This window comes from Sipha flava, unplaced genomic scaffold (genome assembly GCF_003268045.1).
Source record: "Sipha flava isolate LNK unplaced genomic scaffold, YSA_version1 251_pilon_pilon, whole genome shotgun sequence".
NCBI classification, from domain to species: domain Eukaryota; kingdom Metazoa; phylum Arthropoda; class Insecta; order Hemiptera; family Aphididae; genus Sipha; species Sipha flava.
This window is the reverse complement of record NW_020272903.1, coordinates 88,951-158,477: the sequence shown is the minus strand read 5'-3', so window position 1 is coordinate 158,477 and position 69,527 is coordinate 88,951. Positions and strand designations below refer to the sequence as shown.

The window sequence follows — 69,527 nt, the reverse complement described above, 5'->3', positions numbered from 1 at the left end:
TAAACCACCGTTTAGTCAAGTACATTATTCTAGACAACGCGAGACCGTAAAAATTCACATTGGGTTATTTCTTAGAGTATTTATTGCTCTTGTCGGTATTGTAACCGAAAATTTCGAATCGGGAAAACGTAGTGTTGCGCGAATGAAACGTTTCGTGGATTTGGAATACGATTCCCGCAGTGTTGTTCTCGGGAATAGAATCGTAATCAATAGTAATCCCGATTTTTCAAGTGGACAATAATTATTTTTAATGATTTACGATCCATGCGACATTGATCATTCTGATTGGCCATTCGCCAAAAGAGGACGGATACACTTAATCATAATATTACGGTGCACGTACTGTAATAATTCATAGAACGTTATTTAAACCATGTGCAGGCACGTACTGGCCCACCGGGATACCAGGAATATCCCGGTAGGCCCTCTTAAAAATTATAAGACCTGGGTCCCTTACCAAATAAGTACCTGTAGTTTCAGTTAATTCAGTAATTTTATTATTTTTAACAATTACAATACAATACTGATGGACAGTCGACTTCTTAATTTAGTGCCCAATGGGAAATGAGTAGAACACGTAATTTTTCGAATAATTTAATTGATTTGCTTTCGGTAAATATGTCTGTTACCATTATTTCGATAATTAAAATCATTCGATTATTTTGATAATCGAAAAATAACAATTTAATTATTCGATTATTTCATTTGATTATTCTTATCACTAGTTGTAACATCACCAGCAGAATCGGTAAGTAATTTTGCTGAAGTTTGGCTGAAAAAATGATCTGTATCAGCTCGGGAATACAGTAAATTTAAATATATTGCAATTTCTTTAGACATATTTCCAATTTTATTTTTTCCAATAACCTGCTTGATGCATTAATCGTTTTTATAACTAAAAAAAAAATCTATCTAACGTTACATTTGTGGGTCATAAATCCATATATTTCTTAAAAATATCATATAACTCCCCTTTAATAGTAAATTATCGTGAACAATTTGTTTTTGTGTAGAGAAGTTTAATGTTTAATTTATATTTCACTAATGAATATTACATATATCGTAATAAATGAAAGGAGAATGAATAGCCAATATACAAATTAATTTTATCTCACCTATCTTTTTACTAAATATTGAATATCAGGAGATTTGTCAATGAATTTTTTATTTCGGTTGAAGTCAAAAGTTTGGAATTTTTACTTTTAATCTACTCGATTTTCTTTTTAAAAAAACTTGTAATTTTAAATAAGTACCAACGTTAATATTATGTTTCATATTTTTCATGCTTTTTAGCATTGAATAAATAGACCATATAGTTGACGATTTAATTTATGTAGATAAAGTGAGGTTTGTTAAAATTTGTAAGAAACACATTTTCAGACAAAGATTTGGTTTTATTTATTTTTCTCAATTTTAAAAGTTTTTCATAAGCCATTTCTTTCTTTTGTTTTTCAGGCAATAGATTTAGTGAAACAGCATTTGCCGTTTTAACCATGTATGGCAAAGTTATTGGTTCACTACCACTGTACTGATTGTCATCTTTCGTATTTATGCTTGTTTGCGCACTTCGCAGTCAAACCATCACTGGTTCGATTGTGTTACGTACTCGCGTCATTTGCAATAAAAAAGAACACTTAACAAGGATAATTAATGAAATGATAAAAAATGCCGGGATAAATGGGGTAAAAGCGCCACAGTAATATTGACAAAAATAGTAATAATAAATATGATAAATCTAAAAATAACAATAAAATCACATATGCTCCAAATGCGTTGTAATAATATAATAGGACAAATCGCATAAAAATAAATCTAAAATTTTTAACAAATATAACGGAACATACCTTGGACGGTCTGGCGTTCGAGTGGTTATGCCCACGCGACCGTGTTCACACGTGCGACGAACGTCACAACCGGCAGAAGAATCGGTTGATCAGCGGCGTCGGTCTCGATTTACAATAATTTGCTTCTCCGCGCACGACGATAATCGAAAGAAAATTTCGCGGACACGGGTCAGTTACGATTCGAACAGTCGTCACGAAGTTGTTTCCGGAAATGGCGACTCCACCGTAGTATGCTGAAACCATAAAAACACACGGTCGGCGGCACGATAAAAACGACGAGTCGGACGTTCGCAGAGTAAGTATCGGCGGAAAAAAGTCCCGGCAGTAATGGCGTCGACGGACCGGTGAAAAATGTACCGCGATAACGCGCCGATCGAAAATTTTTGAACATCACACGTCTACACCGTTATTGGGTGCTCCGGTTAACACGAATTGGGATAGTTTGAACGGCGACGTGACACTTGCACGAACGATCTCATTTTCTAATTCGAATTATTATATAAATCGCGCAAAACAAATTTATCCGTAACGTCCAACGCACTCGTGTGGGAACAGTGAAGACGAAACATATGCGTCGTGTAAGGAGGTTGTGATTTGTGTATAAGATTTAACCGAAAGTTTATGTTTTGTACGGACCGTGGTATAGGTACATTTAAGTTTCTGGTTGTGCTGGGAATACGCGGCCAGCGCTCTTGGAAATTTCCACTTTATTACATGGTGTTATAGGGATTTCCACTTACCTCCCGCCACTATGGGATTCCCATTTTACCGCCCGTTGGATGGATAAATGTGACATTCCAACGCTTCGACCGTGGTCGAAAACCAAACTTCGGTACAGGTGTGACAAAAATGTTATACCAAGAGAGTCATGTTTTAATTTCGATTACCGTTGACCTTTGTGTTTATCATTTCTACGTTTGTATAGCACTTACGAGTGTAACGAGAACTTTGAATGGCTGATGAAATTATCTTTTGGGATGAAAGTGATTCAACAGCGGACGATCATATAAGTAAGGGAACAGGTTTTGTAATTTTTTTAGAATTTCGTGGAAGATTGAATGCTCTGCAAACGCTTTCAACGCCTATAATGATACACAAAAGCAGTAAGATAATGATAATGATATATTTTGAAATAATAGTCTTGAAAGATTCTTCCGATCTCGTCAAACATTTCCGTTCTCTCTCAAAATAACAATTATGTACTGTCAACATAATAACACACTTTCACGAAATGAATAAATTGATTTTGTGTCATCGTTATTGATATATCTAAGTTATTTTAAGTATTATAATTTTTATTAAAAGTAAGACTTTTAAGTTTATTATTAGTGCTTTTTCACATGTAAAAATTTATATTCTAATGGTCGTCAACATTTAACACAAAAGATTTTAATTGATTTTTATTTGAAACGTATTATAATATACTGCATAAAATGGTTAAAAGAAAATTAACATGGTTTATTTGATAAGAAAAAATAAATAACCAGTGTTGTGCATTATGTAGATAAAAACATTAATCATTAATCTTATCTAGATAATAATAATTTGAAGTATCTTTTTATCCTTAAATAAAATGGTTATTTAAGATAAAATATCTAGATAATTTTGAAAAAGATCATTTATTTTTTGTGGGAAGTGAAACGCGGAATAATAATCAACACTTAGTATTACAGTATTTACATTTTAAATTTTAAATATACATATTCTATAAACGAAAAAAAGCTATGTATGATTATTTACTTAGAAAGCATATAAAAATGAACGTATTTCAAATAATATCAGTCAATTTTAAACCGATTAGCTTTTTTTTCTGTATAATCGACGACTGGGCGATACCGGCTGCCTAATGCCTAACGCCCGGAATTTTATATACGTATACCTAATAGTTAATATTATACTAATATAATAATAATATAGACCATAATTGTGTGAACGCATGGACATAAAACGTCAATCTTTGGATGGAACGTTCCATAAATAACAATGTATAAACTTAGACTAAAGTAATAAATAATAATAAAGCCAACCAGTAACCACTGAATAGTGGCCACGGCTATATAGTATTTGTGTATATAGATCTTAAATTGTGTTAGTGAATACTGACAGTAACGTATATAGGAATTATTTTCACTAGGGTCCAATTTACCCCCATCATAGCTACAACTAGAAATTTTTTAGGGAACGGGTGGTTTTAGTTATGACATAAGTGATAAAAACATAGGAATTTGAATTTATTAATATATATTTAATATTAAATGAGATACCTAATAAACTAAACATTTTTCTACAGTAGGTAGATTTAAAATGTTTTTGACTTAATATTATGTAAAATTCATTTTTCTATTTTTTTAATAAAAATATTAACAATTTCTTCAACATTTAGAAGTATGTTACGATTAATCGTCATCAACACAAAAGCCCGAAATCTAACGTTGTCTTGTTGATTTCTCAAAAATGTTTTAAGTCCACCTAGTGTTGAAAAACTCCTTTCAATAGATGCAGTAGTAACAGGTATTGTACATAATATTTTCAACAGAACATATTTTGTTGTAAATTCATCTTTGTCACATTTTTTAAAGCTTCAATAACATTTTTGGAATGCTGTCAGATGAATTTAAACAAAAAGTTTTCATTTACTTCTCTATAGTCTTGGATTATAGCTATCTTTAAAATTAGTTTGGTAAAAGGTAATGGCATCTGATACATCAGTATAGTTTATAATTAATCATATAAAATGGTACAATATGTTGAAGACTATTTTATGTTTGTTAAATCTGTTAGTTAATGACATAGATAGCTCATCAAGATATGGAATAAAGAAACTAATTCTAAAATACATTTCTGAAGAACCATGGTATCAGTAAGTAACATGAATTTTATACATCAAAAACAACATACTAGCATAGAACGACAACAATAATAGTAGGTACGGATCATGGTGTCATATAATAGGTTAATATATAATTTTATAATTTATTATTAACATTAAATGTTTTAATTGAATCTGAAATTTCATTATGGGCCTGGGCCTAGGGAGCCCCACCCCTATATACGCCACTAAATACTGAGAATAGCAATAAGGTAACAGTAATCAATTTTTAGTTATTGGTAAATATGTACAATTAAATAAAATAAATATATCGATTTATATGGAATAGTTTTAGAAATGTTAAGAATGTTGGAAGTTTGGTTTTTAAACATTTTACTGAATTATTCATATATTGTTTTACTTGTATTGAACTATTTTTAAGAACATACTATTCATATTATATAATAAATACGATGTTTTAAAATTTAATTTTAATATTTAATTTACAATTTATTACGTTTATTTTTAATTTGTTAACGTTATTGCAACAATGAGCTCGAACTCCCCCGCAAGGACCGTCATCCGGTCAATCACTACTGGCAATACAACTTCGACATTGTCTACCAAGCCACCTTAATCAGTTTTCTCTTCATCTGGTCTGTTGATCTTAGATATTTTTAATATTACTATGATTGAACATAAAAAACTCAATTAGAGACCTTAGTCCAGTGTAAGATATTGTGTGAATCCCAAAGTGCAAAGTTTTCTGAGCTCAATGAAAACGTAGTTTATCTATCCTCTCAGGTTGAAGACTCAAAACCTGAGAATGGCCAACTCCAAATCATCATTTCTAGTCTTAGTAAAAGAGTCCAAGATTTTGAATCTACAAATCGTAGTTGCCGTATTTTCTCAGATGCCACTGTTCCAAGTAATATCCTTTATAATCTTTTTTTTCTGTTTTAGAAGATAGAATCTCTAATGAGACCTTGAAAATATCGGAGGCAATAAAACCGTACTATCCTGAATTACTCTCCGACATCAAATCAATTATGCTAGGTACAACCAGTGATCGAGGTCTCCGATCTCTCAAAAAATTCTTCCAGTCAAAAGAAATAGCCCATAAACTTGTCTCTGACTTCAATAAAAATATTTGAGCTATACCTACTGAAAATATACATCGTTCGATCTCGGTTACTTGCGATCACACTCCGAGCGAGCGAGTGACAATTCGTCTTGTATACGCTTAATTGGAAAACCGCAAAAAAAAAAAAAAAAAAAAAACGATGGAATTGACTTGAGGATAAAATACAGTGATGAATTTCCATACATTGTACCGGTCCGCCGAGCGTCCCAGGACAGACGCCATCAATCATCGAACTTTACTTTTAATCAGTCAAAAACTAGCAATCTCAGATTTGCGCTTCCTAGGCAAGCATTCCTTGCACCGAGCAAAACTGGTAAAAATGACATGTACTTCTACTCCAGCCTAACCATTCTTCAACTCTATGTATAACTCTAAATTGCATTCATTAAACTGTACACGCTACCGCACAGCTAAGCAAACTCAAGATTCTTTCTTGCAATGTTTCATTAACTTTAAAGCCTCATTTTGTAAACCTATTGATAAATCTTATACTAGTAATCATATTTGTGAATATATATTCGTGGCGCTAAATTTAAATTAGTTAGCCTCAAGTACTCCTTTCCCATGTTTTATTTTTATGATATTATTATCCTTACAGAAACCTGGTTAACATCTGACATAAATGACAGTGAACTTGGTTTCGCTGGCTTCTAGGTAATAAGAATCGATAGAAATCACAAGAACTACTTCTCTCCGAGGTGGAAGAGTCCTAATTGTCATCAAGAAAACCTTTAACTTTCATCCCGTTTCACTATTGGTCTCGAATGTAAAATAAGTAAAATTTACATTTTTGTCCTTTAATTCTTGCTAAGGTGTAAGTTACCCCCTCATTCACCTCTCCTTGTAGTTGAATCACATGCTGCCTCTATTCAACAATTCATATCCTTCTATGAACCAAAATCATTAATCATGTGCGGTGACTACAATCTCCCAAATGTCAACTAGTCTTTTGATGAACTAGGATTAATCGGGACTGTTAAACACAGTATTGCTTCCACAACTATTATTGATTCTTTTTCTTACCTTAATTTGGCTTTACATAATTTCTTTCGCAAAAATATGGAAGTATTTTAGATCTTATTTTTACCATTTCTTATAGAGTCACGGTCAGCTTAGCAACTGAATCCATGGTTATTCCTGATTCTTATCTCTTACCTTTTTATATAGTCTTTTCTCTCCAATCTGACAAATCAGTAGTTAATACTCATACATATAAAGATTTTAAAACTGCAAACTTCTCTGCCATATCGCAATTTATTAACTCTTTTAATTGGGAGTTAACTTTTTCTCAGTATACTACCGATGATGCTGTCTCTATTTTTAACGAAGCCCTGATCCATGCCACTGAATTGTTTGTTCCTACTAAAATATTTAAGTTACCATAATTTCTTGAGCTTTAAAAGTTCTGAGATTCTTAAAACGCAAAACCAGTCTTTTTACTTCTGCTACTTGTCTTCGTTCCCTTTATTTTTCCCTTGTCCGCTCTATTCTAGAGTATGGCTCAGTAGAATGGCACCTTTACTTAGTCAAGCACCAATACGATTAAAGGTAGTTCAGAACCAATGTCTTATGTCGCTCTTATACTCAAGATTGACCACCCGTTAGATCTTCCTTAAATATCACTACTCTTGCTTATCGCTGTGTAGATGCTGATTTATTCTTCATCACCTCTTTCCTAAATGGCTCGGTAGATGCCCCGAACCTTCTGTCTACCATATTTTTCCGCTTTCCTGTTCATTATATTATTAGAAATCACTTTCTATTCCATATCCCCACTCACCATACTAACTATTCACAGAACGGTTTGCTAGATAGAATGCTCCGTTTACTTAACAACTCCTAAATCTGAGCTAATTAATATAACATAACTGTTTATCTATACTAAACGCTGAGGTTTTAGTTTTATTTTACAGTATCAGGTACGCCTATAGTTGTCTATTATTTAGTTTAAGTTTAACATGGATGATGAGGATCGTGATTCTTACGTTGTTACCTCAATGCTTTTCGTTATCGTATGTACACCCTGTCGGTTCCGGCAACAGTTCGCCGGATCGGTATTGTTTTCGATCGAATTGTGGTTGGAAAGAGAACAGGCGCGGATCCACGATAGTAATATACCTCAACTATCACGGGACCGTGTCAAAGTAAAATAATTATTTTTTTTCTTTTGAAAATCTATCTATGATGGCTTGAACTTCCATTTCATTATCTCGATGTGCAATTAATTGGGCAAAACTAATAAATCTCTCTGTTCACTAATCTTAGATCTGAATCGTGTTTTAAATCTTACAAAACAAATTAAAATGGGATGCAATAAAGCATAAATGAATTTTGACCAAAAGAATATATTTTTAATATGTTCTTGTATAATAAATAATCGATGACATCATAGAAAAAATTCTGTTGTAATCCGAGGGGGAGGGGGGTAAGATCCACTAATCGATTGTTACATCTATCATATAAACTACTTAAAACTAATCTGTATGATTAGTAACTAGTATGAAATGTTTTAGGATTAGTTATTAAAATATTAATGTATACAATAATAATAATAATAATATATGTACAAACGTAAATCTTCATCGAATACATTTATATAATTTTAATATTTTTTAACGTTGTGCCGGTAAATAGGCAACTCTACATACATTTGTTGTGTATGCTGTTGCAGGACATCAGGTACCAGGCGCATCATCAAGACGCTTTCTTTTATCAAAAATTGGCATTAATAAATAAGGAATTTGTTATACATATAAGAATTAAATATATTATGTTTTTTTTTTAAATTTGATTCAGGCGTCTTATTTTACTGAATTTTAACAATATTATGACGTAATCAACTTTCGTTTAATTATTGTTCAATATAATATATATATAATACATATGCATATGTATATATTATATACCTACGCATTATACCTATAATAGTAGAATTCCTATAACATTCTGGTCTGATTTGAGATGATCATTAAATAATTTCAAGTCATCGAATACATCATGTTTATGGATGAGAAACTAAGCAATATATTTTTTTTATTCTTCAAGTTCTTGGAACCCAGTTTATTAATTAAAAAAATCCTTCAATCCGTCAAATTACGTATAACATGCTGTATGTACAAGTGTATACGTATAAGAATGAATAAGAAATCGACAGTCTTATAAGCATGTATTTTAACAAAAAAAAAAAAAAACAAAAGAAGAAAGATGAACGATTCTTCAAATTCCGAAAAAATAATTTTATCAATAAGTAATATAACGTTTTAATAATAATCTATAAAAAGAAAAATTTTATTTTTTTTTTGTTAAGCTTACACTGTTATATTTTTTATAGTGATATTAATAAAAATATTATGATAACAATTATATTATAATTAATAATTTATCATAATTACTGTGAATATTTTTTTTCTTAATTAAAATTTATTTTATTAATTTTACTTGGATATTTGTAAAATTTAAAATTATAATTTATAAACTTATAACTTATACTTATATTAAATGCTAATTTAATGATGATAAATTATAATTTTAATATTAATATTACTTTTTCTGAAGTATTCTTTACAAGACTGAATATCGAAATATATTAGTTCACTGAAAACAAATAATACAATATTTCAAGTGATTAATTATTTATAAATATTTTAAATACATTATGTAATCACAAGAATAGTAAGCTAATTTAACTTCGTGCTAAGTTTTTACGTATACTCTGCGTTCGCAAAGTTAGCTCACCTATGTTTTTCGATTTATTTTAAAGCTGTGCCATTATTTTGCAAATTTTTTGCATGTATATGCAAGTCAATACCATGAAACCAAAAAATTAAAAGTCGAGTCAACTTCACATAGCCCACCTGTTTTGACTTAGACCTTTGAAATCAGTATCAAACAAAAGCTATTGATTAGAATTCATTTTCAAGTCATTCTATTGACCACTCTAAGCTTTTGAACTTGCGAAGTTAGCCCATCCATTTTGACCTAGAACTTCGAAATCAGTACTAAGTGATAAATATTAACTATAAAGAATTTCCAAGTCATACAGTTGTCCATTAACTTTTGATGTTATACAATTTGCATGATGTTTTAACCTGAAACTATGAAGTGGGTATTAACGAAAGATAATGAATATAGCAAGTACTTACAGCTTACACCCTCTAATATTCAACAAATGCTACAACAAATGTACTAAATAAAAAGAAAAAATATTTTAATATATATTAATATATGGATTAACGATTACAATTAACATTTGATGGTACGATTCCTTACACCAAATTAATAAATATGAAATACTATAATTTAATACTGTAAAAATAATGGATTGTATAATAATAATAAAATAATAAATAGATTTAATTAATTAAATGAATACTTCTGTATCAAATGACTATATCTTATTAAAGCTCCAGCAATAATTTGTCAATTATATCGTTAATGGTATTCTTTTTGTATATATAAAACTACTAAACTGCTCAATCGTTCTTGACGCATTATGATTCTTAAATATATTTTAAATGAACACAGATCTGAGAAACTTTATTAGATGCAGTATTTGTAGGAATAGTTAAATAAATCATTAATATATTTGAATAACTTATGAATTCTTACTGAATATCTTAAGATTTTTTATAAATTATGTATTTATAGTTTTAATATCGCTTGATAAATCATTTGATTTTACTTTTTATGAATTACAAGTTTCACTGATATTTAGGACTGCCATTAAATAAGATATTATTTACAGAATTCAACAAATTTAAATAATTTTGAATTAATTAAATATTCATACGACCGTTTATCTGCTATTGATTTATATTTAGATAATAGTTGGAAGTTAAAAAAATTATTATTCGTTCATTAATCGCACACTAATATCTATTCCTTATCTACATTAAATGTATACCTAATGTATTCTTAACGTTAGCAGATATTATTACCAATAAATAAATAAATACAATATTGAAAAACTAAATCATTAATATTGTAATAGAATTACTTTTGGTATAGAGTTGTATGTTCACGGCTCTAGACTGGCAATTTAATATACTTTTGTGAAACGTGTAATTGCATCACGCCGCCTAAAGTAAGTTGTATCGAATGATTATTTTTCAAGCTGTAGTTTTGGGATCATGAAGTTACAACTAGCCGTACTAGGACGCATTACACATTTCAAAGAGAAATCCATATTATAATCCACATATAAACCCGCAGCCTAGTTATAACAAATATAATTTAATTATTTGATAATAAAATTAAACAAAAATTAGTAAATTGTTAATAATCGTCAATGAATAAGTAAATATATAGTTTTATGTATAAATATATAAATTAATAAATAAATTATTAACCAGGAGTGGTATTATATTGGTAATATATCTCCGATTTCGAATCAGTTTCATCGTCAGATATGTACAAAGACACAAAATCACGACTCGATTTAAAACTAAATTATATTATCGATATAATTTATTCTATAATTGGGTGATGTAATAATTTTCATTACAATGCATAGATAATATGAAATAAATTCTATGGACTATGGTAATGGTTCTTGGTGTTTACCACCTATACAGTAACTACAAAGTCATAATTTGTATTTTTTTTGATACCCCATAAATTCATTATATTTTGGACGCTGTAGGACATTTTTCACGATCCCCTTTCTCTCGGAACAGCTATGATTCATGGTACAAAACGAAAAAAATAAAATGTAAAATAATGTACTATTTTTTTTTACCGGCCATTTACTAAATAGCTAAAAATAACAGCCAGTTTATCGAAACCATGAAAACGTTAATGTTTATTCCGATTGCCTATTGAATTTCATTCAAAGAATTTCTAGACTAATAGCACGCATAATCCACAGTTGAAAAACGGTCGTCCTGAAATTGTTGTTCTACTCGTTCATCGTTGACTCAAGACTATTACATTTCGCTCTTAAGATGGATAGATATGAACATGAAAATGGACAGAGCTTGTTGTTGCGCACTGCTCGCCGTCGATGCGTTGAATTTGGACGGCATCCGGTTTTCGACGGAGGCCAACGTTCAGAAGCGACCGGACACCATACGAGCGGCGAGTACGTGTCCAAAAGTTTTATAATTTTTTTTTAGTATTCAATCCGTAGATTGGTCTACTACAAATGTTATCTCCATGATTCTCTGTCTTATACTTTATATTTAAGTTGTTTGTACGAATTGACTCGTGCATCTTTGATTATTTGACTTAAATAAGAGATTATTTGCTTGTTTCTTCCGCGTTTCCCTTCTATCATACCTTTTAGTGTGGTGCTATGGAGTTCTTCATTGTGTCCTAGCGTATGACTTATTATATGCCATCGCCTTGATCTTAAATTACTTAGCAATGTTCTATTCTCTTTGACTAAAACTAATAATTCTTCGTTTGTCTTTTCGTCCATTTTATTTTCTCCATTTTTCGCCAGCACCACATTTCTATATCTTCTCAATTGGATTCTTCTTTTTATTTCAATGTCCATGTTTCACTGCCGTATAATGCAGTACTCCCTACATATGTTTTAATTAAAGGTTTTCTTGTTCTTAGACCTACATTCGTTGATGTTAGTAATTTACTTTTAAGTAAGAATGCCTTTTTTGCTTGTCCTATTCTATATTTTTTTTTTTTTTTTTTTTGATCTTGCATCATTACTAATTATGCTGCCCAAATTATACATTAATGTTAATGTTTGGTTCATTTTATTTACTGCATACTATTACTTTTGTCTTTTCTGTATTTATATTTAATTTGAATGTTAGAAATATGTTATCCATTTCAATAAGTGCTGTTTGTATTTCGTTTTCTGAAGTAGCGAGCAAAACTATTATCTGCAAATCGTATCATTGATATTAGGATACCTCCTATTATTACTTCTATCTTTTATTCTTCTAGATTTTGTTTCCCTGGTATCTTTGTTTTTCAAGTACCATACTGATCGAAATCTAGCTGTTCTTCAATTTTATTCCCAACTCAATTTACTTATAATTATTGTTAGAAGTTTGGAAGCATGTCATATTAAGCTTAAGTTATTGTATTGATCTGCTCCTGATTTTTTCGGTTATAGTACTAGTGTACTTTTGTAAAAGTCTTTTGGAACAGCCCCTGTATTGTATGTCATGTATTAATTTAAATAGTTCTTCTTTTGTTTTTGTGTCGGCATATTATAGTAGTTCTGTATTTATATCATTTGGTCTAGGTGCTTTATTTTTCTTTCATGATTTTTAATGCATATTCGAATTCCGTTCTAAAAATAGTTTTAGTCTTCATGTTTTTCTGTACATCTCCATTTTTTTTTGCATTTGAATCAATAACTCGGGATAATTATCTTCATATAGGGATTAGTGATGGAAAAAATCCGGATTCGCTGGAGTTTGAAAATCCGGATTTTACTGTAAGCCCGGATTTCGGATCCTAAAATTCGGATTTGGCATTGAATTCGGATTTCGGATTTGAAAACATTAAATTAGTATTCTTTGAAGAATTATTTATATTAAATACAAAATAATTAAATATTCTCAAAATTAAATGATATTTTAACCTAATTAAGAATTTCATATAATTGTTATATATTTTTTTATTTTTTTTTCTTAAGGTTTTTATGTAATATTTAATATATAAGTCGGTTATCATAAAATACATTTTAGTTATTATTAGTTGTATCTCCAAAAATAATGTTATTTAAGACTTGAAGTGTTTACCAATTATTAAGATATCTTTTTTAGACCACCATTATCTTGTCTGAGAATTAAAATTACAATCTACAAAGTGGTGCAATGAAAGTTATATGATTAGAATACAGAAATTTTCAATAATAAACCCAAATCTCGGATTTTCTAGCCTAAAATCCATAATCCGAAATCCAGAATTGGCAGATTTTCGAAGAATCCGGATTTCATTCCCATCACTAATAGGGATACTACATATTCTTTCCATCGGTCAGCTATTTTTTCTTCTTCAATTGGTATATTTTTATCTTTGTATATGCACATTTTGTTTTTCTCATTCTGAAATATGTCTTGATTATTTTGTAAACTTTATTATACATGTTATTTTTCATCATGGTCTTTACTTCTAACCAACTCATGTTGTCTACAAAACTTGAATAGTATGTCACCTATATCATTTCTTTTCCCTAATCCATAATTTCCAACTGATCCTTCACCAATGATCGCATTAAAGTCACCTATTGAGATGAGATTATCCTTTGATTTGTTAATTATAAGAGTTCTTATATATCTTCGTAAACTTTTTCAACTTCCTCAATATCGTCTTTTGATGTGGGAATATATGTTAGTAGTATTATCGTATCATTTAGCTACAAATAACTAATTTTTATTTTCGTTTGAATAACAGCAGTCATTACGCTCATAATGATAATTTATACTCTAGCAAAGCTTGCAAACACCACAAGGTATGGCCAAGGAAAATGCAGCGGATTGCCAGAAAACCCGAGTCCGGCAACGGAGATTCTTCTGTACTGCCGTGCCACCGGTTATCATCGTCATGGAAACAGCGCGCTGAGCCCGGAAGAACACTGTTTGTACACGGGTTGGGTTGTGAAATAAATTGTGACAAGGTCTTCAATATGTTCTGCCTGTACGGCAATGTGACGGCTGTGAAGGTAATGAAAGATAAACAAGTTCTCGTCGAGCTAAACGACGTCGAGGCTGCCGAACGTTGCGTATCCAACCTGCACTTGTTGCCGTTAGGTCAGAAGACCAAAATAAAAGTCAAGTAAGAGATGCAATTTTAAAAATTCAGATCGTAACAGTCTCCGTGTAAGGGTATTCTATTTAAATACAGATCCTGATCCTTGCCATCTACTTAAAAAAATAATAAAATATTACACAAAAAAAAAACCATACATTTTTTGATCCTCGGAAACTTACGCACAGTAGTAAAGTCAGTCAAGTCAATTTCTAAGCGTTTTTTTTTTTTTTTTTTTTGGAATTGGAATATGAGATTTGACATCTAATGAATTTTTTCTTAATATCGACAATACGTGCACTTCTATAATTACCATTAACTGGCAGCGTCGCATATCTATCGGATATTTATTATTATTTAATCGGATATTTCAGATATTCTAAACATTCTTATATATACGACCAAGGGTTGGTAACCAAATTGTCGGACGGAACACCAGCACAGAAAAATTATACTTCCAGCAAATTAAATAGATTTTCGAGCAAATCAAAGTTTGTGAATGAGCGTCGAATCGCAGCTCCGTCGAAAGTAAGTTTATGCATATATTATAACGCTTAAATAGATGTAGTAATGATGTTTTTAAAGAACGATTAGTAGTTACTTCAATTAGCTTTTTTTTTTTATGTTATGTTATTGTTTATGTTTATTTTTATGTTATAATTAAAGTTTAAATTCCGAAGACATGTTACAGAATTAAATATTTTACCTTTTATTATATTCATTGATCGAATTACAAATATAACCAAAAATACGATAAATACGTAAATAAATTATATTAGTAAGTAAACCCTCACTCCTTTCCCAGGATGAGTTCTAAATATATCACTGTGTTGATGTATAGATGTAACATACTATTATAATGAAATCAATTAAAACTCTCTTATAGATTTTGCATTTCTTCAACGCACCGATGGACATTTGCGGCTCAAACATTCGTAGGGCAGTGATAAAAGCCCTCGGTTGCAAGGACGCGGTCCGGTCAATAACGATTTGTTAGTCATTCTACGGAGAACTTCGATTTCACGCATGAGAAATATAAGCGATGGTTTTAATGATTTCTTTCTTTACAGTGCCCCAAAAGCTACCTAATGCTAAATGTTCGACGGGCTTTTTAGAAATGAAAAGCGTCGACTTGGCGGCTAAAGCTTTATTATTGTTGAACCATATGAAGTTAGAATCGTCGAGTATGTTATTGCAATTGCGCTGTATTATTATTACGACCTAGTATAACGTTATGTAACGTTGTGGGTCGCTCTGTTGTACAACGTGTATAACTCAACAGAGGTGTGTATATGTGTTGCAGGATCCAGATTCCCATTCCTGTTGAAATTGTGCTTTTCAAAATGGTCAGAGATGCGGCAGAAGTCCGAGAACTCGACAACCCTTGTTTTCAACACCACGCCGCGCACTCCTAGGTTGTTCCACAGATCTGAGCACGGTGTATGCTCGGCAGAATTCACTGTATCACGGATAACCCGAGCGACCGACGACGGTTGCCCCTGGACCCTATGGGATTTGAGGGAACGTGTGACGGAGGCCATTGACCCCGACACCGTAATCCCCATAGATAACGAATGTGACCTTAATGGTCAGGTGGGCACGTTACAAGACCCACCGTTAGTATTGGCAGGACGGTCAGTTGACGCGTAAACATTCGATGAAGATTTCCTTTTTAATCATCCCGTTTGCAATATATTTCAATAAATTATTTGAAAATATAATAAAATATACATTTAGAATGTGTTGTACTTTCATTTTGTCCTTATTAAATATCACATCGTACATATTACATCACGATTATGGGAACGTCACATTGATCGAATTATTGTTTTATTGAGTTAATAATACATAAGTAATTGAGTCCGTGTATTTTTTTTCAGTTCACCAATTCGTATTGCTGCATGGTTTAAATTAAACGTTGCATAATGGAATCAGACAAGTATTTCCTCGGTTCGGCAAGTTTGACGTCTCAACACAAAGCTGTAAAAGTGTTAACAAATTGAATAAAATTATATAAATATTTACGTACTTAATCGGGGGGCGTGGCAGAAAACTTGGTGCCCCTGTTAATACTGTATTCTAACAGCTAACTAATTTTGCCAACACCTGTACTAAAATTTTCATATAGTTCCTCAAAGCGGTCCTTTTCATGACCAATCTCTGTTAATGCCTCGACTTTTACAATGTTAACGTAAAATATCGAAGGTTTCTCAATATATAAAAGCGAGCTAATTGCTATCTTATGCTTGGAAATATAATGTGGTGTTTTGTGTTTGCAAAAGACGAAACGGAACGAAACTAGTATCCGTCCAAGAATCCCGGAAATCAATCTAATTATTAAAGTATCTAACGCACTTTATGGAAGTGCAATATTTGCTAGTCTGGACTTAGTCATAGGTCTATATGACATTCAGCCATACAAATAACATTGAAATCCTAACCATAGAAATCAAAAAAAGTTACTAAAACATTCGTTGGTTTAATGTCCATAATCTACCACAAGGTGCATGTATTTCATTCGGAAGCTACATTTTTGCAACTATATCGAAGAGCAACATGTTAACATACAACATTTTTAAAAAAGTGTGTGGTTTTTACATATTAAATGCGTGCGCTTTTAACCTATTGAATGTGTGTGGATTTAACCTACCGAAAGTGTGCGGTTTTAGGAATCGACGCATAGCATGTAATTTATATATATAAAAAAGGATATCTGTATGTTTGTATTTTAAACATTCCTAAACGGCTTAAACGATTGCGCCGAAATTTGTTACAGAGAAATATTAGACCGATGGAAAAAAGATAGGCTAAATTAAAAAGTGATAAGTTCAACCCCGAGCAGTGCTCAAACAGACATTTTGAGATTTTCAATGAATATTTTTGTTTATTGATGGTTGCCATTAGTTTCAATAATAATAATAATTAGTGCAAAAGAAGTTATTTATTATCCTTGATTATGTTATTATTATTTTTTATTATTTTTTTTGAACAAGTTGACTTGCTTTTGCTATGACCATCAACAAAGCACAAAAGCAATCGTTATAAGTGTGCAAGCTGAATTTGGAAAATCCTTGCTTCTCACATAGACCGCTGTATGTGGCATACTCAAGCATCGGAAAACTTTCCGATTTATTTGTTTACGCACCAAAACGAACCTCATAATATATAATACATAAATCATAGATCATAAAGTCACCTGCGCTAAATAAATAAATAAATAAATAAAATAAAATTCTCTACCCTATGCTAGAGGGTATCCAGTGTTATGATCCATGGTGGAACGCCATTTCACGTTATGATCCTTTATTATCAAATTTAATTATTTTATTGTATATAAATAATACAGATTGTAAATACTTTACTTTATCAAATAAGAAAAATAAAAATAATCGATGAAAAGAAAAAGAATGAAAAAAAATAATCATAAAGACATTGATAGGACAATAATGTCCTCTCTTTTTTTTAGGCCAAGGGGGGGGGTAGACCCATAAACCTCTCTCTGGCTCCGCCACTGACTGTATCTATAATTTAAAACAATACATTTATAAGAAAATATTCTTGAACATATTGTATTGTTTGGTTTTTACCATCATTTAATTTGAACGAAACTGATTTTATATGAAGTAGTTCACAAAACCAATATTTTTTGCAATAAAGCAGCCTTATTCCATATTATTCCATACCTTTTGAAAATTTTCATCTGTTTTTAATTCTTCAAAACTTCTTGTAGTTACTTTAACAATTTGACTTACTCATATTTGCTAATTTAAAGTTTAATTTATACGCACTTCACATTATCAGGTCAAAACATAAATTCAAATTGCAAAATTTCAAAAGTTATCGGCCAACTAAATAACTTATAAATTCTTGTTAGCCATTAACTTTTATTTAGTACTTATTTCAAAGTTCTAGGTTAAAACAGGTGGGCCAACATCACAACTTCAAAAGCTTATACCTTATCCATAAACTGTCCTGAGCTTTTGAGTCTTGTTAGCAACATAGCCCCCCCCCCCCCCGGTTAATATTAGTCATAATACATTATTTCATAATGCATCAGGTGAATAAAATTTAGCTACCTGTCGCCTATTTATAGAATTTTACAATGTTGAAACGAACATCTGTCTGATTCTTATTTATTTTTTGATAACAGTTGCAATTTAAAAAAATTATTATTTGTTCATTAATTGTATACCAATACTTATTTCTCACCTTTATTATTTATATACCTATATAATCTTTGCTCTAGTGGGCGTAATTACCAATAAATAAATAAATAGAACAATGTGAAAAACCAAATCATTAATATTTTAATACAACAATTTGGGTTTTGGCGTTGTATGTCCACGGCTCTAGATCCGCAATTCAATATGCTTATATGTAAATCGTGTGATTGCACTGCGCCGTCTAAAGTCCGTTGTATCGAATGATTTATTCTTCAAGCCCAAATTGCGAGACAGTCACTCGTTGCAATGTTACAAGTATGACGCATGAAGTATTTCTAAGTGAAATCAACCATTGATTTTCCGGAAACTTGTTACATTGACCACGCGCACTAATTAATTCTATATTTTAATTTTTTTCGTGTGTAAGAGGTATTATTATTATTTTATTAGGTTCTGAAGGAATAACGTCTCCGTTCCAGCCGCAATAACAATACTACATTTATAAATATATTTCGTTGGCACTAATAACACCAGTTCGTGTAACCCACCACCGTTTTAATTAATCAAAAAAATAGTAAAAAAAAACATAACATAAAATGTTCAAATACAATAATTCTTTTAAGATGCACGCTGTCGTAACGGTCCGCACTGGTTGGTCTATCAGTGGTATTCAATAAGTGCTACTTGTCACTTCGGAGGATGAGCGCTCAATCTGAATGATTGGTAGTCAATACCAACGCCGATTTGGGTCTCATTTGGAAACCGTCAATTTTCAGTAAATCGCTAAATCGAAAAAAAACACGATAATCGCATAGTATGAATTATATAATGATCGGTTCCGGGATGATTTATAATCGTTGCATGCAATTATATGAATTAACCATTACATGTACAACAACCAATTAACTTAAACGCGACGCACTCACCCTTCTAAATGTTCTGAATTGATGCTTGAAGTGTGCACTTTGCAAACGCGGTCAGTAGACGACGGCAAGAGTCGAGATGAATCGACGATTATGTCTTCGGAACCCACGTTCATCACCACATAGTATGATTCAGCTCCCGGCAGCGTTCTGTACAAAACGTCGTCAATAACGTTATAAACGTTCATAAATTTTTTCAATTGCCAAATATATTATTAACATAAAACATTTAATTCGATCATTATGCGAATAGTGGTTATAGATTTTGCAAAATAATAATAAATCGTTAAATTTAAACGTTATAATATTTAAAGATTATCCGTCCTACAACTGTGCAATTCAATGTCACGTCATCATTTATCGGACCAATTGCGCCTAAAACAAAATTTGTATTTTAAGGTATTTATACCAATAGCACTGCATATATTTTAGGTTAGTATATTAATTGCACTGCATAGGTAATGTAAAATATATATAGAACGCAATTGTTTTGTCGATCCTTAAATGTTTAAAGCCTAATTGGTATATGAAAAGGTAATTTTAAGCGTAATTGGGAAAGTCCTCATTTATCATATCAGAACCTATCGAATTTTGAAGATGAAAAATTAATTCGGTTCATCATTGTTCCATTGTTCATAAATTTCAGAAAATAAACCACTTTTTAAATATATTATTTAAATTTTTAGATCATGTAATAAATATTTAATATTCTTATATGATTTATAAATACATAAATGTAACTGAAATATTATTAATTTCATATATCTGTATTAAATATGTACTGAAGCCTATAGGGCGTTGTTTATATTATATAAATACAAAATAAATAAAATCATATGTTGGTGAATGCATCTGTCTAAACACCTGATGTATATGTCACGAAAGTAAAATTATATATTTTGAATGGGAAAATACCTTTAAAGTAGTGATGGATCGACCTTATTTTCATCGAATTCGAATCGAACATTGTTAAAGTATTACGATCCTGAATCCAACCGAACTTATAACTATTCAAACAAACCCGAATCGAACTATTAAAATTTTTATTGAACTAAAATTTGAACTCATCATTTTTAATAATTATTAATTAATATCCAATACTATTATTTCTGATTAAGTGTCTAAAAATATGGAGTAAAAACAACATTTAGGTTTTTCCTTTTAAATATTCCAAAAATAGATTTGCCGTTTTGATCATATCGTATAATCATACATCATATGAATTAAAAAATCTGTAGTTATATTACCTATAGATATTTACAAAAATAAAAGCATGTATCAAAATGGAATTATTTAATTTAATTTTATCATACCTAATCGTAATAGTACAAAAAAAATCATAAAATAATATATTCTAGGGTTGATACCTTTAAAGTAACTGGCGTACGAATTATTTTCCAATTGAAAATTGATTTTGTGAATTTTCAATTAACTTGTATTTTATTATATTTCAATTTACTGGATATGATTTTTGCCCGAATTACTGCCTATCCTCTCCCCTAGATTGATTTCTAACTACACCATGGCACCCCATTATTTCGACACCGTAACAGGAAAATATATTACTGCAGTAATATGAGTTTTGCATGTGAAATCTCATTGTAAAAAACGATTTTTTTTTTTTTTTTTAAATGGCTACACGCAGTTTCTTACAATTTTATCTACAATGCTATGTAACTGTTCCGATCGATATTTCAAGGTTTCAACCGGGTCGGTTCTTGGACCGCATGGAATAGCATAAACAAGAGTCGATTAGATGGGAGATGATATTGGGATTGACCAACACTTGTGGACGTGAGGTGATTATAAGAATGGTGAACAAGGATTAGACGGGGGCAGAAGTAAATCGATCGTGGTATTTGTTACCTGGAGAACGCGTACACCCACTCGGATAAAACGTGTCCAACGAAAGCGCCTCGCTGCATGGTGCGAGTCTTCCTGAGAGAGGTCAACCGTTTGTAGACGGAGTAATGACTGCGCGGCTGTTCCTTCTGCTCGGCCAAGTTCAGTCTCCAGTAGTTGGGATTCACCGGTAACCACGTCTTGGGACCCGTGGTGAATCCCGCACTAACGTTCGCGTTCCACTGGAATGGAGTCCTTGGCGGGTCCCTGCTCAGTTGGCGGTAACCGTCCACCCCAGCGTTCAGGCCCCTCGGGTCCACTGTCTGATCCCACCGGACGTTGGTGTCCTCCATCCCTATCTCCTCGCCCATGTACGTGAACGCGGTGCCCGGTAACAGCAGGTTCAACATGTTCATCGCGTCCACCATCTCGGGGCCCATCCGGGCGGCGACGCGTGGGTTGTCGTGGTTCCCGATCTGGCGAAAAATCGATCGGACAATGAACGTTTAACGAACATGTTAACTGATGAACACGAGTTCCACCAGTTCAGCCCGCGGTACTAACCACCCAGTTCGGCCATCCGCCTGACGGCATGTTTTTTATCCATTCGAGCACTGCGTTGTTGAAGTCCGCGGCTTTCGAGTGGTCATTCAGCATGGTCAGCAGTCCGAAATTGAACGGCATATGTGCTCCCGGGTTGTTGACGTCACCGTAATATCTCATGGTGTTGCTGACGGTCGTGTACGCTTCGACGATCATAACCCTGTAGACACAATGTGACATGACATTTTGCGGGAAAAATAAACTATTGAATTCGAACCACATGGTTGGTAAAAAAAAAAGAGACCTCTTACGCACGATTGTGTGTTTGTCAAGGTTTTGAGAAAAAAAAGTACTAAGGCAGCCAAATAATATTATATTGCTACGTAGTACCATCGCAATAATTTCGAGGTCCTAGCCAAATGCAGTACGATTTCCTTTCACCTAAATATATCTTACTATTCTAACTTGACAAATTGTGGTCGCCCGAATTTATTTCAAGTGTGACGTCCAAGATAATTCTTATAACTGAATGTCCGCAACGACGGATCGGTTTCTACAATTAATTCGCAAAAAATACCAACTTATTACACCTGTACATATCTTTCGTACCTGGTTTTTCCGTCTTTTCGTTTGTATTCTTCCAGGACTTCTCTAAATTGACTTATCATATCGTACGTTTCGTTCAAATCCATCGTTTTAGTATGGATGTATTGTTCATATGTATTTTTCTCTTTTGAAGCAATCTCTTCCGGTTTTCTCTGTTCGTTCTGAAATTCTGGATCCTCAAACAAAAAAGGTACAGCGTCTACTCTATATCCATCAACGCCGAGATTTAACCAGAATCTCAAATTGTTCTGCGAAAAAAGAACTAATTATTAATTATTAATTCTACTTCATAACATTTAAAATGTATTTCTCCCGAAATATGCTCTACTTTATTACAAAGGTATTTTTATTATTATTTTTTTTTTTAAATGAAATAACGTTTACGTTATAAGTATATAAGTCAACGTAATAAGTTTACGTTGTTCTTATTTAATTACATCTACCTTTTTTGTGCGTTTGAATATCAAAAGGTGTGAATTATTTTTTGTACAAATGTTGGGCATTAATCTTATCTCTTTTTATTTTTCCACTATTGAATTATACAAATCTAAAAAATATTTGTCTTCAAAGCTTATTAATATTAGTGATTATATAACATTTCAAAACTATTATTCTTTTAACTAAAAATAATGATTTACCCATTGTCCATCAAATTATAAATATTTTGGAATAATAGAAGACTACAAAAAAAAAAAAGGAAAATAAATGAGAAACTTTGATTCTGAAACCTTTAGAATATATACATTTCTAAAAAATCATATCAATTTTACATTGATTAAATTTATAAATACCTGAAGTATTTACTGACAGTAAAATTTCATATTTCGAAAAGTTAACATTTCAAATTCCCTATTTATAAATAAATAGCCGAGTCGCTAAACAATTACTCAACGAAAACGATGTTTTCTTAGATATGACATTTATAGTATTTATATAGATTGTAAAACATTTTTTACCTTCATCTCTTCAACCAATTCTTTACTTCGGTAGTTCAAGTCCGGCTGTTTAGGGTCGAATTGATGTAAGTAATATTGATTACGTTTTTCACTCCACGTCCACGCTGAATTACTAAATAAACTTTGCTAAAAAATACACAAAGGAACATCATAGAATAAAATTTTTTTGCTATAAATATAAATATTCTATTTTATTCTTTATACATAGTATATACGCTATAGAATTAGTATGTATAATGTTTTAAATTAAACATTTTTCATACACTCAAAATATTTAATGAACCATTTGAACTATCTCATTGAATTATGTTTGTAAATTGTTAAGATAAAAATTAAAATAAATGATTCGTTATAAAGAGTAAAATACGTTTAATTTACAATTTAAAATAAGCAATGCCTGTATTAAAATTTATTACAAATACTATAGTATTTACCAATTTTAATATTTATACTGCTTTATTTTTTAATTATTTGTGTTTTAATAATAAAAATTTAATAAAAATTTTATAAGAAATTGATAATTTACCAAATCATTCTTGAACAATTTTTTTTTTAATATGATAGAACATATATTTTATTTTGGATCTTACCCAATTGTTTGGTGGTATTTTCAAACCGTTTTCATCAATTTTAGCATCTTTCCACACATAATAGTTTGTATACGGATCAATTTTTTGCTCTGATTTTTTAAACCATTCGTGTTCATCACTTGAATGATTAGGTACGAAATCCAAAATAATTTTTATGCCTACATAACAAATATTCGAATTAGCTTCGTTTGGATAACTAAGCATACTTACATTGTTATTATTGTTTTCATGCTTTTTTTTTTTTTTCACACAGCTTAGTAAATTTACTTCGGCTTTGGCAAATTGTTAAGATCAGATAAAGCAAACAAAAAAAAAGAGCCAATGGATATGATAAAACGAGCAATTGATTAGATAATAATACGTATTGTTTGAGATACTCAACACAATTCCAATTAGATTTTGTCCAATATTAGTAAGAGATTTTTATATTTACATTCTTTCAAGCAAGGAAATAAAATATAGGTATCTAACATATGACAAGAAATCTATTTTCAAAAGTTGTTTTGTGAATCCTTAGACAACAAGGCATTGGGATTTAAATTAATATGTTAATTAGAAGCGTCCGTTGTATAGATTATGTCATGAAAACGCAACAAACACTTTATGACAAGAATATGACAAAAGAAATCTCAGTATATATAATTACCCAATGACTTGAGTCTTTTATGCAACGAAATAAAATCATCTATCGTGCCGAACGTGCTGTCAATCTGGTTGAAATCAGATATGTCATAACCGAAATCTGCCATGGGTGATTTGAAAATAGGTGACAACCAAACGCAATCCACACCTATGTCTTTGAAGTGCTCAGCTTTTTCTTCGATCCCTGAGACACGCAACAGTGTAAATACAGTAAAAATACAATTCTTTTACCGTTACAGAAGACTATTATGTTCATAGGCGTGCGCAAACCTGTATTTCAGGGAGAGTCTACAATATTTTGGTCACAAACGAGTTGTGTCCTAAATACGGAGTTGTGTCCGGTGGATTTTTTTGAGTTTTATGAGTTGTGTCTCGTGGTTTATTTTGTGATACACGAGTTGTGTCCAATTGATGATTTTGGGTTACACGAATTATGTTCCAAAGAATAAAATGTACAGGAACATCTACATAAGTTGTATACACAATGTGATACATTTTCCAGTTACAATATTACACATAATATGTTATATAATGTTATATATTATAATATGTAGACAATCTTTTTCACAAGAATAAAATACGGCATGACTCATGACATCCATGAAATAAGTTGCAAATTTAAGAATTTCGGAATTATTTGAAACATTTTATGACATAAAATCAAACACAAATGAGTTTTCTACTTCATCTGGATTAAGAAATAGCAAACAAAAATGATCTTTAAAAATTTTCTTTCCGAAGGTTGATCGTTATATTTTGCTGATAACCTGATTTCTTGAATTTTTCGCCACCAACTTTGATCAAAAATGAAGTGAAAACCTTTAATTTCTATCGTTGACCACATATTGGCGATTGCAAAATTAATTGCTATTTCAAAATCTACAATAATACGTAACATATATCGACCTTAATCTCTGCACTATAGTAAAGTATAATATAAATAATAAAACATATTAAAAAATATATTTTTGTCGGGACACTATTCGTTAACTGCAAATATTTTTGGGCCTTAGGTACTTTAAAAATAAACGTTTATATACGAGTATATTTAATAAATTATTATTTATAAATATTTAAATAAACATTGTTTTTATTATTTATTTAATATTGTGGTGTATATATGTACCGATGAACACGTTTTCCTGCCTCATATATTTTTCTCAGATAGGTTAAATTATTTATGATCTATACTATTCTACTCAATTGTAACTGTTATATTATCATAATACATTTTTGCACGAAAATTTAGAAAATTTAGAATTATTTTTCTATTGTGAAACATCATTTACATTTTACCAAATATTTTTCAATATATTACATTTAATTTGAGCAAAATCCGCAAAAATAAGGACCCCTTCCTCTTAGACTTAGAATGTAGAGCCAAATTTACAACATTTAAACGGGTGCCCGTGTATAACCCTCCCCGTTCGCACGCCTATGGTTGTGTTTGTTGTAAAAGAATACCTCACCTTTAAGATCTCCTATCCCGGTGCCATTGAAATCCTTGAACGATCTCGGATATATCTGATAGATAACCGCTGTTTGCCACCAGTCCAGATCCTTTTTATCGTCGATGAATTCAAAATTTGTCATCGCATTCACGAAGTTTTCCGCCATACTCAACAGTAACAATACCACGCTGGGGAAAAAAATGATCAGTGAATAATCGGTGTGCGGTATCTACGACTTCATCAGAATTTTCTTGGTCGTTGTTCGACAATTGGTAGTACACCGCGAATATCGAAAAATAGCTTATTCAAGTCCACTGGCAAGTATTATTTTTCACATTTTGCTTGTCGACAATCATTTAAGTGGATTCGAAAACCTAAACAAGAACACTGCAGCGATAGCATTTGTTGGAGCAAAGTGAAGTGCCAAGATAAGCCAATAACAGTGGTTATATTGTGACACTCGGTCGGTATTATCGTTATTTGTTATATTGTTACCAGACCTAAATCCTACATTATTGTTGTCACTAATTATTGCGCCCCCACGGAATGATTCATTTACCGCTCAGTGAAAATAAAAATAAATAAAAAAACATTAACCTTTCGAATAGAACTTTGCGCTCGTATTCGTTCACAAATAGTATTCGCTAACGTAAATGTTATGAGCGTTTTATGAACCTTGTACTTCATATAGAGATAAAACTAAATAAAACTAAAAGTAATTAATTCGAGTATTTGAGAAGCCTATGATATAATAATGCTTTACACACGTCTAATTAAATCAAACGGGTATAGGAGTTATTAGCATAATTCGTAAGCATTAACGACAAGCATACGCGTACATCATTATTGATATTTTTGATAAGTACATTAACCATGGATGATCAAATGTTCCGTTTACCTGTTTGTTGCGGTACTTCCAACAATATAATAAACATCGAAATTATTTCTACATTATTTTATTACATTATTTTACATTACATTACTTCTACACGCCACGATCACTATAATACAAATGTACAAATGAATTGAAAAACAAACCGACGTGTATAATAATGTCCACAACACTCGGTGCGAAGTATTATCATAGCTACTTAGCACATCGTGACCAACTACGATTTCATCGATACGTTTTCCATTAGACTGTCAATAATGCAATAGGCCTGCGCGTACTTACTGTTCATGAACTTAATACACTGTTGTAGAAACATATGATATTAATTGATATGAATTTATTTATTTATTTGTTTATTAATTAACATGGGTTGGGGTCCGACCAGAAATGTGATAATAATGAAGAAATTACGCTCAACATTTTAATTACATTTATTGTTTTATTTATTAATTTTTTAACTATTTTGACGTTATATTTTTCCAACACTTTTCACGTTAACATGAATGTTTTACCATTACAGGCACTAAGCAGCAACGTGCGGTCCACTATTGTGTACGAGATTTTTTTGTACTGCGATTTATTATTCGAATTTGTATAATTTTTATTTTTCAAGTACTAATGTTTCCGTGTAATCCTACTGCTCCAAACATAACGTTGCATATGATAATACAGAAACGCCTATTAAAAAAGCACCTGGTGAGGTGTTCTTGGATCAAATTTAGACACGCTATATTTTAGATCCTGGCATTGCAGTTTCGTTGTCAGCGCGAAAAATATTTTATTTTACCTCACATAATACGCGTCATACTAACCAGCATGTCTCGACATACGAAGTTGATTTGATCATAATGGTGTTCAGCGGATTGATATCGATCCCGTTCCGACAAATCGCGAGTGCTGCAGATACCTTTACCGCGGATCACCGAAACCACTAGCTCGTCCACGTAAGGCGATATATTTTGTCAGCGTCTTTCGATGTCTTCTATGTGAACGCAAATGTGAACGTATACCGACCGAAAGCAATGGCATGACTATCATATACTACTGAGCGAACAAGGTCCAGTGGCGCAATAACGATGTTCTCGCATTTCGTATTTGTTCAACGGCACGCTTGCAGACGGGTAATGCATTGTACATGGTCAACACAAATCTCCCAAGGTGGTAGGGGAGATGAACTATACCGGCGAATATATTAATAAATTACTTGTTTGTAATTCGTCATTGGGTAATAATGTATTTACAATTTTTAGTTATTTTATTTATGTGATTGTTAATAATAAACGCCCGGGCGTGCCCTTATATGTGCTCAGTACAAACAATACAACAATGCTCAAAGTAAATATTTTAACCTAGTTGGACTATCATTGAAATCCGGTTGATAATTTTGGCGATAGGCTTTTATGTAGCATATTTTAATTAATTCCCATTTGAAAATTGCACATCATGTACCATAAAATATAATACAACCAAATATTAATAATAATTCTGCCATTCCTCGAAACACGCCACTGTGTATGGGTAGTAATAAATGTTTGCAAAACGTTCATAGCATAATGGTAAAACCTATTGCGTTGTTTATTCTTTGGAAATGTATCCACGTTTATTATATACTCTACATTCGCTAATGGGTGTAATAGGGCGTAAAAACAATGAACTATGCACATAATAAATTTCACAAAACTACGTTTAAGCATAAATCAATGTACACAATTAGCGATCTATTTAACCGAAAATATTTCGATGGTTTTGAATACAAAACTGAATTTATTATCACCTTACATTACCAGAACGAAGGACCATTAGGTCATGCAATGCTTACGAACTCAACATAATGCGCATAATTTGAAATCATTTGACAATTATTTTTTATTATTTCAGGCACATTCTCGACGAGGTCATATACATTGAAATTCTCGTTTAAAATATTTATGAATCACAATAATCAAAATTAACATTAATATTAAAATTTTAATATAGTTTAATCAAGTATATAATCATAAAATATAAATTACTAAATATAAATCAAAAATAACCCAATGATTACCTCTGAAATAATTATATTTAATCTAAAATCAAAATAAATAACTATTATTTTCAACACATCATAACACGTCTCTGGTTTGTAATTAATTGGTTGGTTGTACTATAAAAAAAATGTTTTAATATTGACACTGAATAAAATATAAAATAATTAAAATAAAGTAGAAAAATGGGAAATATACAGATATAGAGCGAGACATAGAAACGGTTTACTGACGTAGATGAATTATTCTTGTAAATATGAAGTCGATATTCCACTCACTTTGGAAAACATTCCGAGTGAGGGAATGACTAATGAATAAGCTTTAAAATAGTCTACATTACTATATCAGTTTAAGAACTTAATAATAATGTTATCAGATTGGTTAAACCAACTTTTACAATAAAAAAAGTATTATCTTAAAACTTTGATCAAATTAAATTAATATAAACAAAATACTTTTCGGTTAACTCTACCCCACCAAATTAATATTTCTACATTTTTCCATATTTTTAAAAGTCAATGACGTTCTTAATATTATTAAAATGTTTAAATATATATAAATATGAAAAATATGATACACTCGTAAAACGAGATTTTGGGTTTAAAACATAGCCCAACTGAAACAGTATCAAAGTTTAGTTTATAAGTAATTAAATTTGTATTTCTTTGCACTTGTCTATAACTCTACATACATTAAAATATAAACGGCAATTTAGGTTATCATTATCACATTTTATCAAACAATTAAAGAATTAGTTAAATAATATATTATTAAATAGGTAAAGACGATTCAGATCGTTAGTATATTGATTGAGTTTAATTGTGTTCTGGACATGTCAAGAAGAAGATTTAATTGAGTTTATCAGTTTATATGGCACCAAATTCTTGAAATAACCGTGTAAAAATACTACTTAATATATCAATTTTCCATCTCATGTGAATTACTATATTAATTTAGTGTATGCGACCACCAATGATTGTTGGTAGTCGCAATTAGATATTATTTAATTAACAATTAGTGTATCAATAGATAATATCGATAACTATGAAGTACCTTATACAGTTATAATTATTATTGTAATATATATAATGCTAATAAATATTAATTTTACGAATTTTGTTAAAATTTAATAATTATTTATTTATTTATTTATTATAAACGGGTCAAACCCTTTTAAAGTAATAGTACAGTAAAATATTAACTTAACAAAAATCAGAAAATATTTTAATTGTATTGCGACAATCCAGTATTTTTTTTTTATTAACATGTCAAAATCATGCATAAAAATATATATATATATTTTAGTAACGTTAGTAACTCGTTTCCCTTAGAATATAAAAATGTCTTACTTACTTTGATATTCGTACGTTAGTGAATGATGGAAAACATACGGACGCTTGTACATTTTGTCAACGCATTATCACGATAAAAAAAAAAATCAAGTTTAGCACTAAAATAAAAGATAATATTTCTTTCCAAGTTATATAATATAATAGTCAATTAACGGTACTACAATTGTAAAACAGCATATTTACATGCGACGTGTGGTCCTAGTTTTAACGCAGTATGTTGTCGTTCGAGTAAATTATGCAGCAAGCGTTGCCACGTTACAACTTTATTGTAACAAACTAATGATTTAAATCCATTACGCGTGTTCAGACAGAAAACAATAAACGACACTGACCACCATTCGTTAAATTATCATAATTATTTAGTTTAATTTTGGTCCTTACATTAAATACATAATGATTTCACAACACTTCCGATTGTAGTATACGTAATATAATATTGGGCTGAATAAAAACATTACTTTTAAATGCACTATATTATCAATCGTCTAATCGCTATTCTTGGTGGTAAACTTCAGTTTTTCTTATCAAAAGAACGAAAATACAATAATTATTATAAGATAAAAAAGTAAAATGATATAGCATTGGTTACGTATTTTCAAGCACTTTGCCTACCACAATGGCTAACCCAAGCGCAAGCCAAAGCCGCTAAAGTTATTTTCATCGAGGAAACTGATGATGCCGCCGATGAAGTCGATACCTTTTTGTCGGTGGTCAACACTAACGCCGATTTAGTTCTCATTTTGAAACCGTTCTTATTAATTGTATCTCTAAATCACATAAATGATAAGTCATATTTTTTAAGAATTTACGTTTAATATCCGAAATCCCTGAAAAAAATTAACCTGCAATTATTACTCACCCGACCGAATACTCCGAATTCACGCTTGACGTGTGCACTAGCACATGTTGCTCTTTGATTACTTGCAAATCAGACAAGTCTACGGTTTCGTACCCAGAACCCAAGTTGATCACTACCAAGTATGTTTCGGTTCCTTGAAATGTCCTGTATGGAATAAAACGTTATGAACAAAATTGTTTAACATTTCTTATGAGTTCTAGTAAAAACAGAAAATGGTTGGACTCGATGGGTTTTTTTAAATATTATATTAATATTAATAATTAAAAAATAATTTTTAATTATTATTTAATTTATATTAAATAATATAAAGTAAAATTTTGAATCACAGAATTTATCTAATTGATTTATTATTAATAAATTTAATTAAATTTATTTGTTTTATACATGTAGAGTACAGTTTTTAAATATTGTGACGACAAAACGTACTCCCCCGCGGACGACAAAAATTCTTTCTACTTGTAAAACGATTTCGAAATGTCTACCAACTTATTACTCACATATGTGTTATTAAACGTATATATTATATAAAGTTACGTTGAATCGGGTGTTTGGTTTGGTTATATTTTATTCGATGCAATCATATGTTCCGGACAAATGTAATGTTGTGTGCTTATATAATAGCCTATACCAGTGGTTCTCAAACATTTATTTTGGCATACCACTTGACTATATTATCAATCAGTCCCATATCACTAATGATTAAAAATAGAACCATACAAACTTTACATAGTTAAATACATTTATTTTAAAAAGAAAGGCAGTAAAATTATTATTTAGTTATTAATACAACATTATTATTGTTTTTAAATAAATATATGAATTAAATATCAAATTTTTAATTTCCGTTCTACCGTGACCTTCCGCATACAACCATGTAGTCTTTTGCATACCACTAGTAGTACGCGTGTCACAGTTTGAGAACCGCTGGTCTATATATTATCAACAGGACTATATTATTCCGTTTGTGGAAATATGAAGAAATCGATGGCGAATGACATCTGGATTTTGAAAATCAGGAAACCTTGGAATTTGAATACTGTCGTGAGGTGTACTTTGAAAAATATGAGCATATTTTAAAATGTACCACTTTCCATCCTCTTACGCATGAGCTTAAGGGCTAAACGACCACGGCGGAGATGATTTACGGGACGACGATAAACATTCTTGGGTTTGTAAGAATTTCGTTCGTACATTATAATAATATTATCGATATTACGAGTATAAAATAATAACACAAACAAATCTTTGTTTCGAAGTTGACCCGGGAGAGTTTACAATTATTGTCCGATTTCCGTACGCGTTCGTCGATGTTGTGCCGGATCCTTACCTGGAGAACGCGTACACCCACTCAGAGAGGACGTGTCCTTCGAAAGCACCTCGCTGTAAGGTACGGGTCCGCCTGAGCTCGGTCAACCGTCTGTAGACGGCGTAATGGCTTCGCGGTTGCTGCTGCTGCGCGGCCAAATTCAGTCTCCAGTAGTTGGGGTTCACGGGTAACCACGTTCTGGGGCCCGCGGTGAATCCCGCGCTTATGTCTGCGTTCCATTGGAAAGGAGATCGTTCCGGGTCTCTACTCGCCTTGAGGTAACCATCTGCCCCGGCGTTCAGGCCCATCGGGTCCACCGTCTGATCCCACCGGACCCGGGCGTCCTCCATCCCTATCTCCTCACCCATGTACGTGAAAGCGGTGCCCGGCAGCAGGAGGTTCAACATGTTCATTGCGTCCACCATCTCGGAGCCGAACCGGTTGGCCACGCGACGATAATCATGATTCCCGATCTGAAACCGGTACAAAACGATACATAAACGATCGAATGTTGTGCTCAGTATTATAGTGCTCCAGAGGCGGTTTGAAATTTTTCAGATGATGGGTGTAAATGAGTAATTAACTACCTATCTACCACAAAATCATACTTCAAAAACTATATTCTCACCATAACACAATTCGTGGTAAGTTGATCTCATTATATTTTAACTTCATTTATCTTCTATAATATAAAAGACATTGATAAGGACCTATATTGATGTTACTGTTTTAAGATATTATCGTTTGCGCGTTACCTATTAGGTACCATGTACAAGTACGTCCGTCTGCTCAAAATGGTATTCATCCCTTATATTTCGATGCTTCAATGACCATACAATACAACTTCAAGCTACCTCTGGAGGCGATTATATTTTATTCAACCGTTTACCACCCAAATCGGCCAAATGCCTAGCTGTATATTGTCCAACCACGAGTATACCGCGTTGCTAAAATTGGCCGCGTTCGATTCATCGTTCAGTTTGTCGATCAGCCCGAAGTTGAACGGCAAATGTGTTCCCGGATCGGTATCGTTACTGTAATGTGTTGTCGTGATATTGTTTGATGTGTACGCTCCGATTATCAAAACCCTGTCGAAAAAATAATAATATTCAAATATCGCGTTTTTTTTTTTTCGAATTCCTAGTCAAACGAGAAATATATTGATTTTACCATGATTAGTGACGGGCAAATTCCTGAGAATATATTTTTGGGAATTTCCCCGGTGAAATTCCCGGGAATATTCCCAACACCGGGAATTTCTTAGGAATATAATAAGTTTTTAAATATTGATCATAGGTTTCAGTTTTAAATTAAACCTATGGCTATAAATGATCCAAATTACAGTTTTTTACTGATATTATTACAGTTTAGATTTTTATTCTTTTAAAAAAAGTTACTAAGTAACTATAATTTAATTTTTTAATTAAAATCTGTACAATGATCACAAAATAAATGATCAAACTTTTATTTTTATATGTTAAAAAATAAAAATAAATATACTGAAATACTGAATAAATTTTACTAATATATGTAATGAACAATATATCGTTATATATAACTATAGGTACTTCAGTATCTTTATTAATAAAAATAAAAACATGCAGTACTCTTAAATCTTAATTAATACTCTTATAATAACAATATTATGAACTTATGATAAAAAAAAAGAAAAATGAAACAATTAATAAAGTATCCAAATTACTACTTTGTATTTAAGTAGGTTTTAAAAATAAACATAACATTAGCACCAAACAAATAACGTACTTTGTATACTAATACGAACACTAGATTTAAACACAAAAAGTTATTAACAGAAATGTTAAGAAGTTTGTGAAGTGTGAAACTAAAAATTTATTTTACTAGGTACTATAGTAACAGAAATTAATTGTATAAAACGAATAACTATGTAAATAGAAAATACTAAAATGAAATAACGATAATTCTATAATCAATTATAATCAAAATAACAAAATATAAATAACAAAATACACTAATGAATACTGTTACACTAGTACAGAGTACAGACGTAAAGTAGTATAGACTGTCATTTAATTCCCACTCAAATTTTTATTTTTCAAAGAAATTTCTCGAGATTCCGGGGAATATTTCGGAAATATTCCTTGTTCTCGAGAACATTCCTTGAGGAATATTCCTAGTGGTACATCACTATTCGTATCATTTTAATATAGTTTTAGTTATTCACCGTTAGAAATAGATATTATAATTATTAATAGATTCATTTTTTTTAGAGCTCTTTATAGGAAATTAAAGTTTTCATGTTTTTTTTAGTTTTTGTTAAAAATGTTGATAAAATAATTTTTGTTCGATAAAAAGTCTTAAATATTTAATACAATGTTTTCCATTTATTTTAATTACTGATGAAAAAAAAACTTAAAGACAGTTTTAAAAAAATATTATGAGCATTAGAATATTCCATTTTAACAAAACGATTAAAACTATGAAATTCCGTTGTTTTTTTTATAATAAAAAATTCATAAAATTTAAATCTTTTACAAAAATAATTTATAAATTATACAAAATTAAATTTTGACGAATCGGATATTTCAACAAATTTCTAGAAAACAATATTCGTTATTTTCTTTAAGAAATTTCATAGTTTTAAATTAAATAATGAAGTTAGTGCTACATATACGAGTAGATACTTGAAATTTTCGATTTATCGTAATTTTAGATATTATTTTTACGAATTTTAGAACATTAAAAGTTCATCTAATCTACTTAAAATATTTGATTCTTCTACTATATCAATCATTTTTAAAAATTTAAACTGATCCATCAGATCTCTCTTACATAGAATCGGTATTCCGTTAGCAATGGTACATTTTTTTCAAGTTTAAAAGACTAGTACAGCAATACCGTTCACCCATCCCTGTATTTTACCCGACTGTGATGTCTCGCACATTAAAATTTATATTTTTATATTATGCGATTCTACAGCTTTTACGTTAGCAGATTTCTAATCGCTTTACGCATTACTATTAAATAATCGGATTAAATTTTTTAAAGACAGACAGAGTATTCCTAGTTTTTTGTAGTTGTTGAAAACTATCTTTTCTGAATGTTATTGGATACCATATTAATATCGTTTGTTTTTTTAAACAACAAAATCAAATTTAAATTTTTTCGTGAATACAAACCATAAAACGTCATGGTTATTATCCCATGGTTAGTTTTTAATTTATTTTTTCACCGCTGAAAAAATATGTATAAAAATATAAGAGTTATGCTTAAAGCGATACCTGGTAGTTCCATCTTTCTGATTGTATTCTTCGATAACGTCCCGGAATTGATTAATCATATCGTACGTCTCGGACAAATCCATTGTATAGATATGATAGTATTGTTTGTAGGTGTTTTTTTCTTTCGAGGCAATCTCTTCTGGTTTCCTAGGCTCGTCCAAAAATCTTGAATCCTCAAACAAATACGATACTGCGTCTACTCTGTATCCGTCTATACCGTGATTCAACCAGAATCTCAAGTTGTTCTGTATAAAGCAAAACAAATATTTTGTGCCATTTCGGTTTCAATTATGTTAAGATTAATTAAAACTATAAGAAAAAATAATGGTATTATTTTAGTTTGATAACTTGGTATTAGAATCAAGGGCGGATTTAGGAGGGAGCATTTAGGAAGTCAACTGATCCTCGGTTAATATTTGTTAACAAAATTGGTTTCTTGAAGACTTCTAATATATTGTATGTGTGCCGATTATAGATTGAAGTTAATACTAGACAGGCATTGTCCTAGTTGATAACCACTAAATTACGCTACCTACTGGTTTAATTGTATAGTACAGTTAAACATCTCTTGCCTGACCCCATGTAAGACGGAATCCTTCATAATTAAAATATACCTATATTAATGTATTCAATAATAATTATGAATAAACTTAAAAACACATATGATAATATTGTGTTTTTTTTTGTTACAAGGTGTACATTTATAATCCAGTTTCAGGCCTAATAAGCGGCCTCTTTAAATAGTCTAAACCAAAGTTAACTTTTCGCCCTAGATCCGTCCCTGATTAAATTATTGATTAATATTGATATGCTTGTTATGTTGAAATATATTTTTTATTCACCTTTATTTCCTCGACCAATTCTTTATTTCTATAATTTAGGTCCGGTTCTTTAGGGCTAAATTGATGCAAGTAATACTGTTTACGTTTTTCGTTCCACGTCCATGCTGATTTACTGAATAAACTTTGCTATAGGAAAAATTAAATATTTTAAAACAAGTTATGAACGACAATATTTTGGTCAACAATTGCTTTATCTGTATATAAGACTGTTATTTATTTTATTCAGGAATTGACCACAAACAAATCACACTGGTATTGTGTTGCTCTAAACATAAAGTTTTATTTATTATTATTACATATTATTTATATTATATACAGAACTTACCTAAACATAAAGAAACGACAATAAATGTTTGTTATTCAATAAAATATCAATTCCTAAACTACTAACATATAATATTACATATCTTCCTTATTACAATTAATTTATTTTATCATAACTTGCTTATCATTATTATTGTTATCACCAATCACCTTATAACCACACTAACAGTGCAGAGCGCGGTAAAATACAATTTAAAGAATTATAATATATTCTTTACATCTCCCCCACTGGGGTGGAAAATTTTCTGTAAAATTTTCGTCTCGAAGTTAAGTTCAACTGGTTCTACTCCATCCAATGTAGAAGCCGGAATAAGTTTCGTTATATGGAAATTATTCGATTCCGATTTTTTGTGACCTGTGTTAATCCTATAGATTGAATTTGATATCCTCTCTATAATCCTGTACGGTCCACTCCTCAGTTCATCCAGTTGTCTCCTGTTTAGTTTGTTTCCATTTTCCACATACACCATATCTCCTACGTTGAATTCCGTGTCTTTCCGATTTTTATCAAATAGTTTTTTGTTATAATCATGTGATTTTATTGTATTCTTATATGCTATTTTCCTATCACATTTCCAATCCATTTCTGTTTTTTTTCTTTCTTTTAATTCATGTGGCAATATTGAAACATCTGTACCATATAATAAATATCTTGGTGCAAACTCCGTAACTGAATGATCAGTATCATTATATCTATTAACACATTCTTGTGCTATTGTTGTCCAAGCTAATTTTTTTGTTTTTTTTCATTGATTTTACAGCGAATTTTGTTTACAAGTGTTTGATTTATTCCATTTGAGAAAGGGGTATTTATAGCAGTAAAAACCATCTGTATCGATTTTTCACTCAAAAAACGTTTAAATTCTTTTGAATTAATTCCCGGATATTGATCGGTGAGAAGGATACCTATTTCATCTGTGTCTGCTACATTGTTGAATAATTTTACAAAATCATTCACACTCTGTGTTTTTGATGGTAAAATGAATGCATATCTCGTGAAATGATCCACTAAAAGATGTAGATATTTTTTTCCGGAGTTCGAACCTTCAAACTCACCAATCGTGTCTATTGAGATTATCTCAAAAGGCTTTGTGGCTGGACCTAGATGAGACATTAAACCAAATTTGTCATTTCCTCTTGATTTGTTTTTCATACATATCCCACAGTTTTTACAAAATTGTATTATATTTTTTGTCAAGTTTTTTGCTGTGTATACTATACCAATCTTCTTTTGCATTTGTTTAATACCAATGTGACATAAATTTTCATGTACGTTCTTTATGAGTTTAATACTGAACTCCTTTGATAACATAATTTTTTTTATTTTTCTACACTTTTTAAAATATACATTGTTTTTTTTTATCAGCTTGTTTTTTTTTTCTTACCTCTTCATTATTTTTTTGATCTGTTAGAATATCATCCAGTCTTATTAGATTTACTATTTTTAATTGTTCTTATTTATTATCATTTGTCTCCAATATTGGGTTTCTGCTTAGGCAATCTGCCTCCAAATTATCTTTCCCTGGAGCATATTTAATTTGAAAGTCATATTGTGACAAATAGTAGGTGAAATCTCCTAGCTCTTCATCAGTCCTAGATTTAATGTTCATGTTCTCTAATGGTTTGTAATCGGAATATACTATAAATGATTTACCTATAAGCCAGCATTGCCAGTATCTTACTGCTTCTTTAATAGCTAAACATTTCAAATATATTGCTTTTTTTTTTTTTTGGGCTGCATTCAGTTTTTTCGAGAAGTATGCCACTGGTTTTTCTTTTCCATTAAGCTGTGTTTGTTTGAGAATGGCTCCTACACCTTCCAAAGATGCATCTGTGTAAATCTTGATTGGTAAATCTGTATCAAAAATTTCTAAAACCGGTTGTGAGCACAGTAGTTTTTTTATAGTTTCAAATGCTTTTTGACACTCTATCGACCAGATAAATCTTTGGTTTTTTCTAAGTAAATTATGCAATGGATCTAGGATAATTGCTCTATTTGGTATGTATTCACGGTAAAAATTTATTTTTCCCACAAGTTGCCTTATATTTTTTTGAGTTTTGGAACAGGAAAATTATTTATTGAAACTAGATTATCTTTTACAGACCTGATAGAGTTATTCTGTATAATATGACCAAGATATTTCACCGAGTCTGTTGCAAATGTACATTTTATAAATTTCAATCTAAAACCTTCAGTTTGTATTGCCTTTAATAACTGTGTTAAGTGACTAATGTGATCATTACAATTTTTAGAAAATATAAGAATATCATCAATATAGTTAACAGCAGAGTCTGTAAGTTTATATTCCCTCAATATTGTACTTAAGACTCTCTGGAAAATTGCTGGTGATGTTTTTAAACCAAAGGGCAGGCAAGTCCATTGAAAATGTCCTTCCTGTGTCACAAACGCAGTATTTTTCTATCCTCCACCCTGAGTGGAATCGACCAAAAAGCAGAATTTATATCTAAAGTCGAAAAGTAATTGCAATTCCTTGTTTTTATCACTAGGTCATCAATCAGTGGGAATGGTTGTGCTTGAGGTACTACAATTTTGTTTAAGTCTCTGAAATCTATGCATAATCTGGATCTTCTCTTATCCTCTTTCTTAAATGCTAATGTTATTTGTGCAGCAAATGGACTGTAAGATACTTCAATGAGTTTTTTTTCAAGTAATTTTAATATTTGTTCTTCTATCTCCTTTTTATCCTCTACAGAGCATCTATAAGGTCTTTTACTACAGTATTTGTCAACTGATAAATCAATATGTGCTTCATATCCTCTCACTGTACCAATGTCGTATTTGTCATTTGCAAAAATTGACTTATTATTTTCAATTAGTTTATTTATTTTATATTTTTGATTGTTAGTTAAATAATCTATCTTAGTTTGGTGGTTATTTTCCTGTGTATCTGTTATTTTAATATTTTCTTTTTTTTCTTCAATTTTATTTTTTTGATTTAAATTGTTGTTTTGAGTTATTTTTAAATGTTCATTCTGAATAAGTTTGAATTTTTTTTATAATATCTAATCCTATCAAAAATTCATATTTGAAGTTTTCTTCATCTATGATATAAACATCTACTTTTTCTTCAATTTCAAATATTTTAATTTTTATAGTTGTCAAACCTTTTGTTTTTTTAACACCATTAATTGTTCTTAAGTTTGCATTTTTGTTATTATTCATTTTTCTGTATTTTATTTTTAATAATTTAGAATTTATTAATGAAACATTAGACCCAGAGTCATATATCCCAAATATTTCTAATTTATTATCTAATAGCAGTTTGACTTTAATTAATGGTGTAACAATTAGTTTTTTTGATCTGTGTCATTTAATTCAGCTTCTTCATATTGCTTAAACGAAATTGTTGTTTTATAAGACTGTTATTTATTTTATTCAGGAATTGACCACAAACAAATCACACTGGTATTGTGTTGCTCTAAACATAAAGTTTTATTTATTATTATTACATATTATTTATATTATATACAGAACTTACCTAAACATAAAGAAACGACAATAAATATTTGTTATTCAATAAAATATCAATTCCTAAACTACTAATATATAATATTACATATCTTCCTTATTACAATTAATTTATTTTATCATAACTTGCTTATCATTATTATTGTTATCACTAATCACCTTATAACCACACTAACAGTGCAGAGTGCGGTAAAATACAATTTAAAGAATTATAATATATTCTTTACATGTATAGAATATATTTTTAAAAATATTATCAAGTTTAAATGTTTTGATGTTCGAGATCATAATTATTGATAAATCATTTTATTCATTTTCATTAAGTATTCAAGAGCTAAAATAACAAATGCTATTTATAATAGCTTATTACAAATAAAGTCAAAGAATGTGACGATTTTAGAGAACACTCGTTTATCAATTCATATTACAAGTACATGACTTAATTATTAATTAACTGAAACACAAATTTAACATATTTACAAACACTTTAATAATCTTACCCAATTATTTGGTGGTAAATTCCAACCGTTTTGATCGATTTTAGCATCTCTCCATACATAATAATCTGTATACGGATCGATTTTTTGTACAGACTTCTTAAACCATTCGTGTTCATCACTTGTATGATTAGGTACAAAATCCAAAATAATTCTTATCCCTATATAAATATATTATTATACTATTTTATAATTAAGTTAGAAATAAAACATTTTTATGTAAAATATTAAATAATTGATTCACTTGCAAATTATTCAACTAATGAAAATAAATAACCAGTGTATTGTGTATATATTGTATAAAAAATGAACGATTTTGTAGTATGTATGTAATATATTATTTGTAAAAAATTGTTGAATGTATTAGAAAACTTGGGTTATAATCAGAAACGGGTTAAGGACCAATGTCGCCATGGAACAAATAAGTTTTTCCGATTACTCCCCTCTCCTATCATCATAACTAAAAAAAAAATTGTTTTAGTATTATAACTCATTTATGTATTCATAAATACGCTTATATAGACAATTTTTAAAAAGAGATTTAACTCATATTGAAAATATAACATAAGTAAACATCAATAAGTTGAATAGTTATAATCAAGGCTCATAAGCTTATACATTTGAATATTTTCTTTTTTTCTTTTCTTTTCAGCAAAACCGTTTTTCATGAAAGTTAAAAAATAATTAGATCAATAAATGCTTGAATTCTTTTTTATTTACTTTTCCAAACATGTTTATAAAATCTTAGTATTTTATCAGTATTTTTAGTTTTGTATGACATTGGATTTTATAAGTTAAGAATAGTACCATTGAAACAATGTTATTGCGCACGACTACCACCCTCCTTCCATTGAAGTGTCCATGCCAATCTATCAACTTATTTTTTTTGTAACGTGTGTTAATTAAATATAATTTTAATAAAATGTAATCGAAGAAATAAAATACAACTTTTAAAAATATGAATGGGTAGTTTTTTTTATTTTAAAAATATGAATGGATAGTTTTTTTTATTTTAAAAAATGCTTATACATTTTTTTTCGTGCATAGTTGAAGATATTTTATGCATATAAATTTTATATGAATGTATATTTTGAATTTTTTAGTGCATATCGGAATGCATATTTCATCAAATGTTAGTACATTATTGCATGCTTATGTGTGCGTTTTTTAGTGAATGAACTTTCAAGCCCTGGTTATAATAATAGATTAACAATATTATAGGCCAAATCATTTATAATCGTCTAATATAGTGTAATTCGTGTGATTACGTGTATCGTCCAATAGTTATTGCAATAATTAGACATTTTACAATGTTATAAGTAGAGTTTTAATGAAAAATGTAAAATTAATATTGAAATGATTTAATCTTATAAATTATTTTTAAAAATTTTCTTAGGTATTGAACTAAAAAAAATATTTATTAAAAAGTAATGTAAAATTTTATTTTTCAGATAGGTAGTTTAAATATTTTGTCATCCCTCAAAATTTTGCTCCTGGTGCAAATACTCCTTTTGTACCTGGGTTAGTGTGACCCAGGTTTTAACTCTAACTTGTTTAAATTAAATAAGTAAACTTTTCAAATTAAGAGATTTACTGTATAAAATATGTTTTTAAGGTAATAACTTTATAATACCTAAATCAAAAAATGTATTCAGTTGATATATTTTTTTTCATAACGTGTAATAATTAATTTTTATAATCTAACAATAAAGTAGTTTGTAATGAAAAAACTTTTTATGTATTTAAAACCAATCAAAGGATAATAATTTTTAATTAAATTATTATTTATAATTAATGTAAAATTAACAAAACAATAATACATCATTAATATTTAAATAAATATAAGACTGATGTTTATTTTTGGATATATATTAATGAAATTGAATTAGTACTTCTACTTTATATATTCCTAAGGAGTTTTTTATTTTTATAACAAATTTATTATAAAATATCAAAAACTAATCAGATGAAATCATAAAACATTTTAGAACTTTTCATTGATTTGATTTAGGTATACTTGTCGAAAATGTTATTTATTAATTACCTAATGACTTGAGTTTTTTTTGCAATGAGATCAAGTCTTCATTGGTACCGTAAATGCTATCAACCTGATAGAAATCTGATATGTCGAAACCGAAATCTGCCATTGGTGATTTAAAAATTGGTGACAACCAAACGCAATCCACTCCTATTTCTTTGAGGTACTCCGCTTTTTCTTCGATTCCTTTTGAAACACATACATTTACGTAACAAATAATTTTTCAAACAATATATTCAAAACATTACCTTTGATATCTCCCACCGCATTTTTATCGCTATCTTTAAACGATCTCGGATAAATTTCATAGAAAACCGCAGTCTGCCACCAGTCCAGTTCGCTTTTTTCATTCGCAATGAAGATAGTTTTTGCTTTAGTAGAATATGACACCGAATTCAGTAACATTAGTATCATACTGCAACAGTTATCAGATAAGAATCAGAATTTCAATCAGGATCCAAACGTTTAAACTACTTTGCTTTGTTACCCGCAATAGTTTTGGATCGCACACAGAGTACATGTAAGTGGAACTTATAGTAATCCAATGCAGCTTACTTCATAATATATAATACAGGTTTACAGTTTCATTGTATAAAAGAGTAAGAATTTTAAAAATCAAAAAAAAATATTTCCAAGTAAGTTTAAGTGTAATATATTTTGGTGTACTTATTGAATGTATCAAAAATGTATAAATTATTTGAGGCAAATTTATAAGAATTAAAAAATAATTTACTATATATTCAACATAAATTATTTGCTAAAATAAATATAAATTAAACTATTTGTGGGTTTTCCTTCAAAATGTTTAGTAATATTAACAGTAAATAATAAAAATGTTAAAAAATATTATTAATGTGATTAAAAATATTTATTGTAGCGACTGTAACAGATTTGAAGATTTATATATTATTTTAAGAATCAAATACGAGTAGGTAAAATATCAAATTTCTTCGGCATCTAATTTTCAATCGATTTCGAATTTAGATACTTCAAGAATATCTTAGTATCACTCAAATGTGTTAACTGATAAAAATCCTTTATCATAGAAAAGTCAATAAACTCTTCCTTTTACTCAGAATAAAAAAATTGAAACAGATAAATATTATCATTTGATACTTAATTGTCTAATTTAAAACCATTTAAAGTAAAACAAATAAATACAAAATTAACTTTAATTAACTCTAATGCAGCAACTGTTTGTTTTAAGGTTAGTTGTTCATAAAATAAGCGTATGTTTCTTATTATGTCTCTATTGTTCCGCAATATAATCGTGATGCATGCATTTGTGATGTATTGTTATATATTTTCTTCGAGGATATAATATATAATCAGAGGTGGAACTAGGAATTTTCACGCCCGGGGTTAAAATCACGCCCTATCATGGACCAAAAATAAAATATTCTTCCCTATAATCTTTGTCTGATAGTTAGCATACGATCATACTTCTTGAATTTTAAATACGTTATCAGTTATAAAGTTAAAAATATCCAATTGGTAATCAATAATAGATTATGTACTTTAAACATTACACCCTCTAAAATGATAAGCCCGAGAATGAATCTCCGTCTTTCTCTCCCTAGTTCCACCATTATATAAAATATATTATATATTTCAATCGATAATAGATGGAAATTTAAATTACAGCTTCGTATAAAAATTGAATATTATAGCAAAATTTATCGTGCTATAATTAGTTAACCGAAATTATTTATCCTTAAATGTACAAAAAAAAAAAAAAAGTAATAATAATAATACTGATAACTATTTAACATAAATTGATGTGAGTTAAGTAAATGATATTCTAATTAAAATTTGTAACTACCCTTTTAGTATCCGTACTATTATGGTAGTTCAGACATTTAATGAAAATACGGTATTATGTAATGGATTAAGTAAAATTTGTTTACTACAGTATTGTATGTATGAAATTAGTCAATTGTAATATTTTTTACGATGTTTATAATCAACAATTAATTTTACAAAACTAACTAAATGGATGAAAGAATGAAAAAAAAGGACATGAAATATAATAAGTATAGATGGAAATAACCTTTCACATACATTAAAACTATAACAGTGCCGTTACGTATATATAATGTACAATTTTCCATCTTATTAATAATTTATTTATTTCTAATTTATTTTCGTTAATTTTTTACGCGTATGTAATTTGGGTTACTGAGTTAAGTGGTTTGGACGGTTTTAAGGTTAACATGGAATCATAATTATATAGTGTATTTTTTTTACGTGTTCGTTAACAGTTTATGAGCAGATGTCGTTAAGTTGTGATTTGTTAGTTATGTATCAGTGATAATTCCAGACAGTAAACATATTTACATAGTTTAAAAGAATAATATACTTACCACACATATACTACAGGTATATGTGCACAGGTATCTGTGTTATTATTTAAGATTTAGCATACGAAATCACAAAACAAATACGTTGAAACATAGTTTAATATTATAATTTTTATTATTTCGCTGTTAAGAAAATATATCGTTCAATACTAACCAGAATTTCTCATTACACGACGCTAAAGTGTTCATAGTTTGATGGTGCGTTTCTTCAGAACAAAGGGTTTTCTTTTATTTTTCAAAATTTAACGAACGATTCTAAGCTCGCTGTCATGTGACTTATGAGCGCAGAGACTTAAGATTCCCGCGAATAACTGAACCGTTTGCATGTGAATTCACGAAAATAAAAATCATATTACGCCGAGCTACGTGATACGGGCACCGACGGAGCACAATGTAAAATAATTCGGTCACGTATTGACCGCGAAATCGAGCCAGTGAATTACTATAATGAAGTCTATTCGGCGCAATAATGATGGATTTGTGTATGGTGTATTGGGTGCGCGAAAATTTAGTAGTTTAAGGTAGTAGCTCAGGCGACAACATCTCAAACGTCATTGTTTATCCGTATACGTATTTATTATACTCTATCCGCCGATGATAATTTCCATTTTTTCCCCTCAGCGAGATCTTTCGAATACATCGTACGCGTAACAGTTGTGTATTAAAAGCGGGTCGTGACAAAATCAGAGCTGAAGTTTTATCCCGTATACGTGGTTTCATCATTTACGTCTGTAACCATATTTTGAGATCATAAGCCCTTCACGATTCGTTGATCACATGATAGGCCGTTGTGTCTGGTCGAATTGAACATAATTTTATTTATCATTTCGTTTCACGAAGATCGAACACGCCGTAGTCCTTGGCCGAAATGTATCAGTCAAAATGAACGTAGAATAAATTGCATGAGATAAAAGTAATTATAGTATGCAGTATGCAATAGAAATATCATATCATATTATCGCATATGGATGTGATTTATTATTGTTTTTTTTTTTTTAGTATATTTCAATATTTATAAACTATTGAAGTTGAGGTAGGCAGTATAATACGGTTGCCCTTTAAAATATCCCTTGTTGAAAATATCCACCTTTAAAAATATCCCCGTTTAAAATATCTCCGTTACAAATATCCCAATTAAAAATATTCTGTATACAAAATATCTCCACTAATATTATCCCTTAATTCATAACGATATACATAAAAATTACACGCAATACCTTTTAAATAGTTAATTTCAGTAACATGTTCATAGTTAAGAACCATCGATATGGAAATTTATCAAGTGTCTCTAATTAGATCAAGGTAAATAAAATATACAATTATATGAACAACTATTATATTTTTTATTTTTATTTAAGTAATATTATTACAATTATGTTACATTACGATTATTTAGGTCTTTAAGAAGCAAAAATTGAAAAATACATGTCTGGTGAGCTACCCGTTAATAAAAATAAAATTTACGAGAAGTTGGACAGATAATAAAATAAGTGGTTCATAACTATGAACATGCTACTATACTAAAATATTTAAAAGGCATCGCGTGTAATTTTTCATTTAAAAAAAAATTTTTTTTTATACATATTTAATTATAAAATTATGTTAATTTTAATATAGTAAGGCAAGTCAAAATATACATTGCCAAAAACAATAAAAGTGTAATTAAAATTTATAAAATCTTTTTTAAAAAATAAAAAAATATAAATATGAATTAAAGGATAGTATTATTGGGAATATTTTCTTTATAGGATATTTTTAATTGGGATATTTGTAACAGGGATATTTTCAACGTAAGATATTTATAACGAGGATAAATTTAACGGGGGATATTTTGAACGAGAGATATTTTGATGCACGGGATATTTTCAGATCGTCGTTGATGTTTAAACAGATTATTATTGCCATACCGTTTCATAATTCAACGTTTACTTAACAATACTTTTGAACATTTTCAAATAGATATTACACAATATAACCAGTGCACTTATAAGAGTGTACTGATCAGATTAATGTGTACCTACAACTTGTATCTCAATCCAATACGTACCTACATGTATATTGTACACCTACTACGTATAACAAAATAATATTTAGATTAATATTGATATTATTTGTACTTTTATATTTGGTGGTCCGCTCTAAGATAATTGTTTAGCAGTCTTATCGGTTATTTTTAAAATGTAATTATTATTTTTATTACGCCAGTTATGAATTACTGAACCATGCGATAGGTATAATTTATTTTCAATTTATTTAACGTAGAATTAATAATCTACAACAAAAACCGTATATTTATTATACGTTTATAATTTATATTTATTTTATTTATTATTTTTTATAATTATTGATATAGTTATTTAATATGTGTATGATCTAGTGCGTCTACGAATTAATACAACAGATACGATTATAAAATCAAATAAAATATTAATTATGTTACACAAATTATTATTATTTTTTTTTTAAAAATCAACAGACCTATAGTACCGAAAAGCACCCTCTCTGGACGCATTATATGTGGGTGAAAATTCAAACTGGATTAGATAAAAAAAATCTTATATTTTTTGATTAAATAATCAATATTGATTTTGGATTATTGCAAATTCATAACGTTCGATTTGACTGAAAACCAATATTCTTGTGTCAAGTATTCCGTAAATTATATTATTTTACATTTATTGGCTATTAAATATCTTATTTTTTAATGTTTGCAACTTAATCTTTTTATATATGTATATTTTAACTACTTAGTATCTAATTAGTGAAAAGACAATGCTATCTTCACTTATTTAAAATGTTATTTATTTTATTTTTATCGGTGAATCAGTGTATCGATAAATTACTATGGGGTTTTATAAATAATTATTGAATACAATATTGCCAACAGTGAAAATACATCTTTAAGTTGTTTATACATTTATAATTTTCCTTTTTTTACATTCTTAGAGATCTTATATTTTAATCAAAAGGAACAATGATACAATAATATAATAAATCTTCTCAAACACCATTTGATAACCACTGGATAGCCCAACTGAACGTTAAAACAACCAGAGACGTGGTCGACAATGGAAGTGCAGATGACGTAAAATATTGTTCAGAGACCAACACCAACGCCGACTTAGGTCTCATCTCGAAATTTGTCGTATTCAATGTGTCCCTGTGGAGAAAAAACGATAAACAAATCTATAGTATACAAATAAACTTATGGAGTATTATTATGTACACACACCTTATGGAATATTGTGAATTAACGCTGGATGTGTGAACCATCAAATTCTCTTCTTTGATTATTGACAAACTAGATAAGTCGACTCTCTCATACTGAGAACCTACATTTAAGACCACCAAGTATGTCTCTGCTCCCTTTAGTGATCTGAACGAGACACGAAATTCATAAGTAAAAACAATTAAAAGAAAAAACATGAAGGCAACTTAGTTTTAACACATCACCGGTAATTTATATAGTTATGCGGTATTTATGGGTGCACCTATTTCTACAAACACGTGCACACGCATGTTGAGTGTTTACTTAAACAAATCAACAACGACTATTGTACATGATTCTATAGTCCATCGTAATGTGGACACTACTACCTACCGTATGCAAACGCTAATTATTAATAAGTACAGCGACATGCCAGTTAAGCATTTTAAATAATGTAAGGAGTGTTCCGTGATGAAATAACCCATCACGATGTCACCCGAGACAATGCAAACAATCAGATAATTTTTTTTTCTATACCACTCTCGGTGACAAGGACTACTAGTAAAATATTCAAATATTTAATAAATATCTCAGGAAATATCGCAAATGGGTGTAAATACGTGATCCATGCTGTGGACGATTTTTTGTGTTCACACGAGATGGTAAAATAAAATATATCAAAGAATGCAGCCGAATTCGTACAGTTCCTATTCCGATTAAACTTTTGATGTTATCGTAGTGCAAGGGCTAGAAACAGGATTGATTGGGTGGACGAGTAGGGGGAATCGGTCACCGCGTTTACCTGGAGAACGCGTACACCCACTCGGACAACACGTGCCCTTCGAAAGCGCCCTTCCGCATGGTACGGGTCCTTCTGAGCGCGGTCAATCGTTTGTACACGGTATAGTGGCTGTGCGACCGTTGCTTCTGCGCGGCCAGGTTGAGATGCCAGTAATCTGGGTTCACCGGCAACCACGTGCTGGAGACCACGGTGAATCCCGCGCTTACGTCCGCGTTCCACTGGTACGGGGACCGTTCCGGGTCCCTGCTCAGCTCTCGGTAACCGTCCCGGCCGACGTTCAGGCCCATCGGGTCCACCGTTTGGTTCCACCGCACCCTGGCGTCCTCCATCCCTATCTCCTCACCCATGTACGTGAAAGCGGTGCCCGGCAGCAGCAGGTTCAACATGTTCATCGCGTCAACCATCTCGGGACCCATTCGAGTGGCCACACGGTGATTGTCATGATTTCCGATCTGAAATCCACATGTGGCCGATCAGTAATATGCGTAGGTTTTGATTGATTTTTTACAAAACGTTTTACCACCCAGTTCGGCCATTTTCCCCGCGGCAAGTTTTCCAGCCACGTGTACACCGCGTCGTTGAAATCGCTGGCGTTTGATCCGTCATTCAGTTTGGTTATCAGCCCGAAGTTGAACGGTAAATAGGCACCGGGATCGGTGCCGTAATATTTCATCGTGTTGTTTATGGACGTGTGCGCTTCAATTATTAATACTCTGTAAGCACGCAGTTACGCAACCAAGTAAATTGTACGATTAAAAAAAAAAAATCATGCATTATCCTTCAGTTGTCTACTTTCGTCATTGCAATACCAATCGACCATGTTAGTTTTTAGAGTCCCGATTGATATCCCGGAGATCTTGGATTTCAATACGTCTACTTGTTACTTGCTATTTGATCATAAATCCAACGATTAAGATATGATTGCTACTCGTATGTTACTACGAGTATATATAGACGTCAACGTTTAAAGCCGATCATTCTATTTTCTAATTAAAATTTCAATGTTTCGTAGACCCTTTTCCATACGGATGAAATTTTATTCAATTACATAATATCATGTTGTATAGAGTTTTGAAAAATAATTTGAAAAAATAAATCTTCTTCTACTTTTTTTCTTTTGCCTTTCTCCCAACTATTTGAGGTTGGCCAACCTTTGTTATAAATCTTCACTCGTCTCCATTTTCTGCATATTCTACGCACACATTAACAGCCCTCATATCATTATCAATCGTATGCAACAATAGAGGTCCTCCTCTTCCTTTTTTCCCTCCAACATTTATTTTCATAAGTACTCTTAGTGCTTATGTTTTCTTTCGTCTCGTCATCACGTGTCCAAACCATTTCAGTTTGCTTTCATCTTGTCCACTATCGACGCTGCACCAATAGTACCTCTCACATATTTGTTCTTATCTTCTCTTATCACTCATCTCATCCATCTAAGCATTCTCATTTCACACTCATACTCTGTTCTATTATCATATCAACCGCCCAACACTCCGAATCATTTAGCATATATAGTTGGTCTCACTACAACTATGTAAAATTACCTTTCATGAATTTCAAAATTTAAATTTAAACTGATTTTCTTTCGTTCGTATTATTTAATCGTTTCATTTGCACTTTTACCGCATTCTAATGTGTTACGAAAATCGATTATAACAGTCCATTACCTAGTTTTTCCATCTCTCTGTTTATATTCTTCCATGATGTCCTTGAACTGTTTAACCATACCGTATGTTTCGGGCAAATCCATCGTGTACGGGTGATAGTATTGTTTGTGAGTATTTTTCTCTTTCTCGGCTATTTCCTCCGGTTTCTTAGGCTCGTCTAAAAACTTCGAATCTTCGACCAAATTTGACACAGAATTTAATCTATAGCCATCTATTCCACGATCCAACCAAAAACGCATGTTGTTCTGAAAAAAATTAAAGATATTTTTCTATAACCTATACTCGTTTCCTATAAAACAAAAGTAGGGTTTTTTGATAGATATCCAATAAAACAATTTTGCAATCTAGCCCAGCGGTTAAGTAAACGTATTTTAAACAATCATGTTTAATCAATTTTAATTTTTTGGGTAACATAAGGACTAAGTTTTTTATTCTTAGAATCTAGAGTAAGTTCTAAGTAGTTTTTGAATTATTGTAAAACAAATAAGAAGTTTAAATATAACAATCATAGTCAAAAAGTGAATAATGATGTTTTTAGTAAACATAGCTGACTATTGCTCAACTTATAGTTTTAGATTTAATTTAAAACCTTTAAAAAACTAAATCGCTTAGTGATCACAAATAATAATTGAATGAACTCAATAGAAAAAACATGCTGCATTATTATATTAATAAATATTAAACAAGTATTACTATTGACTAATATAGATGAATAAGATGAATATTATTCGATCCTTGATTTATAATTTTTAATTTTAATACAATTTAAGAACAATCTTACCTTCATGTCTTCGACCAACTCTGGGTTTCTATAATTTAAATCTGGTTGTTTAGAGTGGAACTGATGTAAATAATATTGTTTACGTTCATCACTCCAAGCCCATGCTGAATTACTAAATACACTTTGCTGAAAAATTAACAAAGTACATAAATTATTAACAATTTCAGGACTAAAAATATTTCACTGCATTCACAATCTTACCCAATTATTTGGTAGTTCTTTAAAACCATTTCTGTGTATTTTGGCGCTTTTCCATACATAATAATCAGTATATGGATCGATTTTTTGTTCAGACTTTTTAAACCATTCGTGCTCATCACTCGTATGATTGGGTACAAAATCCAATATAATTTTAATTCCTGAATATTAAAATCACATATATTTATTAAGTTGTAGTATCTAAGTTTTTTTTCGTTCTAGATATAAATAGTAGACACAAGAGAAATCAATCACTATTCTAATAGAATATTGTAATGCATTTTATATGAACTATCAACAATTTAAACATTTCTTACTTAAAAAAGAAAATTGATCACAATATATTTTACTAATAGTTACTAATTTTTTTAATATATTTAAATATTTTATTTCTTAATATCGTAAAATAAATAAATATTTTCAATTTCTAGGAGGAATAGTTAGCTTTTAATCAGTTTTTCAATATACATCGAACATTAGTTTTTAAACTTCTATGCATATAAATGTATTTTTTTTTAAATTTACAGGCTAATGACCTTTCAACATACTCGTATATAATTCGTATAAAGTTTAAATGGATGTTATTTGAAAATATGATGTAGGTATACCGTGATATATTTATAATACAATTTATATGCATCAAAGTTATAGTTTAATCTAATAATATTAACAATAATTGAACTAATTTCGAAATCGCGAAACGATACGAGCATGATATGTATGAGTTATATTATAAAATACCAATTACCCAAGGACTTGAGTTTTTTTTGCAACGACATAAAGTCTTCCATCGTGCCGAACGTGGCATCGACCTGATTGAAGTCCGATATATCGTAACCAAAATCTGCCATGGGTGACTTGAAAATCGATGACAACCAAACGCAATCCACGCCTATGTCTTTGAGATGATCCGCTTTTTCTTCGATTCCTGTCGAAACGCGTGGGCCCATCGACGGTAGCGTATAAGCACGTGTTCAATCTCACAGACGAATACCGGTACAGTATAATATCTTACCTTTGAGATCGCCCACTCCGTCGCCATTGTTATCCTTGAACGATCTCGTGTATATTTGATAGATAACGGCGGTTTGCCACCAGTCCAGTTCGGTTTTTTCATTTGCCAAATAGATGGTTTTCGCTCTTGCCGAATACTCGGTCAGGTTCAATAACAACAACGTTATGGTCCTAGAAAAAAAAAATAAAATACGAAAAACGTCAATAGGATTTCAATCGAGCTTTGAATCAATACTTTCAATGGACCGATAGCGGACGCGTGTTAACGATGTACGCAGTGTGGTTATACCGTTTGGAAACGTTGAACTACATCAACGTATGGATTCTACGAGATTCATTCGATTTCGAATATCTTTTTCAATGTTGCAATTAAAACGTACGTGTTACATATTTTAATTGTAAAATATGCGATCCAAAACGTAAAACCCGCGCCCAGGGCGCATATCAATCGGCACAGAATTCGTCGGTACGAAAACAACGGATTTTCTATGACCGTACGAACACACCGAAACGAAAACAATCGCGATTGAACCAATACTAATATAAATCGAATTGCGTCGGACCGCGTGAACGTGTCGCGTATTCGTTTCGGTTTACAGCACTGTGGTCGGATCGACACGGTACAAGGGACCAGGTGTTTTTACGTTAACAACGTTCGACTGGACGTCGAACGGCGTACACTGTACTGACCATAATAATAGTTTCTCGCCGTACATGACCAACTGGTTCGTAGCTCCGGACGGCGCGAAACGATTTCGGATATTCGGACGATCGTGAAAATCAACTCGAGCACCAGACGCGTGTGCTGCGACGTTCTGCCCCGGTGTGCGCGGACGTCGTCTCGGCCGGCCGGTACGCGAATCGTCGCCGATCGCGGATCGCTGAGCGACACGGAGACGGGGAGAACAATACACGTTAATCAGTTCAGTCACGTCCGGTCCGGGTCCGCGACGATCGCGCGGGCGTATAATGTTGCCGTAATGAGGTCCATTGGTGCGGCGATAATGATGGATTTTCTATTCAAACGAAACGTGCGCAAAACGTTTAGGCGTGTTAACGTGTGTGTGTGTGTGTGTGTGTGTGTGTGTGTTTGCGTGACAACGACACGTGCACAATGTTGGTCAAATCGGACGCGATTACTCGGACACCTAAAACACATCGGGTCGTCGTCAGCTTTCCGCAGGGGATCTCCGACTTCGGTTGATCCGCGCGATCATTGGCGCAACTGGTGGTAGACTTGGGGGGGTTTAGCCGCCCCCCCCCCTCAAAATTTTTTTGATTGTTTAAAATTTAATGATAATTTAAACATGCGATAGTGAGATACATACTAAATAATATGAGTATATGACGCAGAGAATTATTCAAAGGTAAATTGTATAAATAGAAAATATTATTATTAGAGTTTATATTTTGTAATTCCTACAATCCTACACGATTAATAATAATATTGTTATCTAATAAATGTGACGGACGACGGTGGAATATTGCGGTGATGTTATGTCATATTTTATGTACCACATACGAGTACTACTTAGAAGTAGGTACATGATTTTTAATATTATAGTATGGTAATAATATTTTATGATTGTTTTTATTTCAATTTATAATTATTATTTTTCTGTTGTTGCGGAAATTGTGGGGGTATGGGAGGCAAAGCCCCCTATGGCTCACATTGACTAAATTTATTTGTAGGACTTCAGCCCCCCCCCCCCAATATTTTAGATCTAGTTGCGCCAATGCGCGTGATCCCTCGATCACCGATCACCACGCGTGATAAAACGTATCCGCGTTCTGCGCGCATAATAACTCGTCAGAACGGCTATCAATATGGCTACGCAATACTATTCAATAATATTTACCCATCAATCCCATCAAGCGCATCGCAGTGTACACGAAACAAAAACTCGTCTACGACGTAGCTCTACATAGGGCTGTCTTCAAGGGATGAGGAGGGGGAGCAGTGGGCAGCGTTGAACCCAGATAAATATATTTCTATCTAGATCAAAACAAAGATAGAAAACTGAAAATATATTTAGATAAAAAAAAGTTTGAATAAAATTATCTTTAAAAAAGATAAAAGATAAAAAATCAGATACATTTTTAAAAAAACAATAATTTTATATAAAATTGTCAAAAAACAAATAAAAAAACAATAATTAACTATCAAACCTACCACCAATAAAACATTTTGTGTTTATTTGAGGCATCTGAAATGTGTCTCGATTTTAAAGTGTTTAATTTGTTTACAAAAAAAAGAAAAAAAATTAGATCAAAATTTGGCATTGTATGTTTATTTCTGATTTTCATTCTTCTAGTTTTCAATTCGGGTTTTCTACTTTAAAATCTCAACCCTCATTTCATAACCTTCTTCTTCCAGTATACATTCGTTGTATAATGTATAGTATTAGAAAAACGTAGAGCTAGAGCTAACTTTCAATGAACTCGTCTTCCTTCTCATAAGCAAAAATTCAATAAATTAACTAATCACCCTAAAAAAATTGCTGGCAAAACATAAATCTGAGACCTTCACTTATTTTCTTACCAAACTTTCACCAAAAAATGGCGGTCTTTGGAAAGCGATTAAAAATATTTTTAAATTTAAAATTTCTAATCTATCAATTAAAAATCCGGATAGAAGTTATGTTATCTCTGACTCTAATAAAGCTAAACTTTTTAGAGTACATTTATCTGATATATTTTATCCTCACCCTGACAATTAATCACAAACCAACACTAGTGTTTTGGAAGGTTAATTCCCCACCTCACTTGCCATATAATCCTGTCAAATATTTCATATCAAATTATATCGAATTTGCCATAAATAAATACTCTCTCAAGAAATCTCCCGAATTTGACCTGATAACTACTGAAGTAGCTAGGTTTTTACCTAAAAAAGCTTTTATTCATCTTTCTCATATTATTAATTCCAGTAAAAAAATTATAATAATTTCTCATACTGTGGAAATTTTCTACCAACATCCTAATGCCCAAACCTAATAAGCCACCTGACTCAGTAACCACTTTTCGACCAATAAGTTTACTCCCGTTTTTTGCTGAAATTCTGGAGAAACTTTTACTAAAACTTATCCTTCTATGTAATTCCGAAAAATCTTTTCTTCTTGATTCTCAATTTGTATTTCGCATTTCTCACTCTATTGTTCAACAGGTTCACAGAATTGACGTCATATCTTACTCACTAAAAAAAAAATTCATTGTATAAGCGTATTTTTGGATATCTCTCAGGCCTTTGATAGGGTAAGGCATGACGGCCTTCTCCATAAATTAAAAAATTTTCTTTATCCTACATATTTCGTTATTGTTAAGTCGTATCTCTTCGATCACCATTTTCAAAATCGTGTTGGTGATGATTTTTTTTTTCATAACCAATATAATTGCTTATGTTCTACAAAGTGGTATTCTCACCCCTATCCTGTACAATATTTTTGCCTCAGACCAACCAACCACAACTAATACATTGGTTACCTTCTATGCGGATGATAATTCAAATTTGACTATACACTTTGATCTCTTTATTGCTATTCAAAATCTGTAATCTTACCTCAATCTCATTGAAAAGTGATACACTGACTAGATATTTAAAATAAATCAATCCAAATGTATACATTCGACGTTCACCCCTAGACTCGCTCCATGCCCTGATGTCTTTATTTATAACACTCTGATTCCCAGTGCATCGAATGTTAAGTATCTTGGCCTAATCCTTGATAAAAGCCTAACCTGGACCCAGCATACAAGTCCAAAAGAAAAAATCTGAGCCCTAGGTCTACATCTTTTAAAAAACCTGATCAACAATAATAAATATACTTAAATCAATATTAAACTACAAGCCTTCAGCTTTGGAAAAACGCAAAAAAAAAAAAATTAATAAAATCCAATTATTTCAAAACATTGCATTTCACAAATTATTAAATGCCCCTTCTTATGTCTCTAACTACACCATAAATACATAACTTAAAATGCCTTTAGTTTAAGAAGAAGCTAAAGAATATTATAAACGTTTTCATCCTCGCACTTTATTTCATTCTAATCCTCTTGTCAGAAATCTTACTAATCCTACAATCCCCGGTAACCTCCTGAGATGGTTAAAGCAGAAATGGTATCATAACCTGTTGGTACCTAATATTATTTAAAAAATAAAAATAAAAATTTTTTTTTTTTAAAATATGTAGACAAAAATAAATAGCAAATTGAAAGTTTTACTAATGAGTGGCTGCTTTCCTCAAAAATGTCACGTATTTTGTATAAATTTTATTTAGGATATGATATTTTTTTTCTAAAATGTGTATACATTGTGATTCACCAAACGTAAAACACTCTTAATCTCAAAAACTATTTACTTTTTTCAATTTTTTTTTTTTTCAAAATGTTAGATCTATGCTGTTCTTGAATTATATATTTGTTTAATATTTTTCACCCTTATATTTATTAGTTAAACCACCATCAACTATTGATTTTCAAATGGCAACTTATACTTAAAATGTCATTATTTTGTAAGGCTTTTTTTCTTATGAATTATTACGTTTAAATTTTCATTTTCCGTTCACCCATTGACGAAAAATAATTCCTCAAAGTTAGGTGGTTTTGGGTGGTGTTTGTGTGTTAATATATGATATATAGTTGGTAAATACCAGAAGCTTTAAGTAATAAATTCGATATTGTTCCACTTCAAGATATATTGGTGATAATCGTTGTATCACATCTACTTATTGTGCCTAAGTAATATAGATTGTAGAATGCATTTAAAATATTAATAACTTAATTAAAACATTAATATCTAAGCAGTATTATGCTATTATTTACTATATTTTTAGTTATTCTGATTTCTGACTAGTTATAACTGTAATTTATTATGGTAATTGTCAGAGTGTGATGAATGAAATTATTTTATCTACATGTACGTAAAAAATTGCTGTCGACGCGAAAACATCCAAGTTTTAATTTTCTATGGCTGTCTATAAATTATCTAGGAGTAAATTACATTTTAATTAAATTTGGTAACTGGTAATACATTATTGAGAAGTTATTAAAAATATAATTCATTGTATTAATGCAATTAAATCATCTTGTTTGGTCGTGGTTTGGAATGTAAAAATTTGCAAATATTTGGTAAAACTTGTTATACACTTACCTATCAAATTCGAATTATTCAAATTTATTAATTAATTTATTATATTAATTTATTCATATTCAAATTATTGTGATGGCTGAGGGGCCCCCGAATTGATTTGCCTCAAGCCTTAAAAATTTTTAAGACGGATCAGGTTTTAAATCCAATTGAACTAACGATGCTACGGTTCAAAATAGTAACCATTTTAATGTTTTTTGAATGCAGTTGTTTCACATCCAGCTTACAATTTAGCCGCAGATATAATCAAAACAATAATGCATGAGTGAAAAAAAATTCTCTCTCACGAGTACGATTCAAATACCTACACTTGCTTTCGCACACTCACTCACTCACTAGTCAGCCGATACTACAATAACAATCAATTTGACATTTTGACCGAGCGTATTCATCACTACGTAAAGGCACAATAAGAAAGGACTTCGTAGGAGAAATCATATTTTTATGGGTAGAAATAGTTTTGAGCTCTGGATTTTTCTGGGCTGGATGTATAGATTTTTTCCACTTTTCGGTTACCTAAGAAATATTTCATAATAAAATAATAAAATCAAACAAAAATTAATACATCGGCAATACTTTTAAATAAATATATAAACAAATAGTTTATATGTAGATATAAGATTATAATTACAATTATTTCGATGTAAGAAAAAAAAATTGAGAGAAGCGCAAATTGGTTGTATATTCTAATCAGTGGCATATCCAGGAGAAGGTTAGGGTGTTATAAGTCCCCGAAAATTTTTAATGTGTGATATTGTCTATTTATTATAATAAAAACACACAATAATCAAAAAAATGTAATGTTACATTTTTTTCTAACCCCTCTACCCCAAAAAAAGAAATTCTGGATACGCCACTGATTCTAATGGTATTTATTTATGCAATACTAATTTATACATATATAAATAAATATAGGTAGAGTAAATAAATATAAGTCGAGTCAGTAAACTAATATAGAATAAATAAATATATATCATTAGAATATATAACAATTATACGCTTCTTTTAACATATTATTTTTTTCTACAGCGAAATAATTGTTATTGCTCTGATCTAAAATAGTAAAATATCTCCTGGGCGAAACTAGTAATTTTGTGTAATTTATTGGTAGACTGGAATACGAATTCCAATACGAATACGCGTCTAATACCCAACTTCTCAAAAGTCGTTAAAATATATTATGTTTGTCATCTGATATATTGAAGTGCACTTAATTTTACTAGTTCTATCTTACTTCATGACCTTCTTTTTTTTCATATTGTAACAAAGAAAATAAAAACATTAATATAATATAAATTTCCGTATTATGATGTCAAAATTATTGTTTAAAACAAGTTATTCACATTATTATTATAATCATACAACGTGATGACAATAGAAACGAAAACAAAACCGGTTACCTAAAAAAAAAATCTTCACATCCTATGTTGTAATATATAAAAGCGTTAATTATGTTGATATATATCGTATTTGTGTAGTTAAAAATGTAAATTAAAGGAATACATTTGTATTATAAATTGTAATGTGTATACAACATTATATCTACATTCATTGACAAAATATTAAGACAAAAAGATGTATTCATTTTCATTTAAATTTCTCAACCAATGATACATAATTGGGCGATCAATTTTATTTTATGATCGAAATTGAGCGCTGATGAGAAACTATACTTGTACAATAAACAATATACTTGTATACGTTATGCATAATACGCGTAAAGTAAGGAAACTTGTCTGAAGTCAGTCTCGCTAGTAAAGACTTTTCTGCACGTCCCATGTAGGACGAGTTCCGTCCGACCGACCGACGTTCAGACCCAACGGGTGTATTGTCTGATCTTGCACAAATTTCGTGGTCTTCCTGTTCGATATGTCCTACAGCCCGTACTCATGAACTTGGTAGCATAAGGTTGAACGTACGAGTTGAAAATAAATAAAATTTAATAAAATTTAAAATGTTCACGATTTCGGTTTTTTTTTGTACTCTAATTTCTCCAGTGTCTCGTTTAACCTCATAAGAACATTACGTTCACCGTTATATTTATCATAGTATTGTTATAGATGCATAGACCTATCATAAATCGCTCAAATAATTAATGCAATGATTTCTTTATATATATATATATATATATATATATTTCATAATAATATAGTATAGACTCTTGATAATCGGCCGGCACATAATCGTTGCAGGCCAATTGCAGTTATTTGGTATTTTTTTACTACGTCCAATTTTCAATTTTAATTGCAAATTATCGTTTTAATAATGCATTGTAATTAAATCTCCTGATAATATTGTAGTAATGTCAACAATTGCAAATTAATCAATAAAGGTGTATCAAATCAATTATGGCCCAATCAAAGTGTAATGAAAATAAATACATTTTAATTTTTGGTTAGGTTATTTAATTTTAATTTCTATTCAAATAACTTGTTTTTTCGGTAATCCAGCAGTACTGCGGCCCCAAATATGTATCGAGTTATTAAAAATTTACTGTATACTGTAATAATAAATTCTAAATTAGAGCGTTTAAATAATAATTATAATTTATTTTAATGCATATCATTTTTTATGATATACGACTTTTGTCTTCGTTGCTTTTGAAAATATTAAATTAACAGTAAAGTATATTAAGTACCTATATATTATGTTATAATAACGTTAATCTAGTAATGTGATAAACAAAAACAAAATAAATGAAAAAGAAAATACGTTAGTCAACTATCTAATAATTTAATAAATATTTTCATAGCACACTCATTCAATATATATTATATGTTTAAATAATAATTATTAAACATGATTCTGCATGGTTACATATGCCTACAACTGCTGTGAAGGTCTTTAATTAAATTGAATGACTATATGGTATATTTTGATTTCAAATAAAAGGTGAACTTTACGGTAGGACATCTAATAAAATATTATTTTTTTAACATTTATAATATCTAATAAACCGCAAATGTTATGGTTCTGTCAACGCATAACAAGTAGTATTTATTTGAATTTATCCATAACGAAAATATATTCGATTTAACGAAGACCATTCTAAAGTTTCATACAAATGATCACGCAGAATGGTTTTCGTTTATTTATTTAAAATACGTTTCGTTTGGCTTAATGTTCACTGTTTTCTTTTTTTTCTAAATAATAACAAATATAATAAATACGATGGGTAAATGATCAATAAAATAATTTACCGATCGTATATCAACTTAAAGTAAATCATATAATTTAGACTCCACGTCAATGATAAAATGGCTTATTCATTTAATAATTCTTATTTTAGACAAATGTTTCAAGTTTAAATTGTTAACATTTTTGTGGGGAGAAAAAAATCGCAACCCCTTTTCCAAGTTGTGATACTGTTCTGTATAATCTAATGGGATAGTACATGACATAATACTAATCTGTGACGATATCAAAACATGATCTCGGTTGACGTAATATGTAATTTTTCATAAATATACGTTAACATTTTGAGAAATTAAAAATGGCAATAGCAAAATATCAATTAAAAATCATTTTTTATTGAAAACCCATATGATTGGTTCTGTTAGAGAAATCCTGAGTGATATCAAATGCGTACATACACATATAAACACATAATATGGTAATACTAACACTACTCTTGTTTTAATTAGAATCCAAGAATAATAATAGTAAAATTGTTTTAATACATGCAACATTTTTACGTTTCAAAATAATATCGAGGAGCACTCATATCCAGTCATATCTTTTTTTTTTTAAATTTTTATTGAATAGAAACAATTATTATTTTATTTTTACTTTAACAATCTATTAAGACAATAAGCATTAATATTTCATTGTAATGGCGTCAACATTTTGTTTCATTTTAATGTGTGAGTCTTACTGGAATTGTCTTAAAAGCCTAAAATTTATCAGTTAGCCTTGGACAGGTCCGCAGTATATACAAAAAAAAAAAAATGTTGATTTGGTATATTATAAAAATTAGGAAAAACCCTGTAATATGACATTATGATTTATTATTATGATATGAAGGTCTGGTGGAGACAATCGTTAAATAGGTTATAATAAGGCAATAATTATGTACCGAGTCACCGGAAATAAAAACGAAGGATGGAATAAATTAAATGTATTTTCAAGTAAACATGAAAGAAATATGAAAAAAAAAAACGAAATAATTAAGTTTTAGAGCGCAAATGATCTGAGGCATAGTGTGATTAAAACTACAAACTAATTGTAAGCACAATAATCCGAAAAAATATATACTATGCATATACTTCTAATATATTCATTGATATACAGAATGATTTTTTATCATGAACCTGTCAATATCTCGGTATTTGAAATTTTTAAATAATTTTTTTAAAACATTATAGGTTTTACTTTTTTATAATTTTGATAAATATAGCTGCCTCCTTTATTTGATAAAACACTATGAAGTTTTGTTCGAAACGCACGTTCTACTATTCATACTATATTCAATGATCGTTCGACCGTCGGCAGGTGAAAATAAAGTTTAAATCGAACTGTAATTCAAAATTGTATTCATTTAATGATAGTTTTATTGTTATGGTGTACATTATAGTCTAATGTTTAGAACAACTATACACAGGATTAATAGAACATTAATTCTCTTCCCCCGTTACTTACATGATTTGAAAAACCCTTTTTTTTTATATAGAATTTTTAGCAAAAACTACCACAGTTCAATAATTAAAATATTAAATTTATACAATAATTATATTAAATAACAATAAGTGAAATGTAAATAATTAAGCATAATGATATTCATATAAATATATAGATAAAGACACTATCTGATAAAGATTAACTAACAAATCATTATTAGTTATTTTGAATCGAATAAAATAAAAGAAAAATGAACACGACGCTTAAATCTTTTGCGTTATCATCGTAATAAATATATTAAACTCAAACAGGATAACGATCATAGGTCATAAACATACAATTGAAAGATCTACAATTTTACCATATTTTATTGTTCAAATATAATTTATTATAAACATATGTATTTATTATCAACACTGAATCTTAGGAGGGGGACACTACATGCTTTGGCCACTAATCACAGAGAGAAGCAGGTTTTAAATTTTCAACACGTATTTTTGTTATGTTTTAATTTTTTCAAAAATATTGTTGGCATATTATTATTACACAAGTATTTACCAACAAAGTAGTTTGAAAACTTAAGAACTAGTAAATTAGTTGCACTAGTCATGACCAGGGAATGTCAAAACAAACACAGAACATTTTAATAAATGTAGTGACTAAATACCGTAAAAGTCTTATACTATTTATTGGAAAATGTAGAGAAGATATTAATGAAGTACGTAATAAATCAAAACAAAAAGCAATAGAGTTATCAATAAAACCAATATTTTCATCAATTCAACCTAGAAAAAAGAGAAAATGCCTGATAAATTATTAACATTATCAGAAACAAAAATAAATAAAAATAATTTAAAATACATTTTAAATTTTAAAATAAAACGTTTGTGGAAAAATCTTGAACAGCTCAAAAGTAGTATTTGACTTTATTAATAAAAACGCAAAAGATTTTTCTTTTTTTGTTGGAAAGTTTTTATTTACTATTATAGCAATTTTTTTCTATAACTCTAGTTAACATCTTGTGAACATAGTTTCAGTAAACTTAAACTAATTAAATCAAATTACGAGCAAACACAAAATAAGAGAGATTGAATGATCTGTTAGTCATATCAAATGAGCACGGAATTGATAAATCCATAAATTATGAAGACGTAAACGAATTCGCCACAAAAAAGTATTAATTCAGTTTATTTGTAGTAGATGCTTTATTAAATTAACGTATAATTTTTAATTTAAACCTACTATTAGTTGTAAGCAATTGATTGAAAATAAATATTTTCATACTATATGAATATATATATATATAGTGTCTTTATGCAGTGTGAACGTTGAATTTAAAACCTATTGTACCTTAAAATTGTCTAAAATAATACATATATTAACTCATTTTAAGCGAATTATTTATTGGTAACTTTTATGTGCGCTAGTATACCGGGTAACATGATCTGTATATTACTGCTTATTATATGATATAACATAATAATACATACGGTGGATCAGTAGCGCCATTTTAATTTTATAATAGAGGTGCCAAAATTTAAGCAGGCCAATTTTTTTTCGTCAGGCCATTTAAAAAAAAAAAAAAATAGTAAATACAGATATCGTTTGTGTGTAAGTCATTTATATGGGGTTTAACTCTTGAAGGGTATATTTTAATGAATTCAAATTGTTCATTAATAATTTATTTGCCTTTTGGTATAGATCTAAAAATATTTAATATACATAGGTACTTACATTTAATCAACACAATTTATTCCAAATAAAATTACATATATTGATTTATTTATTAACATAATAATTATAATAAATAATACCATACAATATAAATTAGTATTTTAAATTAATTATGCTATTCTAGCTTATACCTTCTACTTTTTAGTATAGAAAATTTATCTACTATTTCGTTTAAATCTATTTTGTTAGCATTTTCTTTTTCTTTTGCTATGACCATTAAATCACTTAATCGTTTGTCACCCATTGAAGATCTAAGTTAAGATTTCACTTTTTTGAGTGAAGAAAAAAATCTTTCGTTTGATACAGTACTCACTGGAAGAGTGTTTATAATTTGAAGTATCTTTAATGTTTCTGAAAATGCTGCTGGTAGTTTTTTGAGTTTATCAATAATTTAATTTAAATCTGGTTGTTGGATTTGTAGATGAAGCAATAACGCTTATTAAATCATTTTCGTATTCGTGGGATGTATAATGACCGTACCTCGATTGCATTTTTAATATTGTATTCTTGTCTCCAAATGTCTCTAATAGTTCAATAAAATTACCTCTATTTAAAGACTTCCTTTCTTTATTATGGCCACGGAATGTAAGTTCTTGTTTTGCAAGATACAGAGAATCTTTTAATAAAAAAAAAAACATGATTACCATAATTATCTTTAATATCTTGTAGTCTTGAGTGAGTTAATAAGTTAGCAATACAGTTATCATTTGGTTTAGTACTCAAATATAGCGTCCATTTTTCGATGCTGGACTTGTGTTAATCACTTTTGCTATGAATCTTCAAACTCACAGATTGTTTTTTCCAACTATTAAATTCTCGATTGATGAATATGTAGTTACCACTATATTGGTCACGAATACATTTATTTGTTGAAAAATGTCTACATGCAAAACAATAAACTGCATCATTTAACACAGAATATTCAATCCAGTTATATGATTTATAGTAATTTGTATTTAAAGATCTATCGTCTTGATTTCTTGGAAATAAAATTAACAGATGTTGCTCCGGCGTATGATTTTTATTCAGAGAAATATCAATTGCCTATAAATTAAAATTGAAAAAAATAATAATCACTCACTTTAAAAAAAATAAAAAATAAATAAGTAAGATAATAAGTCTTAAAGACTAATTGATAACATTAAAGTTAGGATGATTACAATTTGAACATAATATACCTACATAGTAAAAGAAAATGCAAGTTTGCATTTAAATTTAGGGGTAGGTATACAGATCAATTATTGTGTAACGAATAGGGCTTGGAACTTAATGCACTTAAAAAGTACTAAATATGCATGAACCTATAATAGCCTAACCTTATAATAGCAAAAATAAGCTTTAAAAGTAGTTTAAAGTATAAAGTTTTAGTTTTTTGTTTTACTTACAATGTTATAAATTCAAATATTTTATAATTTTTAATAAATATTCATTAATAAAATTGAGAAATTGTATGTCAACTAGGTATTTGAAAACATAATACAATAATACCTAGGTAGTAAAAACTCTTAAAATAAATATAAATCATATAGATTTTTTTTCTGTTGCCAAATTTTCAAAATGTATTATAATTATATAATAAATCATCAAATATGCTCAAAAAATGATAAATTTAAAAAAAAATATGCTCTTAAAATAACGAAATATATTGGGTTTATAAATTTGATTTACCTTCTGTATAATATCTTTATCTTTAACATTAGATTCATTTCTACATTCATTTAAATTATTGTCTTTACTTATACTAGTTTTAAATGGATTAATAGAAGTCTGATTATTTGGTTTTAAAACTAGAGCTCTTAATACACGTGAATTCACGGAATTCACGTGTCACGAGTCACGTGTAAAATCCAAAATAAAAACGTATATCCTTAACTTAATACTGTACTATTAATATTTTATTAAAACTTCAAGTGTATAACATAAAATTACTAATTTTACCATTGTAAAAATGGATATATATTTTGGATAAACATGTATTTCACGTGTACACGTGAATTCCGTGACAAGTGTTTTAAGAGCTCTATTTAAAACTGTATTATTTGGTGTCGGTAAAATAACATGAATGTTGGCAACCTATAAATTAGTATAATTAAAATAAATACTAATTAATATAATAAATATATTGTGTGATTATAAATTTAACTTACTTCCGGTATATCTTTTTATTCGACATTAAATTAATTTCTAAATTCAACTAAATTATTGTTTTTACTTACACTAGTTTCAAATGGATTAATAGAAGTCTGATTATTTGGTTTTAAAACTGTATTATTTGATGTCGGTAAAATAATAGGAAAATTGAAAACCTATAAATTAGTATAATTAAAATAAATACTAATAAAATAATAATAATAATAATAATAATAATAATAATAGTAATAATAATAATAACATAATAAATATATTACAATTTATAATAGAATTGTTATTTGTTTGTAATTACCAGCTAGTAAAAACATATTTTTACATTGAAATTTGAAAATTTACTTACTGTAATTGTTGACTGTGTTTTTTTTTTTTAAAAAATTTGCTCTATACTGTAACATTTGGATGATGTGTCAATCATTTTTTTTTGTTTTTGTCACGTAAACGAGAATCTCCACCTTTTCTCTTTTTTTTTGTTTTGGAAATTCATGACAAAATTAAAAAAATTAAATAAATATTCGATAACTAAATTTAATGTCAACACTAAACGTTTTTACGTAAATTACGTTAACATAATATGAAAACTTCAATTTATTGTATAACTTTACATTTCATTTTTGAGCTATTTTAAGAATGTTTTTTCTGGTAATCAGTCGACAGACGTAGTTAGATAATATTATTATTGTTAAAACGTATAACCGTCTGAACAACATCTATTATATTTTTATATAAACCTATATTTATACTATATTTTATTATACCGCATTTATATATACTAACGGGCAACGATAAAAACACAATCTGAAAAGTTGGAAATAGCTTTGATCAATAATCATGCATAGACGCATAGTGCAAGCTATAATCTTATAAAAAACTAAAAATAAAAAATATTATGTATTTACCTACATAATAATATTATATTTTATTTTTACAATATATTTTATTGTTTACGCTTAAGGCCATAGACCATCGCCTGTGCGCCGTCGGTGCATTGTAAATTTTATTCCAGGCCAATTAGACACAGAAACAAATAGAGGAGCCAAAGTATACCCTGCTCCCCCCCCCCCAAATGTCGCCCCTTCGGCAGATGCCGTATGCACGCATACAGGTTATTGACGCATAAAGCCTGCTTACTAGCTGCGTTTACACATTTCCCCTGTCGATAACCCGTAATCATCATCAATACTGTTATTATTATAATAATTTTAATTATTATAATTATAATTATTATTATTATTATTATTATTATTATTATTATTATTATTATTACTGTTTTTATTTCTACGGTTTCGCGCGTTTGAACGCCATCACGACCGTTTGACGTTCGACCGGTTTCAATTTATAGCCATGCATAGCGTTTACCCCCCCCCCTCCTCCTTGATGACCGTGCAAATAATTAATTGGGGCGTAACAACGTACAGCGTAAATGGTTTTATATTGAACTAATAATTTTTAATTTTTCTTCCTTCCCGTACCTACCAAGGGTCGAGGATGAAGAACAATCGCTATTCGCGCATGGCCCGAAAATTCGCACGTCAGTCGTACGACGATCGCCTGCAAGTGTCCAACAATGTCGTCCGCTTGTCGCGCAATCGTTTCTGCTTTCATTCTGACCGCGTTCGCGTGGTTTCGTACTATCGTAGCCGCCGGTGAGTACCGCATTGTATTGCAAAAGCAATGACAAAAAGGTCCTGGGTTCTTTTACCGAGCACACGTCTTAGCCCATTCGTATGCTTTCAGATCCCCAGGCGCTGGACTGGTGGCAGACCTCCGTTATATACCAAGTATACCCGAGATCGTTCAAGGACAGTAACGGCGACGGCGTCGGAGATCTAAAAGGTTAGGTATATATTATTGTACTATAATCAGGACTCGAAAATTTGTGCACTTATATGACTGTCATATGTATGTGTTTAAGCGCTAAAAAATTACCAGACACCTGCGCACGATAAAAAGATAAAATATACAGGCGATAGTATTTATTTTACTTTAAGTGTTAAAAAATTTTTTAAATTTATAAGTATTTGATTTTTATTAGTTGTTATTTTTGTAAATTTTACATTTTTTTTAGTATTATGTATTTACTACTTTACAACGCCAGTGTTGCACTGTGTTATTATGGTTATTTTAAATTTGATCAAACTTGAATCTAAACATATTTGAGATAAACACAATTATACGGGTCGGTAATTTATCATTTCTCCACCTGTTAATTTAAATTATTTTTAAAAAAAGTTCGAAAATGTACTGAAATCCGGATTTTAAATATAAAACTCTAAAATATGCAAAACGAAAATAATAGTATTTGATTCAGTAGAACATGCATCGAATTTTTATCCAAGGCTCTGCGTTAAATTGGACCAATATTTGGATAATTGGAAATGTAGGACCTCAAAAGTACTTATATAAGTACTATAAATTCAATTAAATAAAGTGTTTTATTTGTATTCGATGAACTAAGAACGATTTGTATGATTTTTTTTAGAAAACAATTGAAACTGGAATAACTTTTATGACTGATGAATGGGTAGAATGGCTGTTTAAGTACCTACGTAATTAGGGAGAGGGTTAGGAATAGCTTATTAGCCCTATCTCCAAACCATTTTAAATCTTTCTAAAGATAATTATGTATATTGGGTGGAAGACGAAACCCCTCACTAATTTTGTTTCCTCAAGCCCACCAGCTAAATGACAAACAGTATAAAATATTATGCATAACAAAATGAAACCCTAT

At 30.1% G+C, this 69,527-nt stretch overlaps 5 protein-coding genes across 6 annotated transcripts in view; 2 read left to right on the top strand and 3 right to left on the bottom strand.

Annotated features, from left to right (window-relative positions):
* Positions 1-14,237: 14,237 nt before the first annotated feature.
* LOC112684522 (heterogeneous nuclear ribonucleoprotein L-like) lies at positions 14,238-16,168 on the top strand. The gene is made up of 5 exons (XM_025556077.1): positions 14,238-14,545; positions 14,893-15,046; positions 15,405-15,510; positions 15,589-15,702; positions 15,822-16,168. The coding sequence occupies exons 1-5, from the start codon at positions 14,238-14,240 to the stop codon at positions 16,166-16,168; spliced, it is 1,029 nt and encodes a 342-aa protein (XP_025411862.1).
* Positions 16,169-19,166: 2,998 nt separating this feature from the next.
* LOC112684521 (maltase 2-like) lies at positions 19,167-28,259 on the bottom strand. 2 transcript variants are annotated; one of them, XM_025556074.1, is made up of 10 exons: positions 27,939-28,259; positions 26,253-26,422; positions 24,788-24,967; positions 24,142-24,299; positions 23,552-23,677; positions 22,599-22,843; positions 22,011-22,209; positions 21,471-21,922; positions 19,608-19,754; positions 19,167-19,464 (listed from the first exon to the last, which is right to left on the bottom strand). In XM_025556074.1, the coding sequence occupies exons 1-10, from the start codon at positions 27,971-27,973 to the stop codon at positions 19,389-19,391; spliced, it is 1,788 nt and encodes a 595-aa protein (XP_025411859.1). In that variant the 5' UTR covers positions 27,974-28,259; the 3' UTR covers positions 19,167-19,388. The 2 variants fall into 2 exon arrangements, with proteins under 2 accessions (XP_025411859.1, XP_025411860.1); XM_025556075.1 differs by lacking the exon at positions 27,939-28,259 and adding an exon at positions 27,133-27,288.
* Positions 28,260-30,843: 2,584 nt separating this feature from the next.
* On the bottom strand, positions 30,844-45,824 carry LOC112684520 (maltase 2-like). The gene is made up of 10 exons (XM_025556073.1): positions 45,633-45,824; positions 43,367-43,533; positions 43,125-43,304; positions 41,084-41,241; positions 36,770-36,895; positions 35,928-36,172; positions 33,557-33,755; positions 32,689-33,140; positions 31,362-31,505; positions 30,844-31,269 (listed from the first exon to the last, which is right to left on the bottom strand). Exons 1-10 carry the CDS (start codon positions 45,665-45,667, stop codon positions 31,098-31,100), a joined length of 1,878 nt encoding a protein of 625 aa, XP_025411858.1. The 5' UTR covers positions 45,668-45,824; the 3' UTR covers positions 30,844-31,097.
* Positions 45,825-48,355: 2,531 nt separating this feature from the next.
* On the bottom strand, positions 48,356-54,024 carry LOC112684528 (maltase 2-like). The gene is made up of 10 exons (XM_025556090.1): positions 53,842-54,024; positions 53,153-53,322; positions 52,886-53,065; positions 52,141-52,298; positions 51,940-52,065; positions 51,159-51,403; positions 50,009-50,201; positions 49,489-49,940; positions 48,711-48,854; positions 48,356-48,638 (listed from the first exon to the last, which is right to left on the bottom strand). The coding sequence occupies exons 1-10, from the start codon at positions 53,865-53,867 to the stop codon at positions 48,479-48,481; spliced, it is 1,854 nt and encodes a 617-aa protein (XP_025411875.1). The 5' UTR covers positions 53,868-54,024; the 3' UTR covers positions 48,356-48,478.
* Positions 54,025-68,320: 14,296 nt separating this feature from the next.
* LOC112684526 (maltase 2-like) overlaps positions 68,321-69,527 on the top strand; it is a 24,301-nt gene continuing 23,094 nt past the window's right edge. Inside the window, exons 1-2 of the mRNA XM_025556087.1 lie at positions 68,321-68,442; positions 68,534-68,632. Of these exons, the coding sequence (XP_025411872.1) occupies positions 68,364-68,442; positions 68,534-68,632 (178 nt within the window). The 5' untranslated portion in view covers positions 68,321-68,363. The remainder of the gene's footprint in view (positions 68,443-68,533; positions 68,633-69,527) is intronic.

What these genes read in the sequence shown, in the direction of transcription:
- LOC112684520 (XM_025556073.1), bottom strand. Translation starts at nt 45,667, where the DNA reads ATGAACACTTTAGCGTCGTGTAATGAGAAATTCTG. An exon ending in TGCGGTGGGAGATATCAAAG is followed by an intron (nt 43,305 to 43,366) that starts GTAATGTTTTGA and finishes GTGTTTCAAAAG; the next exon opens with GAATCGAAGAAAAAGCGGAG. An exon ending in CAGAAAGATGGAACTACCAG is followed by an intron (nt 33,756 to 35,927) that starts GTATCGCTTTAA and finishes TTTTTTCGACAG; the next exon opens with GGTTTTGATAATCGGAGCGT.
- LOC112684522 (XM_025556077.1), top strand. Translation starts at nt 14,238, where the DNA reads ATGCAGCGGATTGCCAGAAAACCCGAGTCCGGCAACGGAGATTCTTCT. An exon ending in GAATCGCAGCTCCGTCGAAA is followed by an intron (nt 15,047 to 15,404) that starts GTAAGTTTATGC and finishes ACTCTCTTATAG; the next exon opens with ATTTTGCATTTCTTCAACGC. An exon ending in TATGAAGTTAGAATCGTCGA is followed by an intron (nt 15,703 to 15,821) that starts GTATGTTATTGC and finishes TATGTGTTGCAG; the next exon opens with GATCCAGATTCCCATTCCTG.
- LOC112684528 (XM_025556090.1), bottom strand. Translation starts at nt 53,867, where the DNA reads ATGTACGGCGAGAAACTATTATTATG. An exon ending in AAGAACTACCAAATAATTGG is followed by an intron (nt 52,066 to 52,140) that starts GTAAGATTGTGA and finishes TTAATTTTTCAG; the next exon opens with CAAAGTGTATTTAGTAATTC. An exon ending in AATTCACAATATTCCATAAG is followed by an intron (nt 48,639 to 48,710) that starts GTGTGTGTACAT and finishes TTTTCTCCACAG; the next exon opens with GGACACATTGAATACGACAA.
- LOC112684521 (XM_025556074.1), bottom strand. Translation starts at nt 27,973, where the DNA reads ATGATCAAATCAACTTCGTATGTCGAGACATGCTG. An exon ending in AAATACCACCAAACAATTGG is followed by an intron (nt 23,678 to 24,141) that starts GTAAGATCCAAA and finishes TGTATTTTTTAG; the next exon opens with CAAAGTTTATTTAGTAATTC. An exon ending in AATTGGTTGAAGAGATGAAG is followed by an intron (nt 22,844 to 23,551) that starts GTAAAAAATGTT and finishes CTTTTTTCGCAG; the next exon opens with AACAATTTGAGATTCTGGTT.